Source organism: Arachis hypogaea, chromosome 5, assembly GCF_003086295.3.
Source record: "Arachis hypogaea cultivar Tifrunner chromosome 5, arahy.Tifrunner.gnm2.J5K5, whole genome shotgun sequence".
NCBI lineage: Eukaryota > Viridiplantae > Streptophyta > Magnoliopsida > Fabales > Fabaceae > Arachis > Arachis hypogaea.
In genome coordinates, this window is record NC_092040.1 from 52,654,753 (window position 1) to 52,726,841 (window position 72,089).

General features: G+C 36.9%; 1 long non-coding RNA gene and 2 other non-coding genes across 3 annotated transcripts; 2 read left to right on the forward strand and 1 right to left on the reverse strand.

Annotated features, from left to right (window-relative positions):
* The first annotated feature begins 9,961 nt into the window (after window positions 1-9,961).
* On the forward strand, window positions 9,962-10,069 carry LOC112804790 (small nucleolar RNA R71). The gene has a single exon (XR_003203407.1). It is a non-coding gene; the product is annotated as a small nucleolar RNA R71 (small nucleolar RNA).
* A 26,223-nt stretch (window positions 10,070-36,292) lies between these two features.
* On the forward strand, window positions 36,293-36,400 carry LOC112804185 (small nucleolar RNA R71). Its single transcript, XR_003202805.1, has one exon. It is a non-coding gene; the product is annotated as a small nucleolar RNA R71 (small nucleolar RNA).
* Window positions 36,401-43,582: 7,182 nt separating this feature from the next.
* Window positions 43,583-46,598, reverse strand: LOC140184583 (uncharacterized). Its single transcript, XR_011881661.1, has 3 exons — window positions 46,454-46,598; window positions 46,226-46,342; window positions 43,583-43,825 (listed from the first exon to the last, which is right to left on the reverse strand). It is a non-coding gene; the product is annotated as an uncharacterized lncRNA (long non-coding RNA).
* Window positions 46,599-72,089: the final 25,491 nt, after the last annotated feature.

Below are 72,089 nucleotides of genomic sequence, written 5' to 3' on the forward strand. Positions count from 1 at the left end.
TTTTTTCATTATGAATCACTGTCATGCCTCCTTTCTTAGGGACAACTTGGACAGGGCTCACCCAGGGGCTGTCAGAAATAGGATAAATAATCCCAGCCTCTAGTAATTTAGTGACCTCTTTCTGCACCACTTCTTTCATAGCTGGATTCAGCCGCCTTTGTGGTTGGACCACTGGCTTGGCGTCGTCCTCCAGTAAGATCTTGTGCATGCATCTGGCTGGGCTAATGCCCTTAAGATCACTGATGGACCACCCAAGAGCTGTCTTGTGTGTCCTTAGCACTTGAATTAATGCTTCCTCTTCCTGTGGCTCTAAGGTAGAGCTTATAATTACAGGAAAGGTATCACCTTCTCCCAGAAATGTATATTTTAGGGATGGTGGTAATGGTTTGAGTTCGGGTTTTGGAGGTTTCTCCTCTTCTTGAGGGATTTTCAGAGGTTCTATTATCTTCTCTGATTCCTCCAAATCAGGCTGAACATCTTTAAAGATGTCCTCTAGCTCTGATTCGAGACTCTCAGCCATATTGACCTCTCTTACCAGAGAGTCAATAATATCAACACTCATGCAGTCATTTGGGGTGTCTGGATGTTGCATGGCCTTGATAACATTCAACCTAAACTCCTCCTCATTGACTCTCAAGGTTACTTCCCCTTTTTGGACATCAATGAGGGTTCGGCCAGTTGCTAGGAAAGGTCTTCCTAGGATGAGAGTTGCACTCTTGTGCTCCTCCATTTCCAGCACCACAAAGTCAGTAGGAAAGGCGAATGGCCCAACCTTGACAATCATGTCTTCAATCACTCCTGATGGGTATTTAATGGAGCCATCAGCAAGTTGAAGACACATCCTGGTTGGTTTGATTTCTTCAGCTAAACCAAGCTTTCTGATAGTAGATGCAGGTATTAGGTTGATACTTGCCCCAAGATCACATAAAGCTTGCTTGGCACAAGTACCCTCTAATGTGCATGGTATCATAAAGCTCCCAGGATCTTTAAGCTTCTCAGGTAAGCTTTTCAGAATGACTGCACTGCATTCTTCAGTGAGGTAAACTTTTTCAGTTTCCCTCCAATCCTTCTTATGACTTAAGATTTCTTTCATGAACTTAGCATAAGAGGGTATTTGCTCAAGTGCTTCTGCAAACGGAATCTTTATTTCAAGAGTCCTGAGATAGTCTGCAAAGCGGGCAAATTGCTTATCCTGTTCCGCTTGGCGGAGTTTTTGAGGATAAGGCATTTTGGCTTTGTATTCCTCAACCTTAGTTGTTGCAGGTTTATTACCTACAGAAGTGGGTTGGGAAGCCTTTTTAGAAGGGTTGTTATCAGCACTTGTATGTGACTGATCACCCACTGGCATTTGAATGCCAGGGGTAGAAGCTGGAGTGGCGTTAGTCGCCATCTCCCCATTTGTTACTGGCGTTTGAAGGCCAGAACCATGTTCCCTTTGGGCGTTCAACGCCGGATTCATGCTTGTTTCTGGCATTGAACGCCAGAAATGAGCATGGTCTGGGCGTTCAGTGCCAGCTTTATTCCTCTCTGGGCTCTGACTGTCCTCAGAGGGATTTTGAGTAACCAATTGTTCATTTCTTGGTTTTCTGCTGCTTTGAAGTCAGGTATTTAATGTTTTCCCACTTCTTAATTGAACTGCTTGGCATTCTTCTGCTATTTGTTTTGACAGTTGCTTTTCTGTCTGCTTTAATTGCACTTCCATATTCCTGTTTGCCATTCTTGTTTCCTGTAATATTTCCTTGAATTCGGCTAGCTGCTGAGTTAGAAAGTCTAATTGCTGATTAAATTCATTAGCCTGATCCACCGGACTGAGTTCAGCAGTTACTGTTTTAGCTTCTTCTTTCATGGAAGATTCACTGCTTAGATACAGATGCTGATTTCTGGCAACTGTATCAATGAGCTCTTGAGCTTCTTCAATTGTTTTTCTCATATGTATAGATCCACCAGCTGAGTGGTCTAGAGAAATCTGAGCTTTTTCTGTAAGCCCATAGTAAAAGATGTCTAATTGCACCCATTCTGAAAACATTTCAGAGGGGCATTTTCTTAGCATCTCTCTGTATCTCTCCCAGGCATCATAAAGGGATTCATTATCTCCTTGTTTGAAGCCTTGGATGCTTAGCCTTAGCTGTGTCATCCGTTTTGGAGGGAAATAGTGATTCAGGAATTTTTCTGACAGCTGTTTCCATATTTTTATGCTGTTCTTAGGCTGGTTATTTAACCACCTCTTAGCTTGATCTTTTACAGCAAATGGAAACAGTAATAATCTGTAGACATCCTGATCTACTTCCTTATCATGTACTGTATCAGCAATTTACAGAAATTGTGCCAGAAACTCTGTAGGTTCTTCATGTGGAAGACCAGAATACTGGCAGTTTTGCTGCACCATGATAATGAGCTGAGGATTCAGTTCAAAGCTACTAACTCCAATGGAGGGTATACAGATACTACTCCCATATGAAGCAGTAGTGGGGTTAGCATATGACCCCAGAGTCCTCTTGGACTGTTCATTCCTACTTGCTTCCATGATGGATTACAAGAGATAATTTATATGTTGATTTTATTTATTTTATAAAAGTGGAATAAATAAAAATGAAATATATAAAAAGAATTTAAAAATATTTTGTTAAAATTTTTCGAAAAATTTTGAAATTGAAATCTGAAATTTATATAAAAATTTCGAAAATGTAGTTTTAAAATTAGTTGGAAAAGATATTTTTTTTTGAATTTTATGATGAAAGAGAAAAACACACAAAAGGCACAAGACTTAAAATTTTTAGATCTAATGCTCCTTATTTTCGAAAATTTTTGGAGGGAAAACACCAAGGAACACCAAACTTAAAAATTTTAAGATCAAGACACAAGAAAAACTCAAGAACACCTTGAAGATTCACAAGAACACCACGAACAAAAGGAAGAACACCAAACTTAAAATTTTTAGAAAACTTTAATACAATTTTCGAAAATTATAAAGAGATTAACGAGAAAACACCAAACTTAAAGTTTGGCACAAGATTAAATCCAAGAAAAATAATTTTTGAAAAAGGTTCCAAAGGGGATAACCAATTATCAAGAACAACTTAAAAATCAAGGAAGAACCAAGAACACTAACACGAGATTTTTAAAGAAGATATAAAATATGCAATTAACACCAAACTTAGAATAAGACACTAAACGCACGAAAAATTAACAGTTAATTAAGAAAAATAATATTTTTGAAAAGAAATTTTTGAAAAGAAACTATCCTATCAAAATTTGATGACTCTATAACAACAAAAATAAATTATTCCTAATCTAAGAAATAAAATAAGCTTTCAATTGTTCAAACTCAACAATCCCCGGCAACGGTGCCAAAAACTTGGTGCACGAATTTGTAATTCGCACAACTAACCAGCAAGTGCACTGGGTCGTCCAAGTAATACCTTACGTGAGTAAGGGTCGATCCCACGGAGATTATTGGTTTGAAGCAATCAATGTTTATTCTATTAATCTTAGTCAGGAAGCCAATAAGGTTATTTGGATTTAATTGTAAGAAGTCAAAGTATTTAAAATTGTAAGAAAAATAAGAGAGAATCAAATTGTTACTTGTTGTGCAGTAATAGGAAATATGTTGGAGTTTTGGAGATGCTTTGTCCTCTGACTTCAACTCTTCCTTGAAATCCTTCAACACACGCAAGGCTCCTTCCATGGCAAGCTCTATGTAGGGTGTCACCGTTGTTAGTGGCTACTTCCCATCCTCTCAGTGAAAACGTTCCTATGCTCTGTCACAGCATGGCTAATCATCTGTCGGTTCTCAATCAGGTTGGAGTAGAATCCATTGATTCTTTTGCGTCTGTCACTAACGCCCAGCCTTCAGGAGTTTGAAGCACGTCACAGTCATTCAATCCCAGAATCCTACTCGGAATACCACAGACAAGGTTTAGACTTTCCGGATTCTCATGAATGCCGCCATCAATCCGGCTTATACCACGAAGATTCTGATTAAGGAATCTAAGAGATACTCATTCAATCTGATGTAGAACGGAGGTGGTTGTCAGGCACACGTTCATGGATTGAGGAAGGTGATGATTGTCACGGATCATCACCTTCTCCATAATTAAGCGCGAATGAACATCTTAGATAAGAACAAGCGTGTTTGAATGGAAAACAAAGGAATTGTATTAAATCATCGAGACGCTGCAGAGCTCCTCACCCCCAACAATGGAGTTTAGAGACTCATTCCGTCAAAAAGTATGTAATTCAGATCTGAAAATGTCATGAGGTACAAGATAAGTCTCTAAAAGTTGTTTAAATAGTGAACTAGTAACCTAGGTTTACAGAAAATGAGTAAACTAAGATAATTGGTGCAGAAATCCACTTCTGGGGCCCACTTGGTGTGTGCTGGGGCTGAGACTAAAGCTATCCACGAGTTGAGGCCTTTCTTGGAGTTGAACTCCAAGTTATGACGTGTTTTGGGCGTTTAACTCCGGATCATGACGTTTTTCTGGCGTTTAACTCCAGACAGCAGCATGTACTTGGCGATCAACGCCAAGTTACGTCGTCTATCTTCGCGCAAAGTATGGACTATTATATATTGCTGGAAAGCCCTGGATGTCTACTTTCCAACGCCGTTGAGAGCGCGCCAATTGGACTCCTGTAGCTCCAAAAAATCCATTCCGAGTGCAGGGAGGTCAGGATCCAACAGCATCAGCAGTCCTTTTTCAGCCTAACTCAGATTTTTGCTCAGCTCCCTCAATTTCAGCCAGAAAATACCTGAAATCACAAAAAAACACACAAACTCATAGTAAAGTCCAGAAATATGATTTTTGCCTAAAAACTAATAATATTCTACTAAAAACCAATTAAAACATACTAAAATCTACATGAAATTACCCCCAAGAAGCGCAGAAGATCCTATGGCACTGCCATGGATCACAGTATGGAGGACATTTTGGAAGTGAGCGAATAGCCACAAGAGTCCTCCAATGTGGCTTCTACTGGCCTACTCTCTATAAAGATTCCCGAATGTTTGTACTTAATTGTGACAGTTGCCAAAGATCTGGCAATCTGCCTCACAGTTATGCCATGCCTCAACAAGGAATCTTGGAGATTGAGTTGTTTGATGTATGGGGTATTGACTTCATGGGACCTTTCCCACCATCATACTCAAACACCTATATTCTGGCGGCAGTGGATTATGTATCCAAATGGGTGGAGGCTATTGCAACACCCACTAATGACACTAAAACAGTGTTAAAATTCCTCCAGAAACACATCTTCAGCAGATTTGGTACCCCTAGAGTATTAATCATTGATGGGGGCACTCATTTCTGCAATAAACAGCTTTACTCTGCTTTGGTTCGTTATGGAGTTAGCCACAGGGTAGCTACTCCATATCACCCACAGACTAATGGGCAAGCTGAAGTCTCAAACATAGAACTCAAAAGAATCCTGGAACGAACTGTAATTAACCGTAGAAGGGATTGGGCAAGAAGCTTGGATGATGCTCTGTAGGCATACAGAACAGCATTCAAGACTCCTATAGGGACCTCTCCATACCAGCTTGTGTATGGAAAGGTATGTCACTTGCCAGTGGAGCTGGAACATAAGGCCTACTGGGCAACCAGATTCCTGAACCTTGATGCCAAGTTAGCTGGAGAAAAACGATTGCTCCAGTTAAATGAGCTAGAGGAATTTAGACTCAATGCTTTCGAAAATTCAAAAATTTACAAAGAGAAAGCAAAAAGATGGCATGATAAGAAACTGTCATCCAGAGTCTTTGAGCCGGGGCAGAAAGTTCTGCTATTCAATTCTAGGCTCAAATTATTCCCCGGGAAATTAAAGTCCCGGTGGAGAGGTCCATATGTGATTACAAGTGTATCACCATATGGATACGTAGAGCTTCAGGATAATGACTCTAACAAAAAGTTCATTATTAATGGACAGAGAATTAAACATTATCTTGAAAGTAATTTTGAGCAAGAATGCTCAAAACTGAGACTTGATTAGAGCTCAGTAATAGTCCAGCTAAAGACAATAAAGAAGTGCTTGCTGGGAGGCAACCCAGCCATTTACAAATTTTATTTACTAATTAAAATAAATTTCCTTTTCTTTACAGGTATGTGTCAAGTATCTTCAAAAGGTAAAATAGCAATTGTTTGAGTTCACAGAGTTACAGGGGAATTTGGAAGCTCACTAGCGTGGAAAAGCCAGTGAGAAACGTTTTGGGCGTTGAACGCCCAAAAGAAGCATCCACTGGGCGTTCAACGCCAGTAAAGGTAGCAATATGGGCGTTGAACGCCAGAAAGGAGCATCTTCTGGGCGTTGAACGCCAGAAAGAAGCTCCTTCTGGGCGTTTAACGCCAGAATCATAGCATCTTGGGCGTTCAGAAAAACGCCCAGTGACAAAGGACTTCCTGGCGTTCAACGCCAGAAAGAAGCAACAGCTGGGCGTTCAACGCCCAGGCGAAGCATCAATTAGGCGTTAAACGCCCAAAACATGCAGCATTTGGGCGTTTAACGCCAGGATGGTGGGTAGGAAGTAAAATTCGTTTTTCTTCAAAAATTTTCTAATTTTTATGTTTCAATTCATGATTTCTTGCATAAACATGTTTCCAAATATCATCCTTCAATTCCAAAAATTTTAATCCTAGTTTCTAAAAACACTAATTTCTAAAATCCCTTTTTCAAAAATGTCAAATGTATCTTATTTCATAAACACAAATCTTTTTCCAATCCAAATCTTTTTCAAATCTTTTTCAACTCATCATATCTTTTGGATTTCGAAATTGCCTCTCCCTCTATTCCTCTCCTTTCCTTTCTTTTGCTTGAGGACAAGCAAACCTCTAAGTTTGGTGTGAGTTGCCATGATCACTAAGCTAAAACTCATCAAGATCATGGCACCTAAGGGAACAGGAAGAGCAAGGATGTGAACTGAAGGAACTAAAGCGTCAGAAGCTATTCCTTGAAGGACCAAGCACCCCACAGACTAGAGGAACATCCACTTCCCAAAATACAGGTTGTTAAGTTCTAATTTTAAGCTTTAACTCTGTGATAGTATTTTTATAGAAATTTACCTCAGAAGTTATATAGGAGTAGTAGTAATTAGTATCTCTATTTTGATTTTATCTCCAATTAAGCTATAATTTATTTTTCTCATCATTATCAAACATGAATAAATTAGTAGATTCTTAGAATAAAGAGACAATATTTTTTCGAGTTCTTAATAAGGAAAATTCTAATTATTTATATGTGGTGGCAATACTTTTTGTCTTCTGAATGAATGCCTGAACAGTGCATATTTTTGATATTGAATTTTATGAATGTTAAAATTGTTGGCTCCTGAAAGAATGACGAACAAGAGAAATGTTATTGATGATCTGAAAAATCATGAAATTGATTCTTGAAGCAAGAAAAAGCAGTGAAAAACAAGCTTGCGAAAAAAAAGTGTGAAAAAAAATTACAAGGAATCATTGGATCAAGAAAGGGAATAAAAGCCAACAGCCCTTTAAAACCAAAAGGCAAGGGTGAAAAGGATCCAAGGCTTTGAGCATCAGTGGATAGGAGGGCCCAAGGAAATAGTTCTAGGCCTAAGCGGCTAAATCAAGCTGTCCCTAACCATGTGCTTGTGGCATGCAGGTCCAAGTGAAAAACTTGAGACTGAGTGGTTAAAGTCGTGATCCAAAGCAAAAAGAGTGTGCTTAAGAGCTCTGGACACCTCTAACTGGGGACTTTAGCAAAGCTGAGTCACAATCTGAAAAGGTTCACCCAGTCATGTGTCTGTGGCATTTATGTATCCGGTGGTAATACTAGAAAACAAAGTGCTTAGGGCCACGGCCAAGACTCATAAAGTAACTGTGTTCAAGAATCAACATACTACACTAGGAGAATCAATAATACTATCGGAATTCTGAGTTCCTATAGATGCCAATCATTCTGAATTTCAAAGGATAAAGGGAGATGCCAAAACTGTTCAGAAACAAAAAGCTACTAGCCCCGCTCATCTAAATTAGAATCTGAGCTTCACTTAAAACTCGGAGATTTTATTACTCCTTAAATTCTTTTTATCCTATTTTATTCATCTAGTTGCTTGGGGACAAGCAACAGTTTAAGTTTGGTGTTGTGACGAGCGGATATTTTATACGCTTTTTGGGGGTAATTTCATGTAGATTTTAGTATGTTTTAATTAGTTTTTAGTAGAATATTATTAGTTTTTAGGCAAAAATCATATTTCTGGACTTTACTATGAGTTTGTGTGTTTTTCTGTGATTTTAGGTAATTTCTGGCTGAAATTGAGGGAGCTGAGCAAAAATCTGAGTTAGGCTGAAAAAGGACTGCTGATGCTGTTGGATCCTGACCTCCCTGCACTCGGAATGGATTTTTTGGAGCTACAGGAGTCCAATTGACGCACTCTCAACGGCGTTGGAAATTAGACATCCAGGGCTTTCCAGCAATATGTAATAGTCCATACTTTTCGCGAAGATAGACGACGTAACTTGGCGTTGAACGCCAAGTACATGCTGCTGTCTGGAGTTAAACGCCAGAAACACGTCATGATCCGGAGTTGAATGCCCAAAACACGTTATAACTTGGAGTTCAACTCCATGAAAAGCCTCTGCTCGTGGATAGCTTTAGTCTCAGCCCCAGCACACACCAAGTGGGCCCCAGAAGTGGATTTCTGCACCAATTATCTTAGTTCACTCATATTCTGTAAACCTAGGTTACTAGTTTACTATTTAAACAACTTTTAGAGACTTATCTTGTACCTCATGACATTTTCAGATCTGAATTTTATACACTTTGACGGCATGAGTCTCTAAACTCCATTGTTGGGGGTGAGGAGCTCTGCATCGTCTCGATGAATTAATGCAATTACTTTTGTTTTCCATTCAAACATGCTTGTTCTTATCTAAGATGTTCATTCGCGCTTAATTATGGAGAAGGTGATGATCCGTGACACTCATCACCTTCCTCAATCCATGAACGTGTGCCTGACAACCACCTTCGTTCTACATCAGATTGAATGAGTATCTCTTAGATTCCTTAATCAGAATCTTCGTGGTATAAGCCGGATTGATGGCGGCATCCATGAGAATCCGGAAGGTCTAAACCTTGTTTGTGGTATTCCGAGTAGGATTCTGGGATTGAATGACTGTGACGAGCTTCAAACTCCTGAAGGCTGGGCGTTAGTGACAGACGCAAAAGAATCAATCGATTCTATTCTAACCTGATTGAGAACCGATAGATGATTAGTCGTGCTGTGACAGAGCATTTGGACCATTTTCACTGAGAGGATGGGAAGTAGCCATTGACAACGGTGACACCCTACATAGAGCTTGCCATGGAAGGAACCTTGCGTGTGGAAAAAGGATTTCAAGGAAAAGTTGAAATTCAGATGACAAAGCATCTCCAAAACTCCAACATATCTCCATTATTAAAGTAACAACTATTTATTTTATGCCCTTTTTACTTTATACGAGGCTAAAGAATCCTATTGGTATCCTAACTAAGATTAATAAAATAAACATAGCTTGCTTCAATCCAATAATCTCCGTGGGATTCAACCCTTACTCACCTAAGGTATTACTTGGACGACCCAGTGCACTTGCTGGTTAGTTGTGCGGATTGCAAAAAGTGTGATTGCAATTTCGTGCACCAAGGAGGCTTCTTTAGAACTGCCCGATGCAGCTTGCAATCCAATCGGATTCTGAGAAATCATATTGACTTGTTGAGTCAATATTTTGTTCTGAGCCAATATGGCATTCAGAGTATCAATCTCAAGAACTCCTTTCTTCTGAGTCGTCCCATTATTCACAGAATTTCTTTCAGAAGTGTACATGAACTGGTTATTTGCAACCATTTCAATGAGTTTCTGGGCTTCTGCAGGCGTTTTTAGGTGAAGAGATCCACCCGCAAAATGGTCCAATGACATCGTGGATAACTCAGACAGACCATCATAGAATATATATATGATGCTCCATTCTGGAAACATGTGAGAAGGACACCTTTTGGTTAATTACTTGTATCTTTCCTAAGCTTCATAGAGGGATTCACCTTCCTTCTGTCTGAAAGTTTGGACATCCACTCTGAGCTTACTCATCTTTTGAGGTGGAAAGAATTTGGTCAAGAAAGCATTGACCAGCTTGTCCCAAGAGTTTAGGCTTTCTCTAGGTTGTGAGTCCAACCATGTTCTAACTCTGTCTCTTACAGCAAAAGGGAAAAGCATAAGTCTGTAGACCTCGGGATCAACCCCATTGGTCTTAACAGTATCACAAATCAGCAAGAATTCAGATAAGAACTTATGAGGATCTTCTGATGGAAGTCCATGAAACTTACAATTCTGCTGCATTAGAGAAACTAATTGAGGCTTAAGCTCAAAGTTATTTACTCCAATGGCAGGAATTGAGATGCTTCTTCCATAGAAGTTGGAAGTTGGTGCAGCATAGTCACCAAGCATCTTCCTTGCATTGTTGGCATTGTTGTTATTTTCGGCTGCCATGTCTTCTTCTTTTTTGAAAATTTCTGTCAGGTCCTCTCCAGAGAGTTATGCTTTAGCTTCTCTTAGCTTCCTCTTCAAAGTCCTTTCAGGTTCAAGATCAACTTCAAAAAGAATGCCTTTATCTTTGTTTCTACTCATATGAAAGAGAAGAAAACAAAGAAAGTATGGAATCCTCTACGTCACAGTATAGAGATTTCTTGATATGTCAGAGGAAAAGAAGAATAGAAGGATGAGGTAGATAGAGGAATTCGAACTTATAGAGAGGGAGGGGGTTCGAATTATTAAAGGAGGATAAGTGTTAGTGATTAAATAGAAAGAGATGGGAGAGAGAAGAAATTCGAATATTGAATAAAAGAAAAAGGAAAAATATTTTTGTTTTTATTTTAAAAATTAGTTAGCGTTCGAAAATTAAGAAAGGAGTAAAATAAAATTAGAGTTTAAAAAAATTAGTTAATTAAAAAGATTTTTGAAAAAGTTGTTAGTGGTTTTCGAAAATTAAGAAGTGAAAAAGTAGTTAGGTGGTTGTGAAAAAGGTAAGAAATAGTAAGTTTTGAAAAGATAAGAAGTTAGAAAAAAATTTTGAAATTAAAATTTGAAAAAGATATAATTTAAAAAGATTTAATTTAAAAAGATATGATTGAAAAAGATGTGTTTGAAAAGATATGATTGAAAAAGATTTGATTTTTAAATTAAAGTTGATTACTTGACTGACAGGAAACTAAAAGATATGATTCTAGAATTTAAAGATTGAACATTTCTTAATAAGAAAGTAACAAACTTGAAATTTTTTTACTCAAATCCTTAATTGTTAGCAAGGTTTTCAAAAATATGAAATAAGAATAAGAAAAATATTTTGAAAATTAATTTTTAAAATTTTTGAAAATATTAAAAAGAAAAATGAAAAATATTTGATTTTGAAAAAGATATGATTGATAGGAGAGGATATGAAAAAGATATGATTTTGAAAAATTAGTTTTAAAACTTGAAAAATTGAAAAAGATTTGAATTGAAAATAAAATTACCTCCTTGGTGTTATCCTGGCATTAAACGCCCAGAATGGTATCCATTCTGGCGTTTAACGCCCACTTGGCTACCTCCTTAGGCGTTAAACGCCAGAAATCCTTCTTTTCTGGGTGTTTTGAACGCCCAGCTTTTTCTCTGTAATTTCTCTACTGTATATTCTGAATCTTCAATTCTCTATATTCTTGACTTGAAAAGACATAATTTTGAATAATTTTTTTTTGAATTTTTAATGATGAGAGAGAAAAATAATAGAATGAGATTAAACATGAAAAACTAAGATCAAAACAAGGAATGCATGCAAGAACACTTTGAATGTCAATATGAACATCAAGAACACTATGAAGATCGTGATGAACATCAAGAACATATTTTTGAAAATTTTTAAGAAAAGAAAGACATGCAAGACACCAAACTTAGAAATTTTCATACTAGAGACACTAACAAACTGAGAATGCACATGAGAAACAACAAAAAAATACAAAACAAGAGAATTTAAAGATCAGACAAAGAAAATCATCAAGAACAACTTGAAGATTAATGAAGAACACAATGCATGAATTTTCGAAGAATGCTAGAAAAATAAAAACATGCAATTGACACCAAACTTAAAATTTGACTCTAGACTTAAACAAGAGACACAAAAATATTTTTATTTTATGATTTTTAAAATTTTTTTGTATTTTTTTTCAAAAATTATTTTGAAAAAGAAAATAAAGAAATTCAAAATTCTTAATACAAATTCCAGGAATCATGCAATGTTAGTCTAAAGGTTCAGTTTAAAAAGATTAGACATGGCTAGCCAAGCTTCAGCAGGCTATTACATGCAACAGCCAAATTGATGGGAATCAACTAGCTCCTGTGATGATAAAAGCATCATCTAAAACTCTAGAATTTATTCTTAAAAATTCTGAAGAACAAAATAAATGAAAAGCTTGTCCAAAATTACCTAATCTGAGCAACAAGATGAACCGTCAGTTGTCCAAACTCGAACAATACCCGGCAACGGCACCAAAAGCTTGGTGCATGGAATTGTTTGCTCCTTGGAAATGGCGACAAAAACATGGTCACACTAAATCGTTATTCACAACTCCGATACAACTAACCAACAAGTGCACTGGGTCATCCAAGTAATACCTTACGTGTGTAAGGGTCGATCCCACGGAGATTGTCGGCTTGTAGCAAGCTATGATCATCATGTAAATCTCAGTCGGGCAAATTCAAATGGTTATGAAGTTTTGATAATTAAAAGTTAAATAAAACATAAAGTGAGATAGAGATACTTATGTAATTCATTGGTGGGAATTTCAGATAAGCGTATAGAGATGCTTTGTTCCTTCTGAATCTCTGCTTTCCTACTGCCTTCATCCAGTCATTCATACTCCCTTCCATGGCAAGCTGTATGTTCAGGGATCACCATTGTCAATGGCTACCATCCGTCCTCTCAGTGAAAATGGTCCTCTACAGTTTCTGTATGGCTAATCAACTGTCGAATTTCTCGTCTCGGATGAAAAATACCAGGCACAGCTACCGCATGGCTAATCATCTGTCGGTTCCCACTTGTGTTGGAATAGGATCCATAGATCCTTTTGCACACTGTCACTGTGCCCAACATTTGTGAGTTTGAAGCTCCTTCACAGTCATCCCTTCCCAGATCCTACTCGGAATACCACAGACAAGGTTTAGACTTTTTGGATCTCAGGAATGCTGTCTATTGATTCTAGCCTATACCACGAAGATTCTAATCTCAAATTCAGATGCTCTGTTGTCAGGAGAGATGATGTGAATCGTTGATGATAGATCTAAGAGATATACATTCAAGCTTGTTTTCAAGTAGAACGGAAGTGGTTGTCAGGCACGCGTTCATAAGTTGAGAATGGTGATAAGTGTCACTTGATCATCACATTCATCATGTTGAAGTGCGAATGAATATCTTGGAATAAGAATAAGCTTAAATTGAATAGAAAACAGTAGTAATTCCATTAATTCATGAGGAACAGTAGAGCTCCACACCTTAATCTATGAGGTGTAGAAACTCCACCGTTGAAAATACATAAGTGATGAAGGTCTAGGTGATGCGTGAACATCTTGTCTATCTTTTCCTAGTGAATTTGCACTTAAATTGCTGAGTTTAATTAAGAATTAATTATATTTTAGCCATTATGGATGTTACTTTGAGTCTTTTAAAATTTTTTTTATTTTAGGTAGCATTCGGCGGAATTTGATGGAGTTTCTGCAGCACAAGAATCAAAAGAGATGGCAGCGAGGAGTGACGCGTACGCGTGCCTGACGCGTACGCGTGATTTGGAGCTTTCTATGGCGACGCGTGCGCGTGACCGACGCGTACGCGTGATTTGAAGAATTGCACAGCGACGCATGTGCATGACTGACGCGTCCGCATGACTTCCGAAGAAGACCATCGACACGCACGCGTGACATGCGCCACGTGCAGAAACGCAAAAAACGCTGAGGGGTGATTTCTGGGCCCCATTTTAGCACCCAAGTTAGGCGCGGATCCAGTTAAGCCAAGTGGTCCCCACGTTACAAGATGCAGAGTAGTTAGTTAATTCTGATTTAAATTAAAATTTGATTTTAAATTAGGAAAAGATATTATCTTAATTTTTGGATATTAGATTTTAAAATTATTAGGATTAGTTATAAATAGGAATTTAGATGGCATCAGAAAAAAACTCAGTACATTCAGACACAGTACATTTTTTTACTAGAACCTTTATTTTTCTTCTCTGAACCATGAGCAACTAATCCTCCATTGTTAAGGTTAGGAGCTCTGTCTATTTGTATGGATTTATTCGTTTGATCTTTCTAATTTAATCCATGTTTAGATTTATATTTCAATAATTATTTTCGCTCTTTATTTTATGAATATGGGTGGAACGGAAGTATGACCCATGTTCTAATTGAGTTCTTGTAAAACTTAGAAAAGCTCTTTACTTGAACAACAGTTTGAAAATATTTTATACTGAATTTCTAATTGTTTGTATTTAACGGGATAGGTGACATACAATCCCCTTATTTTTGGATAATTTGGATTCTTTTGGCATATAAACTAGAAATTGATCATCACCCTCTAATTGGAATTAATTGACCAAGGAATTGGCAGTTAATGAATTTTAGAGGAGACTAGGAAGGTCTAAGGAATTAGGGTCTAGTCACATATAGTTTGCCATGAAATTAAATCTTGCATGATTAAAATCTATTAATATATAATAGGAGAGTAGTATATGGTTCAATGCTTGACAAGTGTATAGGCTAATTACTCAACAAGTGTTTTATTTGAATGGTTGACAAGTGTTTTGCTAACCATAAAATATAATAAATAACAAATATAACAAATATAAACAAAAAACAAGCAGGATAGTAACATTTTCGCACAACTCTCACCTGTAAAAGCATTCGAAGTCAATTTGTAAATCCAAATCAGTTGCATGTTGAGCGCGTTTTTTCCTTTTTAGGATTAAAATTTGAAATTGCATTGAAACCAGAGCATGATTGAACAAAATTCAAATCAGGATTTCAAAAATCAGATCTTTCCTTGATTTTCTCTCTCTCTTCTTTCTCGCGCTCTCTCTCGAATTTGTTTTCTCTATCATCTTCTTCGTCCGTATCAAGGAAGCTAGCTAGCAGTGGTAGAAAGTATTCATTAAGTGAGAGTGTTGAAACAAGCTAAGAAAATGAGAACAAGATCTGAGAGAAGAGGAGACAGATAAGGAGAATCAAGCTTCAGGAGCAGAGGCAAACAGAGCTTTCACAGTGGAGAAGAAGCTCTCATGCCAATGTCAAATATGGTTACTGCGGTATGTGTTTCTTCTACTGCTGCTCAGTCATCATTCTCTTTCACTATGTTATTCTTATTTAGGAGGCTCAACCAATTTGGATATAACTATTTAGGTTTCTTTTTTCCTGACGGTTGTCGATTTCAGATGCACTAAAACTTGGTATTTGATGATTAGATTTTTGACGGTTTAGAATTTCACAAATGAATTCTCGTTGCAAGTATAGTTTCTAAACCAATAATAATCCTTTCATACAAAAGATTGTTTGTCACAAGTAACAAACCCTAAAATTAATAACCGAAGTATTCAAACCTCGGGTCGTTCTCCCTAGGAATTACAATAAAGTGTCTTGTTATTGGTTGTGAGTTATTTTTGGGGTTTGGATAAGAAACATGGAAGTTAAATGCTAAAAAGTAAACTAATGGCTAAAAAGGTCTTGGCAAGGGTTGGTGGTCAAGGATCTCTATCCTAATTACTAACCACAATATGAGAATTGGCAAGGATTAATCTCACTAAATCATCCTCTAACTAATGGCAAAGGAAAGTTGAATGAGATATATCAATCCAAGTCCATAAGTCCTAACTCTCCACTAATTCAATTAGTGAGAACTAGAGTCAATGGCTCCCAATCATCAATCACTTGGACATTAGTAACTTAAGAGGTCCTAAGTTACCTTTCCAAGCCAAGAGTATAAAATTCTACTCTAAAATCCAACCAAACATTTCATCAAACACTTGGAAGGCATAAAAGAAAAGCATAGTAAATTGACAACAAGAATGAAATCTAACAACAATTAGTGAAAGGAATTAACAACAACAATCAAAAGAAACACATTTATTATGAATTACCTTGATTGAATTGAAAGAGAGTAGAAAAAACAAAAGTAGATCTTCAACAAAACACAAGAACAACATAAAGGAAATTACAACAAAAGAATGGAAGAAGAATGGATGTAACTACAAGGAATTGAGAAGATAGAAGTAGAAGAAGATGAATTAAAATCTAGATCTAAGAACTAAACCTAATCCTAATCCTAAGTCTAGAGAGAAGTGAGAGCTTCTCTCTCTAGAAACTACTTCTAAACTAATCCTAATGAGTGTGAATGAACTAATGTCCCTTTGCTCTTCAATCCTTGGCTTTAAATAGCATCTTTGGCGCCAAAGTTAGCTGGGATTGGGCCCCACAACCCTTGAGAATTCGTTGGTCATGTTTTCATTAAAAAATCATAAACCAGCATCGACGCGTACGCGCACAGCACGCGTACGCGTCCATGGGGTGATTCGCAAGGTGCACGCGCGTCCATGGGCGAGTTCAACTTCTTTGCCTTTTCATGATTTCTCTACTTTGCATGCTTTCCTCTTCACTCCTTTGATCCATTCCTAGCCCTTTTCAATCTGAAATCACTAACAAACACATCAAGGCATCTAGTGGAATCAAAGGTGAATCAAAATCATCAAGTTAAAGGCCTAAAAAGCATGTTTTCACATCTAAGCACAAATAAGGAGACAATCACAAAACCATGCTATTTCATTGAATAAATGTGGGTAAAAGGTGATAAAATCTCTTAAAATCAATACAAGATAAACCCTACAAATGGGGTTTATCAACCTCCCCACACTTAAACCAAGCATGTCCTCATGCTTAAGCCAAGAGAGAAACAAAGGGTATCGATATTTATTTATTGTAAATAAACTATATGCAACTATCTATATGAATGCAATTGCTTGGTCAAAATAAATCAATTCCCAAGAAGCATATATGCACAAGGGCTAAGGACTAGCAAGTCTAGTCCACAATTGAATTGAGCTATTAAATATTTTTACAAACTTGCATGAGAAGAGATGATCATAGGTGGAAACATGTAATTGAGCATCAAACCCTCACCGGATGTGTTTGCACTCTATTCGCTCAAGTGTTTAGGGTTGACTCTCTCAATTCTCCCCTAATCATGCTTTCCAAGATTTGTTCTTCTTCTAACAATAAACATATATTTCATGCATGCATACATCTATCATGAGGTCTTTTCTTTGGTTGTAATGGGGCTAGGGTCAAGGTATGATGCATATATGGTTAAGTGAGCTTGAAATTTGAATCTTTGATAAGCTTAAACTTCCCACCTAACCTATGACATCCTATACAATTTCAAAGCTAGCCTAACTACCCATTTTTCACCTTTTCACATTCTTATGCATGTTCTTTTTCATTTCACAACACTTATGCATTGATCTTGTTGAGCTTCGCTTTGGGGCATTTTGTCCCCTTTTTATTATTTTTCTTCTTTTTTCTTTCTTTTTCTATTTTTTTTCTTTTCCATATTATTTTTCTTTTCTTTTTCTCATTTTTCTTTTTTTTCTATATACAAGAACATCAATGCATAAGGTTTTACATTTGATCAATATATGAGTATGTACCCAATTCCCAATATTTCCAATAATAATACAAAACTACTCTTTTATTCACCCAATGTCCCAAGGTTCCCACACTTGAATGATACTCACACACACTAGCCTAAGCTAATCAAAGATCCAAATAAGGACTTTTATTGTTTTCTGCTTTAGGCTTGTAATGTGCTAAAATAAGAACAAGTGAGTTAAGCGTAGGCTCAAATTGGCTAACAATGGAAGATAAAAGGTAAGGCTATTTGGGTAAGTGAGCCAATGAAATGATGGCCTCAATCATATAAATGCATGAGTACACAAAATAATGGATATAAAGAATCAAACAATTCAAAGATTACAATCATAGAAAGAGAATAATGCACACAAGAAGGGAAAATAAGTGGTTATAAGATGTAACCACACCATTAGGCTCAAAACTCACTTGCTTGTGTTCTTAGCTCAAAAACATGATCCACAAGATATATAATTCAAGCAAGTTTTATGAAAAGTTTTCACTCAAATCAATTGGTGCCCTATAGATAGAAATCCTTGAAAAATTTCATTATTTTGACTAAGCTTATTTTGTATATATATGCAAAACTAAGAAAATGCAAGTAAAAATCCTAAAATCTTAGAATGAAATGCAAAAGTGTTGGAATTAGAAACTTGTCACCCAAAATCGCCGACCGGTCGGACGACCTCCCCACACTTAAAAGTTTGCACCGTCCTCGGTGCATTGAAGCATGAGCAAGGGGGTACGGCGAGTCTCCGGATTGCTGCGTGTTCATAGTCTTGCTTCCATGTTTGCTTGTGGTGCATTCATCATAAAAAAAACAAAAATATAACACCATAAGATGAGAAGATATAAAAGCAAGGAAGCATACATTGTTGGAATGAGGTAAATCACTAGAAATGAGTGAGTGAATTAGTGTGACATTAATGACAAATAAGTGTGTGAATTCTAAATTAGGCACCTTTTAGAACACACATTAGCATAAAAGCTATGTCATAAAAGAAGCATGCGCTTTACTCATTCTAGTACGCTTGAGATGCTTTAAGTGAACTTGTAAGGTAAAACAAGCATTAAAGAAGCATGGAAGCATTCAAGCTAAAACATATGGATGCATATGATCATGAAATACAATGCACTAAGGTAAATGCATAACATCATCCATCAAGAGGTTGCCTAATCAAAGAATAAGGCTCAAATCACATGGTGGCTAGCTACAGCATGCAATTCAAAAGAGTCACAAGCTCGAAGGCAATTCTCATCACTTGGTATTTTTCAAAAGGTAAGCACGAATAACTCAAACCCAAGTAGCAAAATATAACCTCAATCATAGAATCCAACAAAGATTATCTAAAAGTATTCATGCTAAAATAGCATTTAGGCAATAAGGGGCAACAATGTATAGTAAACAAAGTCAATAATCCAACATTTATGATGAAAAGAGAGAAAATAAAATGAAAACTAAACTAAAACTAACTAATCAACTAACTAACTAACTAATTAACTAACTAACTAACTAGCAACTAACTAAAATAAATGGTTATCGATGGTGTTTGGAAGTGTTGGATGAGGGGTAGGAGGAGGGGAGAAGAAAGGAGAAGGAAAGAAATAGAAAGAGGAGAAGAAAAGAAATGTGGTGAAGGAAGGAAATCCGCGTGTACGCGTGCATGGCGCGCGCGCGCGGATGGTGGTGCAATGGATGCGATGCGTACATGCACAAGGTGCGTCCGCGTCGATGGCTTATTCCGAGAGCGGCGCGTACGCGGTAGGTGTGCGTACGCGTGAATTGGTTTGTGCCTCAGGCCCAATTTCCGCACAGTGCAGGCCTAACTCTCGGGTCAAGGTATGGAAGGTGGAACTTCTCAATCCACGCGTACGCGTGCATGGCGCACGCGCGTGGATAGTCCAAAACGCTTGATGCACGTGTACGCGTGTATTGCGCGCACGCGTGGAAGGTGCTCTGTTTTCAAAAAAAAAATTCTATGTTTTTGCACCAATCCAAGCATTTTAAACCTCCAAACAGCTACCAAAACACCTTAAAACCTTATTTAACATACTAAACTATCAACTATACTCAACTAACTAAACAAAATATGAAATCAACCAAATTCTACACTATTTACAAAAGAGAAAATGAAAAGATGTTACCATGGTGGGGTGTCTCCCACCTAGCACTTTTGTTTATTGTCCTTAAGTTGGACTTATGGGGAGCTCCTCATCAAGGTGGCTTGTGCTTGTACTCATCTTGGAACTCCCACCAATGCTTGGTTCTCCATTGTGCCCCAAGATTTCTCATGGATTGAGCCAAGTGTTGATGGAGTTCTTCACAAGCTTGGGGCTCCCAATGTTGATCCTCTTTTTCTAATCCGGGATCCCACACTTTATTTTCACACCCGTCTTGAGGTTGATCATCATTATTAGTCCAACCGGGTGGTGAGTAAGGTGAATTCTCTATATAGTGGCCAACAATCCTCTTAGACCCATCTATTTGAGCACTACTCCAACTTTTATATCTCATGTTTGATGCATCAACCATAATGAGCCTTGATTTGCAACGCCAACCACGAAACATCTTTCGCTTACGCTTCATCCCACAAAGCATCCTAAGTTGATCATCCGTTTCAAGCAAGCCATACTCAAGTGGGACAATAAAGCTAATAGAAATGAATTTTACCCACTCAAGTGAAGGAGTAGATGACAACCTAGGCAAAGATGCTTTCAATGATCTTGACAAAGCGTATTCCACTCCTATCCTTCTATTTCTAAGGACTTCCACCTCTTCACAAGATTTCTCTAATTCAATCCTTTGTTCATTAATACTATCTAAGCCTTTTCCCTTAATCAAACTATAATTGGGAGGGTGAAAGAAGTTTACCTCCACAACATTTTCAAATGCACCGGGAGAGGGTTCTTCAAGTTCAAAGGATTCTCTACCACTAGGACTTGATGCTTGCTCTTCATTGCCATGGGAACTCAAATCTTGCTCTATCCCATCCAAGTCTTCATATGGAATATGCCTTGGAAGGTGTGCACTTTCCTCCCTAGCATCAATTTCAATCATCTTGGAGGGGTTTTCTTCAACTCTATTTTCCCATGGAGGCTCCATATCTCCTAAGTCTTCTACTACTTCTTCCTTGTCTTCAACAATTAAAGCTTCCTCCAATTGTTCCAATACAAAGCAACTTCCCTCTTTTCCCACCAGAGTTTCCAATCTCTCCTTCATGCTATGTTCTTCATTCAATTCTCCACATGTAGCCATGGGAGTTCCTTGAGTGTTCAAGCATTGGGAGGCTAATTGATTTGTTACCGCATCCAAGGCGGCCATGAAATTTTGCACATCCATTTTCATCTCTTCTTGCCCTTGAACAAGAATACCAAGGGTTTCATACATTAGAGATTGGGATGGGTGGAAGGGTTCATCATTTTGGAAGAAGGGTTCATGGTAGGAAGGTGGTTCTTCTTGGTAGAGTTGTAGTGGTTCAATATTCTCCACTCTTTCCACTTGTTGCACAACACACTCCATGGTTGCTTGAAATCGATCCAAATGCTTCTTTGAGATGATCCCTTGACTCTTGTTCCTCTTGGATATCATGAGTAGGACCATAGGGCTCTTGGATTGAAAGACATGAGTATTCTTCCATGGGAGGTTGTGGTGGAAAGAAGTATTCATCTTGTGGTTGGAAATTTTCATATATTGGAGGTGGTTCATCTTGGTAATAATGTGGGGGAGGTGGCTCTTGAAAATATTGATGTTGGAGTGGTGGTGGCTCTATATGTGGTTGTTGGTAGGATAGATATGGGTTAGGGTCATATGAAGGTGGTTGGTAAGAAGGGGTGATGAGCGGATATTTTGTACGCTTTTTGGGGGTAATTTCATGTAGATTTTAGTATGTTTTAGTTAGTTTTTAGTAAAATAATATTAGTTTTTAGGCAAAAATCATATTTCTGGACTTTACTATGAGTTTGTGTGTTTTTCTGTGATTTCAGGTATTTTCTGGCTAAAATTGAGGGAGCTGAGCAAAAATCTGACTTAGGCTGAAAAAGGACTGCTGATGCTGTTGGATCCTGACCTCCCTGCACTCGAAATGGATTTTCTGGAGCTATAGGAGTTCAATTGGTGCGCTCTCAACGGCGTTGGAAAGTAGACATCCAGGGCTTTCCAGCAATATATAATAGTCCATACTTTGAGCGAGGATAGATGACGTAACTTGGCGTTAAACGCCAAGTTCATGCTGCTGTCTGGAGTTAAACGCCAGAAAAACGTCATGATCCGGAGTTGAACGCCCAAAACACGTCATAACCTGAAGTTTGACGCCAAGAAAGGCCTTTGCACGTGGAAAGCTTTAGTCTCAGCCCCAGCACACACCAAGTGGGCCCCAGAAGTGGATTTCTGCACCAATTATCTTAGTGTAGTCATTTTCTGTAAACCTAGGTTACTAGCTTACTATTTAAACAACTTTTACAGACATATCTTGTAACCTCATAACATTTTCAGATCTGAATTACATACTTTGTGACGGCATGAGTCTCTAAACTCCATTGTTGGGGGTGAGGAGCTCTGCAGCGTCTCGATGATTTAATACAATTCCTTTGTTTTCCATTCAAACACGCTTGTTCTTGTCTAAGATGTTTATTCGCGCTTAACTGTGGAGAAGGTGATGATCCGTGACACTCATCACCTTCCTCAACCCATGAACGTGTGCCTGACAACCACCTCCGTTCTACATCAGATTGAATGAATATCTCTTAGATTCCCCAACAGAATCTTCGTGGTATAAGCCGGATTGATGGCGGCATTCATGAGAATCCGGAAAGTCTAAACCTTGTCTGTGGTATTCCGAGTAGGATTCCGGGATTGAATGACTGTGACGTGCTTCAAACTTTAACCTGCTGGGCGTTAGTGACAGACGCAAAAGAGTGATTCTATTCCAGTAGGAGCGGGAACCAACCGGTGATTAGCCGTACTGTGACAGAGTGCGTGCATAGTTTTCACTGCGAGGATGGGAAGTAGCCATTGACAACGGTGACACCCTACATAGAGCTTGCCATGGAAGGAACCTGCGTGTGAGAAGAGGATTTCAAGGAAGAGTTGAAATCGGAGGACAAAGCATCTCCAAAACTCCAACATATTTCTCAGTGCTGCAAATCAAAGTAACATTGTTCCCTCTTTTATCAATTTCAGTAATTTCACTTTTAATCCAATTAATCCTATTGATATCCTGACTAAGATTAATAAAATAAATATTGATTGCTTCAAACCAATAATCTCTGTGGATTCGACCCTTACTCACGTAAGGTATTACTTGGACGACCCAGTACACTTGTTGGTCAGTTGAACGGATTTGTGAGCTTCTCTAATCAGTTAGTTAAATTAGTTCTCCTTGGCACATGCCAAGGAGCCATTAATTAAAGATCACAATTTCGTCCACCAAGTTTTTGGCGCCGTTGCCGGGGATTATTGAGTTTGAACAATTGAAGGTTTATTTTAATTCTTAGATTAGGAATAATTTATTTTTATTTTTATTGTTATAGAGTCATTAAATCTTGATAGGATAGTTTCTTTTCAAAATATTATTTTTCTTAATTAAGTATTGATTTTTCGTGAGTTTAGTGTCTTATTCTAAGTTTGGTGTTGATTGCATGTTTTATATGTTCTTTGAAAATTTCGTGTTAGTGTTCTTGGTTCTTCCTTGATCTTTAAGTTGTTCTTGATAATTGGTTATACCCTTTGGAACCTTTTTCAAAAATAATTTTTCTTGGATTGAATCTTGTGCCAAACTTTAAGTTTGGTGTTTTCTTGTTAATCTTTTTTTTTATATAATTTTCGAACATTTTCTTAAAAGTTTTCTAAAAATTTTAAGTTTGGTGTTCTTTCTTTTGTTCTTGGTGTTCTTGTGAATCTTCAAGGTGTTCTTGAGTTTTTCTTATATCTTGATCTTAAAATTTTTAAGTTTGGTGTTCCTTGGTGTTTTCCCTTCAAAAAATTTTCGAAAAATAAGGAGCACTAGATCTAAAAATTTTAAATCTTGTGTCTTTTGTGTGTTTTTCTCTTTCATCAAAAAAATTTTTCAAAATTCAAAAAAATTTTGTTTTCTAACCAATTTTTTTAAAAAAAAAAAAAAACTACTTTTTCGAAATTTTTAATATAAAATCCAAATTTCAATTTCAAATTTTTTCGAAAATTTTCACAAAGTACTTTCAAAATATTTTTACAAATTCCATTTTTATTTATTCCATTATTATAACACAGATAATAGCAACATACATATCATCTCTTTTATTCCATTATGGAATTAAATGGGAGTGATCAGTCCAAGAGGACTTTGGGGTCATATGCCAACCCCACTACTGCTTCATATGGGAGTAGTATCTGTATACCCTCCATTGGAGTTAGTAGCTTTGAGCTGAATCCTCAGCTCATTATCATGGTGCAGCAAAACTGCCAGTATTCTGGTCTTCCACATGAAGAACCTACAGAGTTTCTGGCACAATTTCTGCAAATTCCTGATACAGTACATGATAAGGAAGTGGATCAGGATGTCTACAGATTACTACTGTTTCCATTTGCTGTAAAAGATCAAGCTAAGAGGTGGTTAAATAACCAGCCTAAGAACAGCATAAAAACATGGAAACAGCTGTCAGAAAAATTCCTGAATCACTATTTCCCTCCAAAAAGGATGACACAGCTAAGGCTGAGCATCCAAGGCTTCAAACAAGGAGATACTGAATCTCTTTATGATGCCTGGGAGAGATACAGAGAGTTGCTAAGAAAATGCCCCTCTGAAATGTTTTCGGAATGGGTGCAATTAGACATCTTCTATTATGGGCTTACAGAAAAAGCTCAGATTTCTCTAGACCACTCAGCTGGTGGATCTATACATATGAGAAAAACAATTGAAGAGGCTCAAGAGCTTATTGATACAGTTGCCAGAAATCAACATCTGTACTTAAGCAATGAATCTTTCAGGAAAGAAGAAGCTAAAACAGTAACTGCAGAACTCAGTCCAGTGGATCAGGCTAATGAGTTTAATCAGCAATTAGACTTTCTAACTCAGCAGCTAGCCGAATTCAAGGAAATGTTACAGGAAACAAGAATGGCTAACAGGAACATGGAAGTACAATTAAAGCAGACAGAAAAACAACTGTCAAGACAAATAACAGAAGAATGTCAAGCAGTTCAATTAAGAAGTGGGAAAACATTAAATACCTCACTTCAAAGCAGCAGGAAACCAAGAAATAAACAAGTGGATACTCAAAATCCTCCTGAAGATAGTCCGAGCCCAGAAAGGGACAAAGCTGGTGCTGAACGCCCAAACCATGCTCATTCCTGGCGTTCAACGCCAGAAACAAGCATGGATCTGGCGTTGAACGCCCAAAAGAAACATGGTTCTGGCGTTCAAACGCTAGAAACAAGCAGGGAGGTGGCGTTTAACGCCACCCCAACTTCCACCCCTGGTATTCAAACGCCAGTGGGTGATCAGTCACATACAAGTGCTGATAACAATCCTTCTAAAAAGGCTTCCCAACCCACTTCTGTAGGTAATAAACCTGCAACAACTAAAGTTGAGGAATACAAAGCCAAAATGCCTTATCCTCAAAAACTCCGCCAAGCGGAACAGGATAAACAATTTGCCCGCTTTGCAGACTATCTCAGAACTCTTGAAATAAAGATTCCGTTTGCAGAAGCACTTGAGCAAATACCTTCTTATGCTAAGTTCATGAAAGAGATATTAAGTCATAAGAAGGATTGGAGGGAAACTGAAACAGTTTACCTCACTGAAGAATGCAGTGCAGTCATTCTAAAAAGCTTACCTGAGAAGCTTAAAGATCCTGGGAGCTTTATGATACCATGCACATTAGAAGGTGTTTGTACCAAGCAAGCTTTATGCGATCTTGGGGCAAGTATCAACCTAATACCTGCATCTACTATCAGAAAGCTTGGTTTAACTGAAGAAATCAAACCAACCAGGATATGTCTTCAACTTGCTGATGGCTCCATTAAATACCCATCAGGCGTGATTGAGGACATGATAGTCAAGGTTGGGCCATTTGCCTTTCCTACTGACTTTGTGGTGCTGGAAATGGAGGAGCACAAGAGTGCAACCCTCATTCTAGGAAGACCTTTCCTAGCAACTGGCCGAACCCTCATTGATGTCCAAAAAGGGGAAGTAACCTTGAGAGTCAATGAGGAAGAGTTCAGGCTGAATGTTGTTAAAGCCATGCAACATCCAGACACCCCAAATGACTGCATGAGTGTTGATATTATTGACTCTCTGGTAAGAGAGGTCAATATGGCTGAGAGTCTCGAATCAGAGCTAGAGGAATTTAGACTCAATGCTTTCGAAAATGCAAAGATTTACAAAGAGAAAGCGAAAAGATGGCATGATAAGAAATTGTCATCCAGAGTCTTTGATCCGGGGCAGAAAGTTCTGCTATTCAATTCTAGGCTCAGATTATTCCCTGGGAAATTAAAATCCCGGTGGAGAAGTCCATATGTCATTACAAACGTATCACCATATGGATACATAGAGCTTCAAGATAATGACTCTAACAAAAAGTTCATTGTTAATGGACAAAGAGTCAAACATTATTTTGAGGGCAATTTTGAGCAAGAATGCTCAAAACTGAGACTTGATTAAAACTCAGTCCAGCTAATGACATTAAAGAAGCGCTTGCTGGGAGGCAACCCAGCCACTCACAAAATATAATTTTATTTGATCTAGTTTTACAGGTAGATGCTAGAGTATCTTCAAAAGGTGAAATAGCAATTGATTGAAGTCACAGAGTTACAAGGAAAATTGGAAGCTCACTGGCGTGAAAAAGCCAGTAAGAAACAATTTGGGCGTTGAACGCCCATGAGAAGCACCCACTGGGCGTTTAACGCCAGTAAGGGTAGCATCTGGGCGTTAAACGCCAGAAAGATGCATCAGCTGGGCGTTGAACGCCCAGAAGAAGCAGCATTTGGGCGTTAAACGCCCAAACCATGCACCATGTGGGCGTTTAACGCCAGGATGATGGGAGGAGGTACAATTCGTTTTTCTTCATAATTTTTCAAAGTTTTTAAGTTTCAATTCATGATTTCTTGCATAAACATGTTTCAAAATGTCATCCTTCAAAATCAAATTGGTTTTCTAAAGAACACTAATTTCTAAAATCCCTTTTTCAAAAATATCAAATGTATCTTAACTCATAAACATAAATCTTTTTCCAATCCAATTCTTTTTCAAATATTTTTAATTTCTTCTCATATCTTTTTCAACTCATCTTATCTTTATTTGAAAAATGCCTTTCCTTCTACTCCTCTCCTTTCCTTTCTTTTGCTTGAGGACAAGCAAACCTCTAAGTTTGGTGTGATTTGCCATGATCACTGAGCTAAAACTCATTAAGATCATGGCACCTAAGAGAACAGGGAGAGCAAGGATGTGAACTTAAGGGAGCTGAAGCGTCAGAAATTAATTCTTGAAGGCACCCCACAGACTAGAGGAACATCCACTTCCCAAAATACAGGTTGTTAAGTTCTAATTCCAGCTTTAACTCTGTGATAGTATGATTATAGGATTTTACCTTAGAAGTTATATAGTAGTAGTAGTAATTAGTATGTCTATTTTGATTTTATTTCCAATTAAGCTATAATTTATTTTTCTCATCATCATTAGGCATGAATAAAGTAGTAGATTTTTTTTTAGAATAAAGAAGTTATCTATATTTTTTGAGTTCTTAATAATAAAATTTATAATTAATTATATGTGGTGGCAATACTTTTTGTTCTCTGAATGAATGCTTGAACAGTGCATAATATGTACTTTGAATTTGATGAATATTGGCTCCTGAAAGAATGATGAACAAAGAGAAATGTTATTGATGATCTGAAAAAAATCATGAAATTGATTCTTGAAGCAAGAAAAAGCAGTGAAAAAAAAAAAGAGGCGAAAAAAAAAAGAAAAGAAAGAAAAAGAAAAAGCAAGCAGAAAAAGCCAATAGCCCTTAAAACCAAAAGGCAAGGGTAGCAAGGATCCAAGGCTTTGAGCATCAATGGATAGGAGGGCCCAAGGAAGTTAAATCCAGGCCTAAGCGGCTAAATCAAGCTGTCCCTAACCATGTGCTTGTGTCATGAAAGTCCAAGTGAAAAGCTTGAGACTGAGTGGTTAAAGTCGTGATCCAAAAGAGTGTGCTTAAGAGCTCTGGACACCACTAACTGGGGACTTTAGCAAAGCTGAGTCACAATCTGAAAAGGTTCACCCAGTTATGTGTCTGTGGCATTTGTGTATCTGGTGGTAATACTGGAAGACAAAGTGCTTAGGGCCACGGCCAAGACTCATAAGTAGCTGTGTTCAAGAATCAACATGCTTAACTAGGAGAGTCAATAACACTATCCGAAATTCTGAGTTCCTAAGGATGCCAATCATTCTGAAAATTTAAAGATACAGGGAGATGCCAAAACTGTTCAGAGACAAAAAGCTACAAGCCCCGCTCATCTAATAAGAATCTGAGCTTCATTTAAAACTCGAGAATATTATTACTTCTTTATTTCTGTTAAAACCTATTTTATTCATCTAGTTGCTTGAGGACAAGCAACAGTTTAAGTTTGGTGTTGTGATGAGCGGATATTTTGTACGCTTTTTGGGGGTAATTTCATGTAGATTTTAGTATGTTTTAGTTAGTTTTTAGTAAAATAATATTAGTTTTTAGGCAAAAATCATATTTCTGGACTTTACTATGAGTTTGTGTGTTTTTCTATGATTTCAGGTATTTTCTGGCTGAAATTGAGGGAGCTGAGCAAAAATCTGACTTAGGCTGAAAAAGGACTGCTGATGTTGTTGGATCCTGACCTCCCTGCACTCGAAATGGATTTTCTGGAGCTATAGGAGTCCAATTGGTGCGCTCTCATCGGCGTTGGAAAGTAGACATCCAGGGCTTTCCAGCAATATATAATAGTCCATACTTTGAGCGAGGATAGACGACGTAACTTGGCGTTAAACGCCAAGTTCATGCTGCTGTCTGGAGTTAAACGCCAGAAAAACGTCATGATCCGGAGTTGAACGCCCAAAACACGTCATAACCTGAAGTTTGACGCCAAGAAAGGCCTTTGCACGTGGAAAGCTTTAGTCTCAGCCCCAGCACACACCAAGTGGGCCCCAGAAGTGGATTTCTGCACCAATTATCTTAGTGTAGTCATTTTCTGTAAACCTAGGTTACTAGCTTACTATTTAAACAACTTTTACAGACATATCTTGTAACCTCATAACATTTTCAGATCTGAATTACATACTTTGTGACGGCATGAGTCTCTAAACTCCATTGTTGGGGGTGAGGAGCTCTGCAGCGTCTCGATGATTTAATACAATTCCTTTGTTTTCCATTCAAACACGCTTGTTCTTGTCTAAGATGTTTATTCGCGCTTAACTGTGGAGAAGGTGATGATCCGTGACACTCATCACCTTCCTCAACCCATGAACGTGTGCCTGACAACCACCTCCGTTCTACATCAGATTGAATGAATATCTCTTAGATTCCCCAACAGAATCTTCGTGGTATAAGCCGGATTGATGGCGGCATTCATGAGAATCCGGAAAGTCTAAACCTTGTCTGTGGTATTCCGAGTAGGATTCCGGGATTGAATGACTGTGACGTGCTTCAAACTTTAACCTGCTGGGCGTTAGTGACAGACGCAAAAGAGTGATTCTATTCCAGTAGGAGCGGGAACCAACCGGTGATTAGCCGTACTGTGACAGAGTGCGTGCATAGTTTTCACTGCGAGGATGGGAAGTAGCCATTGACAACGGTGACACCCTACATAGAGCTTGCCATGGAAGGAACCTGCGTGTGAGAAGAGGATTTCAAGGAAGAGTTGAAATCGGAGGACAAAGCATCTCCAAAACTCCAACATATTTCTCAGTGCTGCAAATCAAAGTAACATTGTTCCCTCTTTTATCAATTTCAGTAATTTCACTTTTAATCCAATTAATCCTATTGATATCCTGACTAAGATTAATAAAATAAATATTGATTGCTTCAAACCAATAATCTCTGTGGATTCGACCCTTACTCACGTAAGGTATTACTTGGACGACCCAGTACACTTGCTGGTCAGTTGAACGGATTTGTGAGCTTCTCTAATCAGTTAGTTAAATTAGTTCTCCTTGGCACATGCCAAGGAGCCATTAATTAAAGATCACAATTTCGTCCACCAAGGGGCTTGTGAGTATGGTTGAGAGTTATGTTGAGGATATGGTTCATAGGCATATGGTGGTGGTTCTTGAAGGTCACAAGGTGATTCGCCATAGCCATTGGATTGATATGCATCATAGAATGGCTCTTCTTCATAGTGCATTGGTGGGGGTTGTTGCCATGAGGATTGATCATATGCATATGGCTCCTCCCACCTTTGATTGTCCCATCCTTGATACACATTGGTGCATGAAATTGTGATCATCAATGGCGCCATCAACATGGTACGCTCAATTGCAATCTCAACTATTGATCACAACTTCGCACAACTAACAAGCAAGTGTACTGGGTCGTCCAGGTAATAAACCTTACGCGAGTAAGGGTCGATCCCACGGAGATTGTTGGTATGAAGCAAGCTATGGTCACCTTGTAAATCTTAGTCAGGCAAACTCAAGTGGTTATGGATGATGTATGAATAAAACATAAAGATAAAGATAGAGATACTTATGTAATTCATTGGTAAGAATTTCAGATAAGCGAATGGAGATGCTTTGTCCCTTCCGTCTCTCTGCTTTCCTACTGTCTTCATCCAATCCTTCTTACTCCTTTCCATGGCAAGCTGTATGTAGGGTTTCACCGTTGTCAGTGGTTACCTCCCATCCTCTCAGTGAAAATGTTCAACGCACCCTGTCACGGCACGGTTATTCAGCTGTCGGTTCTCGATCATGTCGGAATAGAATCTAGTGATTCTTTTGCGTCTGTCACTAACGCCCCACAATCGTGAGTTTGAAGCTCGTCACAGTCATTCAATCATTGAATCCTACTCAGAATACCACAGACAAGGTTTAGACCTTCCGGATTCTCTTGAATGCCGCCATCAATTCTAGCTTATACCACGAAGATTCCGATTAAGGGATCCAAGAGATAAACATTCAAGCCTTGTTTGCTTGTAGAACAGAAGTGGTTGTCAGACACTCGTTCATGAGTGAGAATGATGATGAGTGTCACATAATCATCACATTCATCATGTTCTTGGGTGAAAATGAATATCTTAGAATAAGAATAAGCTGAATTGAATAGAAGAACAATAGTAATTGCATTAATACTCGAGGTACAGAAGAGCTCCACACCTTAATCTATGGTGTGTAGAAACTCCACCGTTGAAAATACATAAGAACAAAAGTGATCATTGGCTTCGGTCCCAGAGAGGGAACCAGAAGAACCAAGATGAAAATACAATAGTAAAAGGTCCTATTTATAGAGAACTAGTAGCCTAGGGTTTACAGATATGAGTAAATGACATAAAAATCCACTTCCGGGCCCACTTGGTGTGTGCTTGGGCTGAGCATTGAAGCATTTTCGTGTAGAGACTTCTCTTGGAGTTAAACTTGGAGTTAAACGCCAGCTTTTATGCCAGTTTGGGCGTTTAACTCCCATTCTTGTGCCAGTTCCGGCGTTTAACGCCGGCATTCTTGAGCTGATTTGGAACGCCGGTTTGGGCCATCAAATCTCGGGCAAAGTATGGACTATTATACATTGATGGAAAGCCTAGGATGTCTACTTTCCAACGCCGTTGAGAGCGCGCCAATTAGGCTTCTGTAGCTCCAGAAAATCTACTTCGAGTGCAGGGAGGTCAGAATCCAACAGCATCTGCAGTCCTTTTCAGTCTCTGAACCAGATTTTTGCTCAAGTCCCTCAATTTCAGCCAGAAAATACCTGAAATTACAGAAAAACACACAAACTCATAGTAAAGTCCAGAAAAGTGAATTTTAACTAAAAACTAATAGAAATATACTAAAAACTAACTAAAACATACTAAAAACATACTAAAAACAATGCCAAAAAGCGTATAAATTATCCGCTCATCACAACACCAAACTTAAATTGTTGCTTGTCCCCAAGCAACTGAAAATCAAATAAGATAAAAAGAAGAGAATATGCAATGAACTCCAAAAACATCTATGAAGATCAGTATTAATTAGATGAGCGGGGCTTTAGCTTTTTGCCTCTGAACAGTTTTGGCATCTCACTCTATCCTTTGAAATTCAGAATGATTGGCTTCTATAGGAACTCAGAATCCAGATAGTGTTATTGATTCTCCTAGTTAAGTATGATGATTCTTGAACACAACTACTTTATGAGTCTTGGCCGTGGCCCAAAGCACTTTGTCTTCCAGTATTACCACCGGATACATACATGCCACAGACACATAACTGGGTGAACCTTTTCAGATTGTGACTCAGCTTTGCTAGAGTCCCCAATTAGAGGTGTCCAGGGTTCTTAAGCACACTCTTTTTGCTTTGGATCACAACTTTATTTTTTTCTTTTTCTCTCTCTTTTTTTTCGAATTTTTTTTTGTATTCACTGCTTTTTCTTGCTTTAAGAATCATTTTTATGATTTTTCAGATCCTCAGTAACATGTCTCCTTTTTCATCATTCTTTCAAGAGCCAACATTCATGAACAACAAATTCAAAAGATTTATGCACTGTTTAAGCATACATTCAGAAACCAAAATATTGTCACCACATCAAAATAATTAATCTGTTATAAAATTTAAAATTCATGCAATTCTTCTCTTTTTCAATTAAGAACATTTTTCATTCAAGAAAGGTGATGGATTCATAGGACATTCATAACTTTAAGGCATAGACACTAAGACACTAATGATCATAAGATACAAACATGAATAAACATAAGCATGATTTTTCGAAAAACAGAAAAATAAAGAACAAGGAGATTAAAGAACGGGTCCACCTTAGTGATGGCGGCTTGTTCTTCCTCTTGAAGATCTTATGGAGTGCTTGAGCTCCTCAATGTCTCTCCCTTGCCTTTGTTGCTCCTCTCTCATGATTCTTTGATCTTCTCTAATTTTATGGAGGAGGATGGAATGTTCTTAGTGCTCCACCCTTAGTTGTCCCATGTTGGAACTCAATTCTCCTAGGGAGGTATTGATTTGCTCCCAATAGTTTTGTGGAGGAAAGTGCATCCCTTGAGGCATCTCAGGAATTTCATGATGAGAGGGGTCTCTTGTTTGCTCCATCCTTTTCTTAGTGATGGACTTGTCCTCATTAATGAGGATGTCTCCCTCTATGTCAACTCCAACTGAATAACAGAGATGACAAATGAGATGAGGAAAGGCTAACCTTGCCAAGGTAGAGGACTTGTCCGCCACCTTATAAAGTTCTTGGGCTATAACCTCATGAACTTCTATTTCTTCTCCAATCATCATGCTATGAATCATGATGGCCCAGTCTATAGTAACTTCGGACCGGTTGCTAGTCGGAATGATTGAGCGTTGGATAAACTCCAACCATCCTCTAGCCACGGGCTTGAGGTCATGCCTTCTCGGTTGAACCGGCTTTCCTCTTGAATCTCTCTTCCATTGGGCGCCCTCTTCACAAATGACTGTGAGGACTTGGTCCAACCTTTGATCAAAGTTGACCCTTCTAGTGTATGGGTGTTCATCTCCTTGCATCATGGGCAAGTTGAATGCCACCCTTACATTTTTCGGACTAAAATCCAAGTATTTCCCCCGAACCATTGTAAGCCAATTCTTTGGGTCCGGGTTCACACTTTGATCATGGTTTTTGGTGATCCATGCATTGGCATAGAACTCTTGAACCTTTAAGATCCTGACTTGTTGAATGGGGTTGGTAAGAACTTCCCAACCTCTTCTTCGAATCTCATGTCGGATCTCCGGATATTCACTCTTTTTGAGTTTGAAAGGGACCTCGGGGATCACCTTCTTCAAGGCCACAACTTCATAGAAGTGGTCTTGATGCACCCTTGAGATGAATCTCTCTATCTCCCATGACTCGAAGGTGGAAGCTTTTGCCTTTCCTTTCCTCTTTCTAGAGGTTTCTCCGGCCTTGGATGCCATAAATGGTTATGGAAAAATAAAAAGCAATGCTTTTACCACACCAAACTTAAAAGGTTTGCTCGTCCTCGAGCAAAAGAAGAAAGAAGAGAGTAGAAGAAGAAGAAATGAAGGAGATGGATATGGCTTTGTGGTTCGGCCAAAGGGGAAGAAGTAGTGTTTAGGTTGTGTGAAAATGAAAGAGTGAAGATGGGTTTATATAGGAGTGGAGAGAGGGGTAGGGTTCGGCTTTGAGAGGGTGGGTTTGGGAGGGAAAGTGGTTTGAATTTGAATGGTGAGGTAGGTGGGGTTTTATGAAGGATGGATGTGAGTGGTGAAGAGAAAGATGGGATTTGATAGGTGAAGGGTTTTTGGGGAAGAGGTGTTGAGGTGATTGGTGAATGGGTGAAGAAGAGAGAGAGTGGTGGGTAGGTGGGGATCCTGTGGGGTCCACAGATCCTGAGGTGTCAAGGAAAAGTCATCCCTGCACCAAGTGGCGAGAAAAAATGCTCTTTATGCCAATTCTGGCGTTAAACGCCAGGCTGGTGCCCATTTCTGGCATTTAACGCCAACTTCTTGCCCTTTCCTGGCGTTTAACGCCAATCTGGTGCCCCTTTCTGGCGTTAAACACCCAGAATGGTGCCAGACTGAGCGTTAAACGCCCATTTGCTGCCCTTACTGGCGTTTAAACGCCAGCAAGGTCTTCCTCCAGGGTGTGCTATTTGTCTTTCTATTTTTCATTCTGTTTTTGCTTTTTCAATTGATTTTGTGACTTTCCATGATCATCAACCTACAGAAAACATAAAATAACAAAGGAAAAATAGATAAATATAACATTGGGTTGCCTCCCAACAAGCGCTTCTTTAATGTCAGTAGCTTGACAGTGGGCTCTCATGGAGCCTCACATATGCTCAGAGCAATGTTGGAACCTCCCAACACCAAACTTAGAGTTTGAATGTGGGGGTTCAACACCAAACTTAGAAGTTGGTTGTGGCCTCCCAACACCAAACTTAAGTTTGACTGTGGGGGCTTTGTTTGGCTCTGTTTTGAGAGAAGCTCTTCATGCTTCCTCTCCATGGTTACAGAGGGATATCCTTGATCCTTAAACACTAGGGATTCTTCATTCACTTGAATGATCAATTCTCCTCTATCAACATCAATCACAGCCTTTGCTGTGGCTAGGAAGGGTCTGCCAAGGATGATGGATTCATCCATGCACTTCCCAGTCTCTAGGACTATGAAATCAGCAGGGATGTAATGGTCTTCAATTTTTACCAGAACATCCTCTACAAGTCCATAAGCTTGTTTTCTTGAATTGTCTGCCATCTCTAGTGAGATTCTTGCAGCTTGTACCTCAAAGATCCTTAGCTTCTCCATTACAGAGAGAGGCATGAGGTTTACACTTGACCCTAGGTCACACAAGGCCTTCTTGAAGGTCATGGTGCCTATGGCACAAGGTATTGAGAACTTCCTAGGATCTTGTCTCTTTTGAGGTAATATCTGCCTAGACAAGTCATCTAGTTCTTTGGTAAGCAAAGGGGGTTCATCCTCCCAAGTCTCATTACCAAATAACTTGTCATTTAGCTTCATGATTGCTCCAAGGTATTTAGCAACTTGCTCTTCAGTGACATACTCATCCTCTTCAGAGGAAGAATACTCATCAGAGCTTATAAATGGCAGAAGTAGATTCCATTGGAATCTCTATGGTCTCATAGTGAGCCTCAGATTCCCATGGTTCTTCATTAGGGAACTCATTGGAGGCCAGTGGACGTCCATTGAGGTATTCCTCAGTGGCGTTCACTGCCTCTCCCTCCTCTCTAAATTCAGCCATGTTGATGGCCTGGCACTCTCCTTTTGGATTTTTTTCTGTATTGTTTGGAAGAGTACTAGGAGGGAGTTCAGTAATTTTCTTACTCAGCTGACCCACTTGTGCCTCCAAGTTTCTAATGGAGGACCTTGTTTCAGTCATGAAACTCTGGGTGGTTTTGATTAGATCAGAGACCATGGTTGCTAAGTCAGAGTGGCTCTGCTTAGAATTCTCTGTCTGTTGCTGAGAAGATGATGGAAAAGGCTTGCCATTGCTAAACCTGTTTCTTCCACCATTATTATTGTTGAAACCTTGTTGAGGTCTCTGTTGATCCTTCCATGAAAGATTTGGATGATTTCTCCATGAAGGATTATAGGTGTTTCCATAGGGTTCTCCCATGTAATTCACCTCTTCCATTAAAGGGTTCTCAGGATCATAAGCTTTTTCTTCAGATGAAGCATCCTTAGTACTGCCTGGTGCAGCTTGCATTACAGACAGACTTTGAGAAATCATATTGACTTGCTGAGTCAATATTTTGTTCTGAGCCAATATAGCATTCAGGGTATCAATCTCAAGAACTCCTTTCTTCTGATTCGTCCCATTGTTCACAGGATTCCTTTCAGAAGTGTACATGAATTGGTTATTTGCAACTATTTCAATAAGTTCTTGAGCTTCTATAGGCGTCTTCTTCAGATGAAGAGATCCTCCAGCAGAGCTATCCAATGACATCTTGGACAGTTCAGATAGACCATCATAGAAGATACCTATGATTCTCCATTCAGAAAGCATGTCAGAAGGACATTTTCTGATCAATTGTTTGTATCTTTCCCAAGCTTCATAGAGGGATTCACCTTCCTTCTGTCTGAAGGTTTGGACTTCCACTTTAAGCTTACTCAATTTTTGAGGTGGAAAGAACTTTGCCAAGAAGGCATTGACTAGCTTTTCCCAAGAATTCAGGCTTTTTTTAGGTTGTGAGTCCAACCATGTCCTAGCTCTGTCTCTTACAGCAAAAGGGAATAGCATAAGTCTGTAGACCTCAGGGTCAAACCTATTAGTCTTGACAGTGTCACAGATTTGCAAGAACTCAGCTAAAACCTGATGAGGATCTTCCAATGGAAGTCCATGGAACTTGCAATTCTGTTGCATTAGAGAAACCAATTGAGGCTTAAGCTCAAAGTAGTTTGCTCCAATGGCAGGGATAGAGATGCTTCTCCCATAGAAATCGGGAGTAGGTGCAGTAAAGTCACCCAGCACCTTCCTTGCATTGTTGGCATTGTTGTTTTCGGCTGCCATGGGTTCTTCTTGTTTGAAGATTTCTGTTAGGTCCTCTACAGAGAGTTGTGCCTTAGCTTCTCTTAGCTTTCGTTTCAAGGTCCTTTCAGGTTCAGGGTCAGCCTCAACAAGAATGCTTTTGTCTTTGCTCTTGCTCATATGAAAGAAAAGAGAACAAGAAAATATGAAATCCTCTATGTCACAGTATAGAGATTCCTTGAGGTGTCAGAGGAAAAGAAAAATAGAAGGAAGAGGTAGAGAATTCAAACTTATCAAGAAAGATGGAGTTCGAATTGTGCATTAAGGATGAGTGTCAGTCCATAAATAGAAGGATGTGAAAAGAGGGGAAGAAATTTTTGAAAATTAAGTAAAAGATAAAAAAAACATTTTGAAAAACACTAATTGATTTTCGAAAACCAAGGTGGAAAAGAAATCAAGTGATTTTTGAAAAAGATTTTGAAATTAGAAGGTAAAAAGATATGATTGAAAACTATTTTGAAAAAGATGTGATTAAAAAGATATGATTTAAAAGTTATGGTTTTTTTAAAAAGATGTGATTGAGAAGATATGATTTGAAAAGCAATTTAAAAAGATTTGATTTTAGAAATTAATGACTTGGCTAACAAGGAAAGATATGATTCAAACATTAAACCTTTCTCAACAGAAAAGGCAACATACTCGAGATGTTGAATCAGATCATTAATTGATAGCAAGTATTTTTGAAAATAGAAAGAAATTGATTTTGAAAACATGTGATTGAAAAGATATGATTTGAAAAAGATTTGATTTTGAAAAATTTGGAAAACTTGAAAAAAAATTTGAATTGAAAACAGAATCTTCCCTCTTGTGCCATCCTGGCGTTAAACGCCCAGAATGGTGCACATTCTGGCATTTAACGCCCAAAGCTCTACCCTTTTGGGTGTTAAATGCCCAGCCAGGCACCCTGGTTGGCGTTTAAATGCCAGTTTGCCTTCCTCACTGGGCGTTTTGAACGCCCAGCTTTTTCTGTGTAATTCATCTGGTGAATGTTCTGAATCTTCAATTCTCTGTATTATTGACTTGAAAAGACACAAATTAAAAATTTTTTGGATTTTTAATGATGAGGAAAAATCAAAATGCAACTAAAATCAAATAAACAATGCATGCGAGACACCAAACTTAGAAGTTTGTATACTACTGACACTAACAAATTGAGAATGCATATGAGAAATAGCAAAACACACGAAACAAGAGAATTTAAAGATCAGAGCAAGTAAATCATCAATAACAACTTGAAGATCACCGAAGACACATGATAAATGCAAGAAGAACAGAAATATGCAATTGACACCAAACTTAAAATGAGACTCTAGACTTAACAAGAAACATAAAATATTTTTGGTTTTTATGATTTTGTAATTTTTTTTGGTTTTTTTTCGAAAATTAAGTGGAAAAGAAAATAAAGATATCAAAATTCTTAATGAGAATTCCAGGAATCATGCAATGTTAGTCTAAAGCTTCAGTCTAAAGAAATTAGACATGGCTAGCCAAGCTTCAGCAGGACATTGCAGTCAAGAGCTAAATTGATTAGAATCAATTAGCTTTGGTGATGATAAGAACATCACCTTGAAACACTAGAATTCATTCTTAATAACTCTGAAAAATACCTAATCTAAGCAACAAGATGAACCGTCAGTTGTCCATACTCAAAACAATCCCCGGCAACGGTGCCAAAAACTTGGTGCACGAAATTGTGATCATCAATGGCGCCATCAACATGGTACACTTAATTGCAATCTCAACTATTGATCACAGCTTCGCACAACAACCAGCAAGTGTACTGGGTCGTCCAAGTAATAAACCTTACGCGAGTAAGGGTCGATCCCACGGAGATTGTTGGTATGAAGCAAGCTATGGTCACCTTGTAAATCTTAGTCAGGCAAACTCAAGTGGTTATGGATGATGTATGAATAAAACATAAAGATAAAGATAGAGATACTTATGTAATTCATTGGTAAGAATTTCAGATAAGCGAATGGAGATGCTTTGTCCCTTCCGTCTCTCTGCTTTCCTACTGTCTTCATCCAATCCTTCTTACTCCTTTCCATGGCAAGCTGTATGTAGGGTTTCACCGTTGTCAGTGGCTACCTCCCATCCTCTTAGTGAAAATGTTCAACGCACCCTGTCACGGCACGGCTATTCAGCTGTCGATTCTCGATCATGTCGGAATAGAATCCAGTGATTCTTTTGCGTCTGTCACTAACGCCCCACAATCGCGAGTTTGAAGCTCGTCACAGTCATTCAATCATTGAATCCTACTCAGAATACCACAGACAAGGTTTAGACCTTCCGGATTCTCTTGAATGCCGCCATCAATTCTAGCTTATACCACGAAGATTCCGATTAAGGGATCCAAGAGATAAACATTCAAGCCTTGTTTGCTTGTAGAACAGAAGTGGTTGTCAGGCACTCGTTCATGAGTGAGAATGATGATGAGTGTCACATAATCATTACATTCATCATGTTCTTGGGTGCAAATGAATATCTTAGAATAAGAATAAGCTGAATTGAATAGAAGAACAATAGTAATTGCATTAATACTCGAGGTACAGCAGAGCTCCACACCTTAATCTATGGTGTGTAGAAACTCCACCATTGAAAATACATAAGAACAAAAGTGATCATTGGCTTCGGTCCCAGAGAGGGAACCAGAAGAACCAAGATGAAAATACAATAGTAAGAGGTCCTATTTATAGAGAACTAGTAGCCTAGGGTTTACAGATATGAGTAAATGACATAAAAATCCACTTCCGGGCCCACTTGGTGTGTACTTGGGCTGAGCATTGAAGCATTTTCGTGTAGAGACTTCTCTTGGAGTTAAACGTCGGGCATTCTTGAGCTGATTTGGAACGCCGGTTTGGGCCATCAAATCTCGGGCAAAGTATGAACTATTAAACATTGTTGGAAAGCCCATGATGTCTACTTTCCAACGCCATTGAGAGCGCGCCAATTGGGCTTCTGTAGCTCCAGAAAATCCACTTCGAGTGCAGGGAGGTCAGAATCCAACAGCATCTGCAGTCCTTTTCAGTCTCTGAACCAGATTTTTGCTCAAGTCCCTCAATTTCAGCCAGAAAATACCTGAAATCACAGAAAAACACACAAAGTCATAGTAAAGTCCAGAAAAGTGAATTTTAACTAAAAACTAATAGAAATATACTAAAAACTAACTAAAACATACTAAAAACATACTAAAAATAATGCCAAAAAGCGTATAAATTATCCGCTCATCACACATCATCATTGAGGTTCTCATCTCCTACAACATAGTTGTAATCACACTTATAGCCAAAGTGAGAATTCATAGTAGCAAGAGCAAATAAGAAACAAAAACTAATAAGAAATAATGAAACAAAATACTAAGACTAGCAAAAACTAACAAGCAATCCAAAAATCAAGCTATTTACAATATTCACATATATACAATAACCAATAACATAACACCATTGCAATCCCCGGCAACGGTGCCATTTTTGATGATTAGATTTTTGACGGTTTAGAATTTCACAAATGAATTCTCGTTGCAAGTATAGTTTCTAAACCAACAATAATCCTTTCATACAAAAGATTGTTTGTCACAAGTAACAAACCCCTAAAATTAATAATCGAAGTATTCAAACCTCGGGTCGTTCTCCCTAGGAATTACAATAAAGTGTCTTGTTATTGGTTGTGAGTTATTTTTGGGGTTTGGATAAGAAACATGGAAGTTAAATGCTAAAAAGTAAACTAATGGCTAAAAGGGTCTTGGCAAGGGTTGGTGGTCAAGGATCTCTATCCTAATTACTAACCACAATATGAGAATTGGAAAGAATTAATCTCACTAAATCATCCTCTAACTAATGGCAAAGGAAAGTTGAATGAGATATATCAATCCAAGTCCATAAGTCATAACTCTCCACTAATTCAATTAGTGAGAACTAGAGTCAATGGCTCCCAATCATCAATCACTTGGACATTAGTAACTCAAGAGGTCCTAAGTTACCTTTCCAAGCCAAGAGTATAAAATTCTACTCTAAAATCCAACCAAGCATTTCATCAAACACTTGGAAGGCATAAAAGAAAAGCATAGTAAATTGACAACAAGAATGAAATCTAACAACAATTAGTGAAAGGAATTAACAACAACAATCAAAAGAAACACATTTATTATGAATTACCTTGATTGAATTGAAAGAGAGTAGAAGAAACAAAAGTAGATCTTCAATAAAACACAAGAACAACATAAAGGAAATTACAACAAAAGAATAGAAGAAGAATGAATGTAACTACAAGGAATTGAGAAGATAGAAGTAGAAGAAGATGAATTAAAATCTAGATCTAAGAACTAAACCTAATCCTAATCCTAATTCTAGAGAGAAGTGAGAGCTTCTCTCTCTAGAAACTACTTCTAAACTAATCCTAATGAGTGTGAATGAACTAATGTCCCTTTGCTCTTCAATCCTTGGCTTTAAATAGCATCTTTGGCGCCAAAGTTAGCTGGGATTGGGCCCCACAACCCTTGAGAATTCGTTGGTCACGTTTTCATTAAAAAATCATAAACCAGCAACGATGCGTACGCGCACAGCACGCGTACGCGTCCATGGGGTGATTCGAAAGGTGCGCGCAAGCGCCAGGTGCGCGCGCGCGTCCATGGGCGAGTTCAACTTCTTTGCCTTTTCATGATTTCTCTACTTTGCATGCTTTCCTCTTCACTCCTTTGATCCATTCCTAGCCCTTTTCAATCTGAAATTGTAAAACCCGGTTAATTAACGGCTAATTAACCCATAAATGAGAATTTATTCTGGAAAGCCTAAAATGTGATTTTCATGGCTAAATGTGATAGAGGAGATTGAGACGAGAATTTCGGTACCAATTTTATAGAATTCGGACCAAGATTGGACCGAACGGGCCAAACCGGGCCAATTGGACCCAAAGTGGGCCCTTGGCCCAACATAACTTAGCCAAAACCCTAGTTTTCAGCACTCTCTCTCCTCATTTGTTACACACACAAGCTGAAATTAGAGAGAAAGGGAGGAAGAACACTCTCTCAAGTTCTCTCCCTTGGTTGATCTTCAAACCACCATAACTTTTGATCTAGAGCTCCGATTGCCGCTCCGTTTGCGGCCACGCATTCACCGCGGAGAGCTCTACAAAACCCATACAACCAATCTTGAGGTAAGCCACGTGTTTCTGTTCGAAATCTCAGCCCTTATTTTCGAGTTTCATGGGTGAAATGTTGAGATTTTGGGTTCTTTGATGTTATAGGACCCAACTCTCTTGAAGGAGAAGGTTAGTCTTGTCTCCTTGGACCTTGGATGTGGTAAGGTTCTTAACCCTAGTGTAATTTTGTTGTTTTATGATGCTTGGGTTTTGAGATGTTGTGTATGGGTATGATGATTGTGGCTTAGGTTGTGTATGTGTGGATATTGGAGCTTGATTGGTGATTTTGAAAAGCTTGGAAAGGGTTTGGTGGTGAAAAATCTGTTCTTGGAGGTGTTGAGGCCTTAAGAGCTTGTGGATAAGTGGTTTGGAAGTGCTCCGGTGGAGCTTGGGAAAATCGGCTAAGGTATGGTTTCGGTTTCCCGTATCTAATATGTAATGTGGTAGGAAATACTTAGGCTAGAGGCCCTAAGATAGGCATTGAATGGTTGATGTTGTTGAATGATTGAGATATATGATGTGGTCACATATGTGATGATGATTAATGATGCCTTGATGGTATGATGTATGAGAAATATGCATGTTGTGATATATGCTTGATGATTGGTTATGGTTGAATTGTGGGTTGAACCATGTTGATGGTGAGTATGATATTGATTGTGTACAATGATGATTTATTGGAATTGGTGTTGTTGAGAATTGGCATGAGTAAGAGTATATGATATGTCAATATATTTGAGTTTGAGCCACTTGGGTGAAGTGGGTTAGAATGATGAGATAGTGACTTTGTATATTGTGGTAATGTGTCAATGCGTGAGTTGAGGAGGCTTGATGTTGAAATTGATATATTTTGATTGATTTCAAAGAAAAGGGATGAAAATGGCATGTTTTGATTGATTTTGAAAAGAGTTGGAAATGGCTTGTTTGCAAATGGCACTTTGTGGTTTTTATGAAAAATATGGTTTTTGGGCATAATTTGGCGGGACATAATTTGGACTACGGATCTCTGTTTTGTGCCAAATCTATTTATAAATGAAATTGGATCCGGGATGTCCATGCCGTTCGAAGAACGGGTGAAAAACGATTTAAAATGAGAAAGTTATGTCCGTTGGAAGATTAGGGTTTAAATTGGTGAATTCTGCAGCTTTTAACTTAGAAAATTTTTAGCAGAATGACCCCTTGCGCGTGGACGCACTTGGCGCGTGCACGCCGTTCTTCCGGAAAATGCCATCCACGCGTGAGCGTGATGTGCGCGGGCGCGCCGATTGTGCTGCACCCAATGCTCAGCCATTTTCCAAAGAGTTATGCCAGAATCGTGCCAGTGTTGTGCTTGGGGCACGAGGACACCCACGCGTACGCGTGGTTGACGCGTACGCGTCGATTGGCAAATGTTTAATCCACACGTTAGCGTGCATGACGCTTGCGCGTCGATGAAGTTTTTGAAGGCCATCCGCGCGTGCGCGTGGAGTGCGCGTACGCGTGGTGTAACACCCTAACTACCAAAGCTCACGTTTCCGGCTGCGCAACTCTGATAGCTCGGACATTACGACGACACTTATACTATTTAATACTAAAATATGAGCCTGTTTAAAAACTTTAAACCGCAAATACCGTTCCCAAAAATGCTTTTGTCCGATAACGTACATCCATAGAAACCATACAACTTACAAAAAACTCATAAAGAGTACATCCATATATATACATACATATATATATAAATAATATTACAGACATTAACCAATACAATCCCTATCCCTCTTATAGAATATATCAAGATAAAGGCGAGGGTACAATAATTAATAGTCCAAAGCAATACAGAACATCACAACAATAACTAAATAAATTCTTCGTAACTTCTGCGCCCATATCCTGAAAGGGGAAAAATGTAAGGGGTGAGAACATCATCCTCGAAAGGGTTCTCAGTAGAGGGTTTTTGGGAATTACTGTAATAGGATACATGAAGATAAACCGTACCAGTGATTAATAACCATCTTATGCCTCTTTTCAAAAACAACAGTTTACAATGAAAGTAAAGTCAGAAATCTTTTCTGAAAGAGGAACTGTTCAATTCTCAAAACATCAAAGCATTTCAAAAAGGTTTATCTATACTGAACCAAAATAACCTTTCATATCTTATTCCAAACCGGAACCACAAAACCGAAATCAGTCATCGGTTTATCTCATTCCAACCACGGCCCTAGGCCCAAACAATCCAACCACAACCAATCCACCACAATCCGACAGAGTTCCAGATGCAAACACAAGTAGGAAGATGCAAACACAAACAAACAGCTATTGCAAGTAGAACAATTAGCAGTTAATCACATAGGCAAACCAAGTACAATATGCATACCCAAACAATGTCACATAGATGCATATGATGCATGCCTGTCCCTAGTGGCTGATGATATCATCTGTCGGTTACCAAGCCAACCCGACGTGTCCGGTAGCTAACCCGGACACAGTCTCTCTGTTGCGCATTATTATCATTAGAGGGTATCTGCGCCCTGTCGCCATTAGAGGGTATATGCGCCCTGTCGCCATTAGAGGGTATATGCGCCCTGTCGCCATTAGAGGGTATCGGTGCCCTGTTACCCTTACAACAGAGAGAAAAACACAAGCATACTCGCTTACAACCTTCATCTCAGCCATTCGGCTTAAATCCACAAATCATTCAATTGCATACATGCATTTATATTCAATCATGGATCACCATCCATCTCAGCCATCCGGCTCACGGTTCAATTCAGAACCAACCAATTTATCAATAAATACAGTCCTTCGGCTTAAATTCATAATTCATAGCCAGCCATACGGCTTATAACTCATTCGGCAATCAGCCATAAGTCAATATCACACACAGCCATTCCGGCCCATAACAAAAACAGTACTTCCATCATTCAACATCATCAAATTCATAAAACCGGCATTTAAGCCATAACTCACTTTTCTCAAGCCATTTCACTTTGAAATCAAATTTTTAACTCTTTTCAGCCTTGGCTTTGAAGATCTCATTTCTCAAATCATCTCAGGCTCATAAGCCAAATTTTACTCAAAGTGAGTTCCCTTTTTAAAACAAAGCCACTCTCAGCATTCTCTTTCCAAAACTTCCAAAACCATGGCAAGTTAAGGATTTATTTCAAAGCATTCAAAATCACCCATCCAACAATGGGATTTTATAACAAAAGTTTCTCGGCAGAGTCCCAAGTCTTTAGGGAAGGTCAACTTATATAAATTCCTTAAAATTCATTGAAACTCTTAAAATCATAGATTTCTCGGTTCAAGTAAATAAAACTGAATTTACTATAAAACCGGCCATACAAAATCACAAGTTCCAACCCGGTCCAAAAATCAACTCATTTGAAACGAAACCGGTTCATTTGAATCAAACCACTTTCAAGTTTCTTTTTAGAACCCATTGTTCTAACTCTTCCAAAATGCCTCAAACTTGATTAATCAATCAAAAGTCTAGGTTCCTTTGAAATCACTAAAAACTCCTTTTTATATTGAAATCAATATTAAAGCATCATTCTTTCCTTCAGTGATTCAAACGGTAAAAATAGTTCAGTTTTAAATAAGCCGAACTCAACGTATAAGGTTCATCAAATAAATTAAGCTTGAAAACATAAATATCCTTTTAATAAATCAAATAATACAATTTCTCAAATCCAACCCTTTTTAAATAACCTTACAAACAAGTGTAGGATTTTATAGAAATTTCGGCAGCACCTCCCCTAAAACTTGGACTTTTGCCACCCGGTTCGGGTCCCAACTAAACCATTTCTCATTCCTTTTCAATAGCTCAAAACCAGAAATCAATTTAAAGCAAGCTAAAATCCAACAATCGCCTCAGTGGCGTATCTCAAGGATACCATTTCAAATCAACTCAATATCAATCGATATAACTCATTTCCAAAGCTTTAAAGAAACGGCTCAATAACAAATCATTTGTCCAAAACCAAATCAATTAAAATAAACCGTGTTGAATTCAAAAGTGCATTCGACTTTTCACATCATTAAAATAATTGGCTCAAATCAAATCAATCCTCAACGGATTAAACTCAGATTCAAATCTTTAAAGAATCAACTTCAAACATTACATTTCACAAGCCGCACAACAAATTCAGCCAAACCAACATCCATAATCGTTCGAGTCAATCAAATAATACATAAGGCAGATACAATCACTAAATACACAATATCTCACATCAGTATCCATATGTAATAATTCCAATACACAAAACATAGTTTTTTGGAAAGCGCCCCTACCTCAAAACGCAAAATTCCATAACCCAAACGTATCATCAAGTCCTTTCCGCCTCAACTCAAAATCAAAGGCAGCTTCAAAGCACAGCCCCACACATTTTCGCAGCAGCATAAACAACTCTAAATTACAACAAGCAACCTCAGTTACTAACGCTAGGAACATTAATACCATAAAGGCTTTAATACACGTACGGGACACTAACGTAGGGCTTTCGAAACATAATTTCTTACCGGAATAACAACACGAAGCAGCTGCGGATTCGAACCGGCCCCGGCACAGCTCCGGCGGCGGCCAGAAGCTCCGGTGGATCAACTATAAAAACCACACAGCATCAAACCTTCTCGAAATTCCAAAAGAACTGAAATCAAACTTAAAACGCTTACTGGCAAAATTTTCCGGCGACAACAGCAAGGTCTCAAGCGGCAGAAACTCTGCCTGGAGCTTCAGCGGTGATCCCGAAAGTCACAGAGTCGTCCCCGGTGATCAGAATCACAACGGTGGTTTCTGGTGGAGGTAACTCGCGATGAAATCCAAATGACACAGGCTCCAGTAACGGTTTCCCGGCGGTTGAGGCTCTCCTCCGGCGACGCCCTTCCCTCACTGCGCTCTCGGATCAAACTCCCTCTTCTGTCAACGGCGGCGGCGACGAAGGAACGCGATGGCGTGAAGAACGGCACAGGGAGGATGCAACGGGTGGCTAGGGAACGCAGCTCGTTGTGGGGTGCGGTGAGGACGATTGACGGCGCGGCGACACGACGCGGTGAGGGCAACGCGACTGCACGGCATGAAACGCGACCCTCTTCACTTCCGATTCTGATCTCCTTCTTCTTCGACGTTGGTGGCGAACGGCGAGCAGCAGGGCGGCGACGGCGAGGCCCACCGCTGCTGGCTCGCCTCTCCCTCTTCTCTTCCCCTGACGCGCGACTCTGACTCCCTCTCCATCCTCTGCTTCTAATTTCGGTTTCTTTCATGGCAATGGGAAGCCATGAGTGTTGCAAGCTGTTGGGGAAAGGGGAAAATCTGCTGCTGTTGAGTGTGTTGGTTTGAGGAAGGAGAAGTGTTGCTGCTGCTGTTAGAAGAGAGGGGCGGCAGCAGTTGGGGGAAACCGGGTCGGGTTAGGGTTTCCAAGGTTAGGGTTTCATTTTTGAAAATTAGGGTTAAGGGCATTATGGTAATTTCACATAAAATTAGGAATAATATAGTAATTGAAACTCAAATTAAATCCAACACTATTTGTACATAGAAAATACTATTTGCTCATCAATTTCACAAATTATTTTCAATAAAATGCCCAAATCTAAAAATTAGAAATGGTATACTTAATTTCTTCATTTTCCAAAATAGCAGTAATAATATTTAAAATATTACTTATTTAATCCAAATCATATAAAATCCTTATTATTTCATGACTACCAACTTTATAAATTTGAATATAGAAAATAATCCAACAATTGTGAAATTGGATAAAAATCATAACTTATCTCAAATCCAATAAATCAAAACTTGCCTTAATTATCTTTAATAAAATAATCTCTGAAATTAAGGCTATAAATAACCATAGGATTTGAGACTTGATCATAATAAGACTTTTTCAAATATTCTGGGTCTTACACGTGGGCCTGTTTCCATCCCAAAGTTGATTTTTGAGTTTTAAAAGCCAAATTTCATACTTCTAAGCCTCCGATCTCACCACTTATATCTTAAATCATTATGATATGCCTAGCTATGAGAGAAGGAGCTAGTGGATGTGGTAACTTGCGAGTGAAGCAAGGGAAAATGAATGATCAATGAGGATCATTGATGATTAAGTGAGATGTGGAGGATGGTGGTGGAAGTGCTTGTTATGCCATTGGCCGAAGGGCTGTAATTGTTTATGAATTGGCTGGTTCTGGATTGAACCGTGAGCCGGAATAGCTGTGTATGCTATGAATATTGGCTGGTTATGGATTTAACCGTGAGCCGGAATGGCTGATATGGATGTTGATCCATGGATGAGAATTCATGCATGTTTATGCTGAATTATTGATGATTGTGATTTGCACTTCCACTATCGGAGATACGAGTTTCCCTGGGTAGTAGCAGTGGCTAGCCACCACGTGCTCCAGGTTGAGACTTGATACTCTTTTGACCCTATGTCATAAGTGTAGCCGGGCACTGTGAAAGACCCGGATGAGCTCGCCCCCGTAAATATTCACCAGTGAAGGTGATGGATATAGATCATGATTATGATCAAGTTTATGATGAGTATAACTCGAGTTGGGGATGCGTGACAGAGGGACAGTCCAATGGTTAACTGCCAGGACTTGTCGGGTTGGCTCTATAACCGACAGATGATATCATCAGCCACTAGGGACAGGCATTCATTATATGCATACTATGTGAATTGTTTGAGATTGCCTATTTGACTGCATATTACTTGCTAATTGTCTAAATGCCTTACTTGTTCCTAAATGTATATTTCTTGCCTGATATAACTGTGTTTGCTACATTATACTCCTGCTGGTGGTTGGGAGGTTTGAAGGAATTGGAAAGGGAAGTATTAGTTAGACTGAAGTATCTTTAGTCAGATGCCCTTTATGGTTTAGTTTGTTTATAAGCGTTGATATTATCTGTAGGAAGTTCTAGGATTGCCTTTGGCTTTCCTCCATTATTATGTATTATATATGTGGAAGCTGTTACCATGCTGGGGACCTCTGGTTCTCACCCATGCGGATTTTGTGGTTTTCAGATGCAGGACGTGAGGTTTCTCGCTGAGGCATGCTGGAGACTTCTATAATTGCGAAGATCCTTTGTTCTCGGGGCTATGTTTTGGTTTATATGTTTTGCTTAGATACTTTTATCTCCATTAAATAATACAAACTGTGATGACTCCTCTTATGGGAGATTTTGGAGAATAGGTTTTATGTATTTGTGTCCCTTTGGGTTTCCTTTGGGGTTTTCCTTATTTTATCATATGTATATATTGTTATACTCGGACCGGTTATCTTCGCAGCCGGATCTTAAGCCTTGATATTCCTGTTTTTGACACTCCTTTGTATATATATAATCACGCGTTGGTTATCCTTGTTCGTTACGTTATCGAGCGGAGTGTTGCACTTTTGAGTTGCGGTTTTTGTTTACCCCTTTTTCTACAAAGGCTCCTAGTTATAATCAATCATTCATACTACTATACGTACTAAATTTTTATTTTAGAGGTCGTAATACCTTGCCATCTCTGAATTATGACTTAAGCATAAGACTCTGTATGGTAGGGTGTTACAGAAATCACTAACAAACACATCAAGGCATCTAGTGGAATCAAAGGTGAATCAAAATCATCAAGTTAAAGGCCTAAAAAGCATGTTTTCACATCTAAGCACAAATAAGGAGACAATCACAAAACCATGCTATTTTTATTGAATAAATGTGGGTAAAAGGTGATAAAATCTCTTAATATCAATACAAGATAAACCCTACAAATGGGGTTTATCAGTGTTGTCAACAAAGAGGCAGCAACTCAGTAGTAAGGTGGTGACGCCGGAAAGCTAACCGGTGGATATTCACCATTGGAGATGGAGGAGAAGAATGGTGGTAGATATCTTGCCATTGAATAAGTTATCGGCTGTAAGGCAAAGGTAAGCTATTTTTTTAACCTCAAAATAAAAAAGTACTGTGTTTTTTCTAATCTTCTTCTGTTTTTATTTCAAAACATTTGTTTCTGTTCTTTTAGTTTGTTTTGTGTGTGTTTTTTTGGGTTTAGGTCAGATTAAAGCAGGAGTTCTTTGCAGAGACAAGTCATTAGAAAAGTACATCTATATCTTTTTCTTATTTCTTGTGCTGATGGGATATAATGCACTGTTTTGAAATTCACCTAAAATTTTATTTGATTTGTTTAAGCTGATTTGCTTCATTTTATCTTTTCGTTTTAATTTAATTTTTGTTTTTGTTGCTGAGAACGTTGCAATGGTTATGTTGTTTGCTTGCTTTATTGGTTGGTTAAACTATAAACTGTAGATCTAGCATCATATGGTTATGTTACCTTAGCTTCCTAATAATTGTGGTTAACAGGTTATAGTTGTGTCCTACTTATTGATGGAGAGTAAGAACTTTTAAGATTTTCAATTAAAAGATAAAAGAACTTCTCAATTTATGGGAAAAATATGCTCTTTTTATTCTGTGTTCTGCATTTCTATCTGCATGGTCGTTTTTTTGCGAGGAAGAGATTCTTTTAGGATTTATGAGTGAATTTGGTACATTGATGATTTGAATAAATTGTGTACTGTAATCTTGCAATCATTGGGGTTTTGACCAATTATTTTTTTGTGTATCTCTTTCTGTAATTTCATGATCACATGATTCTATTATCGTTATTAAAATGATTCTCCTCTTCATTATGTTTAACCCACTTTTTTTTTTCAATAAACTTTGTAGATAATTTTCGTTGATAATGGGTTTCAATTCGATGTATAGGAACTTGCTTGCAAGATATATTCCTCCAGGTATTGCTCTTTACCTTTAAAATTTGAAAATAAATTCCTCCAGGTATTGCTCTTTACCTTTAATTAGTGATTCTAAGATTCTTAATGCAAAGTGATAAAAAAATGAATAAATGAAGTATTAATTAGTGTCCAAACTCCAAATTATCAAATTTATTGATATTTTTTAAATTTATTCTCTGATTAAATATTGATATTTTTTAAGTTTTTCAGAAAAGGATTAGGAGGCATATATGAAAGGGACGTGGCATTCGCTACTGCCATTGAAGATTTTGGAAGTGACCATAATGATTTTCATTTTGCTGCTTTAGGAGATAAACTTCATATTCTTTCTTTCTCAACTACCACTAAAGATCTTTCTTTCAATACTAAATTAAATTGTGAACCTTTAATATAATTAGTATTAGAGAAGTTCACTTGGAAATATGTTATTCTTTTCTATTTCTAAATGGAAATGATTGAATTATCAGCCTCAATTTTAAATCATTTCATGCTGTGGACATATGGAGTTTATATATGAATTGTGTGAGAAATGTTGCTATAGTTACATCATTTTGTTTAGGATGCCATCTAATTAATAATGTTTCCTTTTTTGGTGTTAATTATTTTTGTTTTTATTTGTTTGTTTTAAAAATACAGTTGATGCTTAAAATTATTATAATGACATAAATATGCATGTGTATAGTCAAAAATGGTATGTCTAATTTATTGCAGTTGGAAATTCAAGAATAAAACAAAGACTCGAAAAAAATTCAAGACTAAAATAGAGTATTTGCTCTTAAAGTTAGGCACTTGGCAGTTCCCAAATAAACAAGTAATTGGGCGGGATTTTGATTCAAATTCAAATTGGGAAATGGTTTTATTCCAGGACTTGCAGCTGCATTTTTATTGTTAACAAGAAGAGTTGATAAGAGAGAGCGCACTACAAGTTTTGAAAGGGGGAGTAGTTGGCACCAGCAAAGGGAAAGACTTCCCCTTTCGATGTCGCAGGGAAGAGAAGAAGAAAACAACAGTGAAGAAACAAAGAACGATGGAAGAAGGAGAAGAGGGTGGCGATGACAGGGACTGTCACAGAGAAGGATGCCAGATCGATAGAGAAAAGAAGAGAAATGAGGCGACGGCGGTGATGGATGTCACCACCGCTGTTGGATCCGTAGAACTATGTCCATTTACCTATAAACCGGCATTCTACAGAGCTATCCATTTGAGTTTAGTTGTTTAACGGTTAAATGCATATTTTAAAAATCAGATCATTACTTAATTTCTTTTATCTCTCTCTCTCTTTCCCTCTGTGATTGAGGCAGTTGTGGAGTATACATAAATCAATTTGTGGTTCAAAATACCTAGACATATCACCAGTGAAAAAGTAGGAGGAATTCACTAGTGATGGAAGTAGTAACTGATAGAGAAGATAGAGATTGTGTATTTTCGACCTATAGAAAGTCCTAGCCCTAACCTTGCACACTTTGCCCTTCTTCAGAGATGGTGTCAAGCTTTGGAGGGAATAAATTGAAAAAGCTAAATCAGCTCTGGCTAAGGATGAGGCTGAGCTTTCTAAATTGAAAAAAGAAGAAAGCACACTTAAAGATATTGTGCAACAGCGAAGCGGTATCCTTTTTCTTTCATGCTGCTCATGACTGACTCTGAACTTGAATCTAATGAAAAACGGCTGCCAGATGCACCACACAGGACACTGGCTGCCAATATTGAAGGTGGCTGAAGCATTGCATTTTTAGGTACTGCTTTTCTTTGTTATCTATTGTTCTTTCTGCTTTTAAATGATCCCACTATACATTAAGCTTCTCAATAACTAAGCAGAATATTATTTTGATAGACACCAACACAGGCACTGTCTAAGTCTCTAAGACATTAACTGTAGACGAACTGTTTTATTTAAAGGTGTAGACGAACTGCTTTATTTAAAGGAGGAGTTTACACTTTTGGAGCCAAACAAAAATGGAACCATTAGCCTAGAGAACATCAAAGCGGTTAGTTTTATTTCAAATTCTTTTTATATACTTGGTTAAGATAATTGTGTTTGCCATCTCACAAATTTGACATGGTCAGGCCTCGATGAAAAACACAAGAAATGCTATGGAGTAACACATTCTTGACTTTTTTGGATCAGTAACTTCTATGATTTAATTGTACCGATACTTCCACACATTATATAAATAGCATTTGCACCAATAGTGCTCGCTATTAAAATGGGTTACAGCTTAATGAATTGCAATATAGAAAGATGGATTTTGATGAGTTTCGTGCAGCTACACTCAGTGTTCATCAACTTGAAGCACTTGATAGTCACCCCAAATATATTGCAATGCATTAAGCTGCAATATGTTGTACCTTTAACAAGTCTTTCTTCTAATTATTGTTGAACAATGCAATTTGAAGACAATTGTAAAATCTTTTTAATTAGTAATTTAGGACACATTTTGTTTTTGTAGCTATAATAATTAGAAGAAAGACTTATAAAAATAGTTGATGGTGTGAAAGGTACAACTTATGTGATGCTTTTCACATTATGAGTTAGTCTATCACCAGTTTTTTAAATTGTGCTCCCTTTGTCATTAAGCTTCTCACAGCATCTCAATTTTGTAAGAGATACTAAAAAATATTATGTGATGTTTCTACCGTTTTATTTTAGCGTGATCAAGTATTTATTATGTTCGATTTTAGCGTGAACAATTTTTTGCTCACAAATTAAAAAACTGAAAGATAAAATAGATTTATGAAAGAATTTTTATGCACTAACCCATATAGAACATGTGCTTTCCTTTAAACAAAAATAAAAATGCCTTCTACTGAATATTTGCCACTATAATTTTTTTTGCTGTTGGGTTAGTTAGTGCAAGCTGTAGCCTTTTTTCATGGGATAAGAATTTGTATCTTTTGTTTGATACTAATTATATCTAGATGGAAGATCAATTTGTAGTTTACTACTTGAAATGGCATAAGAAACTTATAAATTGGTTGTTTGGTCACTGATTTTACGTTTCTTGAAAGATCAATTTGTAGATTACTTTACTATTTTATATTTGCATTTTGGTGTTTGATACTAACAGAGATATTTATATTACGAATTTTATTTGCAGATTCCATGATGCAAATTCTATGTCACTAGAGTTTAGTGTTCTTAAGGATCTCATTGAGATTTTAGAGAGCAAAAGTTGCCTCATTGAAGAGGCAGGGAGCTTGCAATCTCTCCAATCAAATTAGTAGGTATTGATACTGCTTGCTATATTAGCCAGTAGTATCTAAGACTTATTTTTTCATTTGAGATCTACCATCATATGGTTATGTTACCTTAGCTTCCTAATAATTGTGGTTAACGGGTTATAGTTGTGTCCTACTTATTGATGGAGGGAAAGAACTTTTAAGATTTTCAATTAAAAAATAAAAGAACTTTTAATTTTGCGTTTTCTATCTGCATGGTCGTTTTTTGTGCAAAGAAGATATTCTTTTAGGATTTATGAGTGAATTTTTCAAATGGATGATTTGAATAAATTGTGAACTGTAATCTTGCAATCGTTGGGGTTTTGATCACTTATTTTTTTGTGTATTTTGTGTATCTCTATCTGTAATTTCATTATCACATGATTCTATTATCGTTATTAAAATGATTCTCCTCTTCATTGTGTTTAACCAAATTTCTTTTCACAAACTTTGCAGATAATTTCCGTTGATAATGGGTTTCAATTCAGTGTATAGGAGCTTACAAGATATATTTCCCCAAATATTGCTATTTACCTTTAAAATTTGAAAGTTTAATTGAATTATGGTAATCTATTGTTGGATTTTAAGTATAATAATTGCTACCCTGTGATCTGATGTTATTTATACTGTATTCTGGCTACAAATTTTCAATTGTGGATTGAATTTACATTCAAATAATTAACTAATTAAAAAAAATATTAAGTGATAGAAATTCTAGCGGCATATTAAACTTACAGTAGCTGCATGTTTTTAGGTGAATGAGTAGCTTAATATGTTGAGATTTTCACCTAACAATCCTTACAAAAGACTACTAATTTCACCTGAACCATTTCTGATATTAGTTTTTTAACACTATATGATTAGTTAAAAAGTATTTTTCCTTCCAAATTTTCAGAAACCAACATTGGTAGTTTCCATTTATATGAGAACAAGCTTGAAAGAGTTCTTTTAGCCTATGATTACCAAATTTCTGAGTATTTTTGTGTGCATGCGATAACATGTAAGCATGCCTCTTTCAAGATTCCAAAATGAACACTCTGTCGCATTATTTTAAAGAATTTTTGTTCATACCAGAATACTTAAGGCTGTGGCTATTGAAAATCCAAATGATGTTAATCAAGCTGTTGAAATTGTTCTCAGTAAAATTATTCTGGCATCAAAAGTTCTCTAAAATTCACTCAATGAACTGCATAGAGACTTGATATGCATGTATAACGAAATTGGAATGGTTTCCTTTTTTATGGGATATTAGTCTTTTTTTCTATGTATGTGCTTGGTTTGCAAATTGATAGTTTAATTGTACTTTTCACAAGTCATGAAAAAGAATTATGCTTTTAATTTATTGTTGAAGTATCATTATGCTTTTAGTTTATAAAAGTATCGAAAATTATTCTAATTATATCTCTTCGTTAGTGTTTCTAAGATTCTTTATGCAAGTGATAAAAAAATTAATGAATGAATGAAGTATTAATTAGTGTCCAAACTCCAAATTATCAAATTCGTTAAATGAAAAAACTTATAATTTGGTCACCGTTCGTACCTTGCTTTTTTTTAGTTTTAAATTCAATTAATAAACAATAATTGAATAGGGTGCATGTGTACATGATATATTGGTTGATTATGTTGTAACACTATAATTCGCATTGCATTGTGTCGTCATGTATAATTTATCTTGACATGGTTGCATGTAGAACGGGTGATATCACACCTTAATTAATATGAAATTTAAGAACATTAGTATGGTGCTGAATATTTATTGATGTTTTTTAAACTTTTTCAAAAAATAATTAGGAGGCACATATGAAAGGAACGTGCCATTTGCTACTGTCTTTGAAGATTTTGGAAGTGACCATAATAATTTTTATTTTGCTGATTTTTATTTTGCTGCTTTAGGAGATAAACTTCATATTCTTTCTTTTTCAACTGCAACTAAAGATCTTTCTTTCAATATGTAATTAAATTGTGAACCTTTAATATAATAAGTACTAGAGAAGTTTACTTGGAAATATGCTATTTTTTTCATCTCTAAATGGAAATAATTGAATTATCACAGCTTCAATTTTAAAGTTGGAGTTTATATATGAATTGTGTGATAAATGGTGCTATAGTTACATCATTTTGTTTAGAATGCCATGTAATTAATATATCATCAGATGGTATACTAGCAAGTACAACTAGATTTTGTTCCTTTACTACAAAAAAGTGTTAATTAAAATATATAAAATGCATAGAATTTTCTGTAACTCCGTAGCATCAATGAAAAAATACTGAATAAAAAATTTTAACAATCCATGTCCCACTGTCAAAATACTGAATGAGCATTTTTAACAATTTATGTCTCATTTATCAATTTTAACTTTTTTTTTCTTTAAAATATATAATTATGCTAGAAGAATTGATATATGAAAAGAATAAGACTCTTCCTGATAAAGTAATTTTAGAATTAAAGTTTTAAGTTATAACAAAATTAAAAATTAAAAAAAAAAGAAATGAAAGAATTTTGTTTTACTATTTAATTGAATCTAAGAATATTTTTCTATTTAGCATCTCTATTTCATTTTTGTTGAAAGAAAAATTTATTATTCTCAAGTCACATCATTTTTTTTATCTACACTCTTCAATGAAAATGCTTTTATTAGTACTTAATTACTATTTTATAGTTTTAACATACGCTTGAAATAATGTGAATTAAAATTAACGTTAATGTTTTTATTCATTTGTTTGCTAGCTACGTTTTAATGTAATTGTTTGATAAAAAAAAAAATCTTAGATTTTGGAGGATATCCATTTTTGCTTCAAAAGAGGTTAGTGTTACATTTATTTTTTACTTTTATAGTATTAATTTAATTAACTAAATTAGTTGAAAAGGTATTTTTTTAAACTATTATTTTTCTTTCTGTTCTTCGTGATATACACCAAATATTAAAAGGCATAACATATTATATGGTGGCTTTAATTAGTAAAAGGCATAGAAAATAATAATATTTGTAGAAATCAAGATATAAAAAAGAAAGGAGGTTAATCATTACAAAAGAATTTAGAAGAGATTCAGATTTAAAAAAAAAATGGACATCAAGTATGTATGCTAGCAGGGGTGGTGGATCGATCTGTAGTGATTAGAAGATGATCTTTAAGGCTGCAAATCTGTGATTGTTTGTTTGCAGAGTCTTAAAGCGGTGCTCGAGTGGTTATCTGTTTATGGATAATTTATCTAAAATAATTGATGTAACTGTCTTTTTTTTATTGTCTTAGTTTAGGTTATTTTTTTGTATCAATTTGTCGTTGGATGTATTTTGTAGAACTGATTTTATTAACTTCCTTTTAGTTTTGGTAAATTGAACTTATAAAAAAAAGCATGGAAATAATTTAAAAACATATATTTGTGTTAAGATATATAATAAGAAACCATATTTTTAGGAGGGCATTTGTATTTGTCTCCTACTTTTAACCGTTATTCATTTGTTATTTTTTATACTTTAATTCTGATCATTTCAGTTACCGGATAGATAATAATTTGAATTATGATTATTTGGCATCTTGACTAAAGGTAAATAATCAAAATAATAAATCTACATTTAATGTTAATTGCCAGTAAAAATACATCAGTAAGCATTTTATGTAAATGACATCTATGTTAATTATATTTAATTAAAGATTTTTTTATCTTAAAAAAAATATACGTAAATTTGTAGAATTATATCATATTGTGCAAGTTATTAAAAAAATAGTCTTATCATAATGTTTTTATTTTTCAAGAAGATATTTTTTATTTCTACCTTTAAGTACAAATTGAATAAAAATTTAATTATTTAAAAATATTTTTTTCCTTTTGAGTCGGTATTTATATTTATTTAATATTTCATTCTCTAATTGCTTTACAGAGAGGTCAATGACCTTATACAATAATTCATATATAAATAATTTATATATAAAAGTAATTATGATTAAAAAAATTTATTATCATATAATTTGTGTTAATAATATTAGTTAAAATTACATTGAAGTGAAATTTATTAATAGCATATAATTTATATATTTTTTTGTATTCCCTTTTAAATTTATTTTTTACAATAAAACGATATATTTAAAAAATAGATATTATTTTTATGGTTTAAATATTAAAAAAATATAATTTATAATTACAAATTTTAAGAATATTTAGTGTTAAAATTTTGTGTGTAAGTGACAACATTGAAATCATATTTAACTTATGTACAAGAATATGTCTAAATAACAAAGATTATTCACATTGGATCTAAATTTATGATAATATAATAATATCTAATTCATCTAAAAAATAAAAAAATCCATGAAACAGATTTTAACAGATTTTTCTAAAATATTTTTTAATCTAAACAACATTTAATCAAATAATTTTTTAATATGAATATTTTATTTAAGATGGTACAAATAATAAAAGTTTGTCTGATGTAGTATAAATTGATTTTAAAAGATAGAATTTTAAGATTTTAATTTAAAAGAAATAAATAAGATATAAATACTCCTTTAAGTTGATAAAATAAATAATTAAGTATCATTTATATTACAAAATACTTAAGAAATCATTGTAACTCATGAATATGAAAAAATTTGTAACAAATTATATATATAATAAGTGAAATTTAAATGTTAATAAAAATTATTAACTATCAAATAAGCAGAGACCCAAAAGAAATGTAAAGATTGGATTCTATCAAATTTATTTGTTTTTAACTGTTTCATTGTTTTTTTATAATTAATATTTTTTATTGTTAATAATAAAAATCCTTCTTATATAATGAAAAAATGATATTTGATCTCATATCTAATTATTTTTTGTTTTTAATTTTTTTAATTTTAAAATTTGAGTATGTGATGACCATGATTTATATTACTACTATTTTTATAGGTAGTGTTTTTGTCTTTCTATCTTTAGATATTATATAAAAATTCTCTACTGAATAATTAAACAAATAAATAAAATTTACTATCTTATCTACTATCATGGCAAATAATAAATTAAATATTTTTATTTTATTCAAAATTTTGGTGGTAAAAAACATTATAATGAAAGATATGATATATTTATGAATTTATTAGTAATAGATATTTAAAAATAACATATTCAGTAATTAAGTTTTGTTATTCTTGCTATATCTGTATCTTTTATATAATAAAAACCATTTTAACATTTTTATTTTCTTAACAATTATACAAAAATTTTATTGTATTATCAATTAAAAAAAATTAAAGTTGTGATTAATTAATTATTTTTATATTTTTATAAAGGTGTCCAAAGTGTTTAGTATACAAATAATATTTTTTATGTGTTTTGTATTTTAATTAATATAATTATTTAATATTAAAATATTAACCTCTTTTATAATAGTTAATTTTACCTTTTCATAATAGTTAATTTATCTATTTTTAAAAATTTAGTTACAATGTATTTTAAAGCATTTGAAAATAATTATCAACTAAATTAAATATCAATATAACAAAAGAGATTAATAATTTAATTTTTCTGTATATACCAAGTAAATTAATTTTTTCAACAAGTATATATCAATTTTTTTATAAACAAATTGTACATAAATATAATAAAATAAATTAAATACATGATTTACCAGTAGCACAAGTTATACACTAGAGACTAATAATATAAATAAATATTATTTAGTTAGTATTTATTGTTTTGTGATTAGAATATAAACTATTTTTATTAAAGGGTTATTTTTTTTAATGGTACAACAGTAACATATTTAAATACAAACATAATAGTTTTTATCTTTAAATAAATTTTTTTAATATGTACTAAAAAAATAATAAAATTATTTTGTTCTCTAAGAATATAAAATAAAATAATTTTATACACTGTATAATAAATTTTTATATATAAAGACTTTTTAAATTAAAAATAGTAAGTATTAATATCAATAAATAGATATCAATAAATTTTATAATGAAATAGTGTTTGGCCCGGGTGTAGCCCGGGTTTTACACTAGTAGTTAGTAAGAAAAATAAATGCGGAAAAATAGATAACTCTGAAACCTTAACTACTTTCTCAAATATTTTATTCCCAACTCATTGCTGCTTGCTTTCTGAAATTCTTAAAGTATTGTTTAATGCTCTTTGAATATCTCAAAACCATTTTCTACTTGCCTAACTAATCCTATTAAACGCTATTGTTGCTTGATCCATCAATTCTCGTGGGATCGACCCTTACTCACGTAAGGTATTACTTGGTACGACCTGGTGCACTTGCCGGTTAGTTTGTGGGTTATAAAATACCGCATCAAGTTTTTGGCACCATTGCCGAGGATTGACTGTGATTAACAACTATCAGTTGTTTGATTGCTTAGATTAGGCGTTTTATTTTTTTATTTAAAAAGATCTATTTTTAAAAAAAATTCAAAAAAATATTTTAAATAACTAAATAGCACTAATATTTTTCTTAATTTCTGAAATTAAGTTTGGTGTTAACTAGTTATTTTAATTTAATTTTTTATTTTATTTAGTATTTTTTATTTCTTTACACAGGTTACCTCACTGGAAATTCTCTGCACTCTGACGTAGAGATTCCCATTCTTTCTTGTTTTCTGGTTGTTTATGCGCAGGAACAGAGACAAAGAATATCTTTTAGACCTTGATCCTAAACCTGAAAAGACTTTTAGGCGGCGTTTACAACAAGCAAGGCTTTACAAGGCTATAGAATCCACTGTGGATCCGAATAATACTGATAATGCCAATGGGGCAAACCCGAATGGGAATGAGCAACAAAGGAAAGTGCTTAGCTCTTACTCTTCTCCTACTACAGATCTCTATGGAAAAAGCATCATGGTGCCTCCTATTACTACGAACAACTTTGAGTTGAAGTCTCAACTGGTCACTCTGGTGCAACAAAACTGCCAGTATCATGGTCTTCCCCACGAAGACCCAAATCAGTTTATTTCTAGTTTTCTGTAAATTTGTGATACTGTGAAGACAAATGGAGTAAACCCAGATGTGTACAAACTCATGCTCTTCCCGTTTGTTTTGAGGGATGGAGCAAAGCTATGGCTAGATTCCCAACCCAAGGAGAGTTTGGATACTTGGAACAAGGTAGTTACTGAGTTTCTCACAAAATTTTTCCCACCAAAGAAGCTGACTAAGCTTAGGATGGAGGTTCAGACCTTCAGGCAGAAGGATGGTGAGACTCTGTATGAAGCTTGGGAGAGATACAAGCTACTGACTAGGAAATGCCTTCCGGACATGTTCTCCAAATGGACTCAACTAGACATCTTTTATGAAGGCTTGGATGAAATGTCCAAGATGTGCCTAGACAATTTTGCAGGAGGTTCATTGAACAAGAAGAAGACACTAGAGGAGACTATTAAGCTTATTGAATTGGTTGCTAGCAACCAATATTTATACTCATCTAACAAGAATCCTGTGAACTCTGAGGCTCCTCAAAAGAAGGGTGTCATGGAAGTAGAAGCTCTTAATGCTATTTTTGCTCAGAACAAGCTTATGTATCAGCAAATAAATCTACTTACTCAACACATGGGTGGCATGCAAATCTCAGCTATCAACACCCAAAATCCACCTCAAGAGATCTCCTATGACATGGGAGGAAATTTAGTGCAAAATGATAAGTATGATTATGCTCAATCCTCTTCTGAACAGGTCAATTACATAGGGAGTGGTTTTAGAAATCCCAATAATGATCCCTATTCTCAGACATACAATCAAGGATGGAGAAATCACCCAAATTTTGGGTGGAGGGACCAACCCCAGAGACCTCAGAATTTCAACAATAACTCTTAGGGCGGTTTCCAACAGAGTAGTTACAATAACCGCCAATCTCAGCCTCAGCAGGGTAACTTTAAATCCAAAGAAGATTCTAATTGGGAGAAGATGAGGAGTTTTATGCAGAAAATCAGAGCCTCCATTAGAAACATGGAAGTGCAAATGGGCCAACTGAGCAAGCAAATACCTGAGAGGTCTGCAAGTACATTTCCAAGTGATATAGTGGTGAACCCAAGAGAAGACTACAAGGTTATTCAATTGAGAAGTGGTAAAACAACTGGCTTTGAGACAAGGGCCAATGAAGACCTAGTTGAAAAGAAAGCTCCAGAGGAGAAAAAGGAAGAAGTGGAGCACGCCCCTCCAAAGCGTGCAGACAACCCATTTTCTAACTCTCTAGACACGTATCCTACATTGCCAAAGGCTCCTGAATACAAGCCAAAAATGCCATATCCTCAGAGACTTCAGAAGGCTTCAAAAGAAAAGTAGTTCTCTAAATTTTTAGATGTCTTCAAAAAGCTACAGATCAATATTCCCTTTGCAGAGTCTCTAGAGCAAATGCCTCTCTATGCTAAATTTATGAAAGAATTGTTGGTGCACGAAATTGCAATCACACTTTTGCAATTCCGCACAACTAACCAGCAAGTGCACTGGGTCGTCCAAGTAATACCTTACGTGAGTAAGGGTCGATCCCACGGAGATTGTTGGCTTGAAGCAAGCTATGGTTATCTTGTAACTCTTAGTCAGGATATCAATAATTTTCAGGTTTAATTGTGAAAAGTAAAAGAACATGAAATAAATACTTTTTTGCAGTAATGGAGAATAGGTTGAGGTTTTAGAGATGCTCTATCTTCTGAATCTCTGCTTTCCTACTGTCTTCTTCTTCATGCACGCAAGGCTCCTTCCATGGCAAGCTGTATGTAGGGTTTCACCATTGTCAATGGCTACCTCCCATCCTCTCAGTGAAAATGTTCAACGCGCTCTGTCACAGCACGGCTAATCATCTGTCGGTTCTCAATCAGGTTGGAATAGAATCCAGTGATTCTTTTGCGTTTGTCACTAATGCCCAGCCTTCAGGATTTTGAAGCTTGTCACAGTCATTCAATCCTTGAATCCTACTCAGAATACCACAGACAAGGTTTAGACCTTCCGGATTCTCTTGAATGCCGCCATCAATTCTAGCTTATACCACGAAGATTCTGATTAAGGAATCCAAGAGATATTCACTCAATCTAAAGTAGAACGAAGGTGGTTGTCAGGCACACGTTCATAGGTGAGAATGATGATGAGTGTCACGGATCATCAAATTCATCAAGTTAAGGAACAAGTGATATCTTAGAATAGAAGCAAGCGTGATTGAATGAAAAACAGTAGTAATTGCATTAATCCATCAAGACACAGCAGAGCTCCTCACCCCCAACCATGGGGTTTAGAGACTCATGTCGTAGAAGATACAATAAGAAACGTGTAATGTGTCACGAGATAAGGATACAATGTCAAAATATCCTATTTATAGTGAACTAGTAACCTAGGGTATACAGAAATGAGTAAATGACGTAAAAATCCACTTCCGGGGTCCACTTGGTGTGTGCCTGGGCTGAGCATTAAAGCTTTCATGTGTAGAGACTTTTCCTGGAGTTAAACGCCAGCTTTTGTGCTAGTTTGGGCGTTTAACTCCAATTTTTGTGCCAGTTCCGGCGTTAAACGCCGGGAATTCTAAAGCTGATTTTCAACGCCGGTTTGGGCCATCAAATCTCGGGCAAAGTATGGACTATTATACATTGCTGGAAAGCCCAAGATGTCTACTTTCCAATTGAGAGCGTGCTAATTGGGCTTCTGTAGCTCCAGAAAATCCATTTCGAGTGCAGGGAGGTCAGAATCTAACAGCATCTGCAGTCCTTTTTCAGCCTCTAAATCAGATTTTTGCTCAGGTCCCTCAATTTCAGCCAGAAATTACCTGAAATCACAGAAAAACACACAAACTCATAGTAAAGCCTAGAAAAGTGAATTTTAAATAAAAACTAATAAAAACATACTAAAAACTAACTAAAATGTACTAAAAACATACTAAAAATAGTGCCAAAAAGCGTATAAATTATCCGCTCATCAATTGTTGACCCACAAGAGGAACTGGAAGGAACAAGAAACAGTGGTGTTAACCAAGGAATGCAGTGCCATTATTAAACATAACCTTCCTGAGAAGATGCCAGACCTAGGGAGCTTTGTAATTCCTTGCACCATTGGGGATGTCACCATTCAGAGAGCTTTATGTGACCTTGGAGCCAGCATCAATCTCATGCCACTTTTAGTGATGAAAAAGCTTCAAATTGAGGAGGTAAAACCCACTCGTATCTCTCTTCAACTTGCTGATCTTTCTATTAAATTACCTGTGGGTGTTGTTGAGGATTTACTTGTTAAAGTAGGACCGTTCATCTTTCTTGTTAATTTTGTTATATTAGACATAGAAGAGGAGGTAAAGTCCTCTATTATACTTGGTAGACCCTTTTTAGCTACAGGTAGAGCTCTGATTGATGTATAAAACGGTGAATTGACCCTGAGGGTCAATGAAGAACAGGTGGTCCTTCATGTTTTTGAAGCTCTCAAGCACCCTCATGACTCTGAAGGGTGTATGAAAATAGATATTATTGAACCACTTGTTCAAGAGGTATTGAAAGCTGAGGTGCTTGATGACATTCTGGATTCTATCTCTGAGTATGAATTAGTTAAAATTGATAATTCACCATCCCAGAAGGCTATGGTTCACACGCCTAAAGCAGAGGAGGAAGCCCCTAAGCTTGAGCTCAAATCTTTACCCCCTTCTCTGAAATATGTGTTCTTGGGTGAGAATGACTCATATCCAGTGATTATAAGCTCTTCCCTGTAGCCTGAAGAGGAAGAGACGCTTATTTCAGTGCTCAAGAGTCATAAAACAGCTCTTGGGTGGACCATTAGTGACTTGAAGGGGATTAGTCCAACCAAGTGTGTGCACAAGATCCTCCTTGAAGATGATGCTAAACCAGTTGTGCAACCATAAAGGAGACTCAATCCAACCATGAAAGAGGTGGTCCAAAAAGAGGTAATGAAACTATGGGAAACAGAAATTATTTATCCTATTTCTGACAGTCCTTGGGTAAGTCCTGTGCAGGTAGTTCCCAAGAAAGGAGGGATGACAGTGATCAAGAATGAAAAGAATGATCTTATTCCCACTAGAACCGTCACGGGATGGAGAATGTGTATAGACTACAGGAAGCTCAACACTGCTACAAGGAAGGATCATTTTTTCCTGCCTTTCATTGATCAGATGCTTGAGAGGTTAGCTGGTTATGCATTTTATTATTTTCTAGATGGATATTCTGGATATACTCAAATTGCAGTGGACCCTCAAGATCAGGAGAAGACAGCATTCACATGCCCTTTTGGAGTATTTTCCTACAGAAGAATGCCTTTTGGACTTTGCAATGCTCCAGCAACTTTTCAGAGGTGTATGATTTCAATTTTTTCTTATATGGTTGAAAAGTTTATTGAGGTATTTATGGATGACTTTTCTGTTTTTGCTAATTCCTTTGAATCCTTCCTTAAGCATTTATCTCTTGTCTTGAAATGGTGTCAAGAATCAAACCTTGTTTTAAATTGGGAAAAATGCCATTTTATGGTTATAGAAGGTATTATTCTTGGACACCGGCTTTCAAGTAAGGGAATTGAGGTTGATAGAGCAAAAGTGAAGGTAATTGAAAAATTACCACCACCAACTAATGTTAAGGCAGTCAGGAGTTTCTTGGGTCATGCAGGATTTTATAGAAGATTTATAAAGGATTTTTCTAAAATTACTAAACCTCTAAGCAACCTCTTGGTTGCTGATGTTCCTTTTGTCTTTGATTCTGATTGTTTGCATGCTTCTGAAACTCTAAAAGCAAACCTTACCTCTGCTCCTATTATAGCTCCCCCTGACTGGGATCTACCATTTGAATTAATGTGTGATGCTAGTGATTTTGCTATAGGAGCTGTTTTAGGACAGAGGCATGGTAAGCTTGTACATGTCATTTACTATGCCAATCATGTGTTAAATGATACCCAAAAGAATTACACAACTACAGAAAAGGAATTATTAGCTGTTGTGTATGTTGTTGATAAGTTTAGGTCCTATTTACTTGGTTCTAAGGTTATTATTTATCCTGATCATGCTGCTTTGAAGTACCTTCTAACCAAACAGGATTCTAAACCAAGATTAATCAGATCGGTGTTGCTCCTTCAGGAGTTTGATATCGAGATAAAAGACAGGAAAGGGTCAGAGAATCAAGTAGCTGACCATCTTTCCAGAATTGAGCCTGAAAAAGGAGTACAACCACCCATAGCTGTGACCGAGACATTTTCAGATGAGCAGTTGTTCCTCATTTAGCAGGCACCATGGTTTGCAGACATTGCAAATTATAAAGCCATGAATTTTATCCCAAGGGAGTACAGTAGGCAACAAGTGAAGAAGCTATTGACTGATGCAAAGTACTACATTTGGGAAGAACCATACCTTTTTAAAAGGTGCTCAGATGGAATAATCCGGAGATGTATCCCAGATGAGGAAAAGCAGCAGATCCTTTGGCACTGTCATGGGTCTGATTATGAAGGCCACTTTGGTGGTGAATGGACAGCTACAAAAGTCCTTCAGAGTGGGTTTTACTGGCCGACTCTCTTCAGGGACTCAAGAGCATTTGAGAAGCGCTGTGGCAGATGTGAAAAAGCTGCAAATCTCCCTGCCAACCGTGAAATGCCACAGCAAGGAATTCTTGAGGTTGAGTTGTTTGATGTGTGGGGTATTGATTTCATGGGACCTTTTCCACCCTCACATTCAAACAACTATATTCTAGTGGCAGTTGACTATGTGTCCAAGTGGGTGGAAGCTATGGCTTTTCCCACCAATGATGCCAAAGTGGTAATGAGCTTTCTTCATAGATACATCTTTAGCCAGTTTGGTGTCCCAAGGACACTCATTAGTGATGGAGGAAACCATTTCTGCAACAGACAGTTGGACTCTCTTCTGCTGAGATATGGAGTCCGTCATAAAGTGGCAACCCCCTATCACCCTTAGACAAGTGGACAGGTTAAAGTTTCCAACAGGAAACTTAAGAGGATTCTAGAGAAGACCGTTAGTGTTTCCAGAAAGGACTGGTCTAGGAAGCTTGATTTATGGTAAAGTCTGTCACTTGCCAGTTAAGCTGGAGCATAAAGCTTACTGGGCAATCAGGTATCTGAATCTTGATTCGGAAGCTGCAAGAATCAAGCGAATGCTTCAGTTGAATGAGCTTGATGAATTCAGATATTCAGCCTATGAGAATCCCAAGCTCTATAAGGAGAGAACCAAGCTACTGCATGACAAAAAGATTGCCATCAGAGTCTTTGAGCCAGGACAAAGAGTGCTTTTATATAATTCAAGGCTCAAATTCTTTCCCGGGAAGCTGAAATCCCGATGGTTAGGACCGTTTGTGGTTACCAGAGCTTCACCATATGGTCATGTGGAAATATAGGAAGAGAATTTTGACAGGAAATTTACAGTGAATGGCCAGAGGTTAAAGCACTATCTTGGAGGCGAGATTGATTGCCAGAGGTCCACTCATCTGCTGAATTAGCAGAACTGACCATCAAACTAGTGACGATAAAGAAGCGCTTGTCGGGAGGCAACCCGATGATTTCGTATCCTTAGTTATTTTTCGTAGTAATAGTTTCTTACTTGTTTGATTTTTACTGAGTTCTTACTAATCTTCTGATCATGCAGCTATTTTATCACAGGAACCAAACACCTCAAGCTCTATATATACTTCAAAAAAAACGCATACGATGGGCAAGCGTCACTGACATGAACGTGTCGATCATGTGCGAGTGAAAAATAAAATTTGACAGAGAGTTGAGCAGGACCGTCGCCAGAACCAAGCCTTTAGCACAAACAACCCACACGTACGTGTATCTCATGCATGCGCGTCGTTTGCAACTATCGCCATCCACGCGTGCGCGTCACTGACGCGTACGCGTGACCTGCAAAAACGACGTAAAAGAGTGTTTGGGCAGAGAGTTGTGCTGGCTTGGGGCAAGAAGTGTGCTGAAATCACAAATTTGGCCACGCGGACGCGTGATCGACGCGACCGCATCAATTGCACATATAGCCACCCACGCAAGCGCGTGTATGACGCGCCTGCGTCGTATGAAAATTTGGTTCCCAAGCCATGCAAATAGAAAGTCATGTGGGCGCACGGCTGGTTTCGCGCGAATCGCACAATACCCAGGGCACGTGATTGCGTGCCTGACGCTAACGCGTCATTAAAAAAAATGCATGACCCACGCATACGCGTGACGTACGCGTACGTGTCACTTGCGCCGCCCAATTGTCTTTCTCTCTCTCTCTCTGAATCCTAATTTTCTGTTATTCTTTTATCCTTTTATTTTTCTCTCCTCATAATATTTGTTTCTTCTATTTTCAGTTCTTCTTTGCTTGAGGACAAGCAAACCTTTAAGTTTGGTGTTGACGCTGTGCTTATTGGTTTTTTGGCACAAAAGGGAGGAGAACCATCTTCATTGAGGAGCACAACCTGAAGAATAAAGCGACAGCTAGGATAACTAAGGTGGTTGAGTTCCTTTCATTTTTTATTCCTCCCCTCTTTTTTTATGTTATGTTCCGGCTTTCTGCTATTTTGGCTTTGTTTGCTGCATGACCATTTATTAGTAAGAATCCTAGGACTAGTTTAGTTTTCTTTTAATTGGTTTAACACTGAAAAGATGTTTCATGTACCACTCACTGAAATTGAATCTAAAAAGAAAAGAAAAAGAATCGATGTATTGCATGAGAAATTGAGTTAATTTTAAGAATAGTCTAATTTACTTAAAGGTGGTGGTATTTTCTGTGATTTTTGAATGCATGATATGAACAGTGCATATTTGAATTTGAATCAAGGGATGTTAATGTATAAGGAACATGAATTTAGAGAATTATTATGACTTCTCTGAAATTTAGAAAAATTTAATCCTAGAAGCAAAAGAAACAGCAAAAGAAAAAAAAGAGAATAATAATAATTAATAAATAAAAGCAAGGTCCAAGGCTATGAGCATCAATGACTAGGGAGGTCAGGCATGATTGAAAGCTCAAAGAGTTGTTTCCCTAGTCATATGCTTGTGGTGTGATTGTGTCAAGTAATCCTTGAGACAGAACACTTAGAGTCGAGACCAAGTGCGTTTAACAGAGTATGCCAAAGGTTTTGAGCACCACTGTCTGGGAGTAACTGAAAGAAAAATCAGAACTCAAAGAGAGTTCCCCAGTTAAGTACTTGTGGTGTTTCTGTGTCAATTAACTCTTGAGACAAAACATTTAAAGTCACGGCTAGGCTCAAGGTGCAAAGCACCAAAGAAAATAAATTAAAGTAAATTTTGCTATAGGAGCTGTTTTAGGACAGAGGCATGGTAAGCTTGTACATGTCATTAAGCCACGGCTAGGCTCAAGGTGCAAACCACCAAAGAAAAATAAATTAAAGTAAATTTTGCTGTGTTCAAGGATTAAACTGAAATATAAAAGATCAAAGAATTCATATTATTATCCGGATTCTAATTCCGAATGACATTTACATTCTTCTAATTCAAAGGAGAGTGAGATGCCAAACCTATTTAGGATTGTAGTTGTAAACTCTCATTCTCATGCAAATTCACATCATAAACTTATATTAGTTTTGGTTGCTTGAGAACAAGCAATAGTTTAAATTTGGTATTATGATGCGTGAGCATCTTGTCTATCTTTTCCTAGTGAATTTGCACTTAAATTGCTGAGTTTAATTAAGAATTAATTATATTTTAGCCACTATGATGATACTTTAAGTCTTTTGCAATTTTGTTTATTTTAGGTAGCATTCGGCGAAATTTGATGGAGTTTCTGCAGCACAAGAATCAAAAGAGATGGCAGCGAGGAGCAACGCATATGCGTGCCTGACGCATACGCGTGATTTGGAGCTTTCCATGCGACGCGTGCGCGTGACCGACGCGTACGCGTGATTTGAAGAATTGCACAGCGATGCGTGCGCGTGACTGACGCGTACGCGTGACATGCGCCACGTGCAGAAACGCAGAAAATGCTGAGGGGTGATTTTTGGGCCCCATTTTAGCACCCAGGTTAGGCACGGATCCAGTGAAGCCAAGTGGTTCCCGCGTTACAAGACGCAGAGTAGTTAGTTAATTCTGATTTAAATTCAAATTTGATTTTAAATTAGGAAAAGATATATCTTAATTTTTAGATATTAGATTTTAAAATTATTAGGATTAGTTATAAATAGGAATTTAGATGCCATCAGAAAAAAAACTCGGTACATTCAGACACAGTACATTTTTTTACCAGAACCCTTATTTTTCTTCTCTAAACCATGAGCAACTAATCCTCCATTGTTAAGGTTAGGAGCTCTGTCTATTTGTATGGATTTATTCGTTTGATTTTTCTAATTTAATCCATGTTTAGATTTATATTTCAATAATTGTTTTTACTCTTTATTTTATGAATATGGGTGGAACGGAAGTATGACCCATGTTCTAATTGAGTTCTTGTAAAACTTGGAAAAGCTCTTTACTTGAACAACAGTTTGAAAATATTTTATACTGAATTTCTAATTGTTTGTATTTAACGAGATATGTGACATATAATCCCCTTTTTTTGGATAATTAGGATTCTTTTGGCATATAAACTAGAAATTGATCATCACCCTCTAATTGGAATTAATTGACCAAGGAATTGGCAGTTAATGAATTTTAGAGGAGACTAGGAAGGTCTAAAGAATTAGGGTCTAGTCACATATAGTTTGCCATGAAATTAAATCTTGCATGATTAAAATAGTTAGTAAGAAAAATAAATCCGGAAAAATAGATAACTCTGAAACCTTAACTGCTTTCTCAAATATTTTATTCCCAACTCATTGCTGCTTGCTTTCTGAAATTCTTAAAGTACTGTTTAATGCTCTTTGAATATCTCAAAATCATTTTCTGCTTGCCTAACTAATCCTATCAAACGCTATTGTTGCTTGATCCATCAATCCTCGTGGGATCGACCCTTACTCACGTAAGGTATTACTTGGTACGACCCGGTGCACTTGCCGGTTAGTTTGTGGGTTATAAAATACCGCACCACTAGGCATGGCCGAATGGCCAGCCTCCTAAACGTACAACATATGATCAGAAGATCTGAAAATGATCCCCCCCGATATATCCTCCTCTAAATACAATAGTAAAAAGTTCTATTTATAATGAATTAGTAACCTAGGGTTTACAGAAATAAGTAAATGATGCAGAAATCCACTTTCGAGGCCCACTTGGTGTGTGCTTGGGCTGAGCATTGAAGCTTTCATGTGCATAGGCTTTTCTTGGAGTTAAACGCCAGCTCTGGTGCTAGTTTGGGTGTTTAACTCTAGCTTTTATGCCAGTTCTGGCGTTTAACGCCAGAAAAGGGTAAAAAGTTGGCGTTTAAACGCTAGTTTGCGTTATCAAAACTCGGGTAAAGTATGGACTATTATATATTGCTGGAAAGCCCAAGGTGTCTACTTTCCAACGCACTTGAAAGTGCACCAATTAAGCTTCTGTAGCTCTAGAAAATCCATTTCGAGTGCAGGGAGGTCAGAATCCAACAGCATCTGCAGTCCTTTTTCAGCCTCTGAATCAGACTTTTGCTCAGGTCCCTCAATTTCAGCCAGAAAATACCTAAAATCATAGAAAAACACACAAACTCATAGTAAAGTCCAGAATTGTGAATTTTTAATAAAAACTAATAAAAATATAATAAAAAGTAATTAAAACATACTAAAAACTACCTAAAAACAATGCTAAAAAGCGTATAAATTATCCGCTCGTCACTCATTTGACTAAAAAAGTATTCATAAGCATAGAAAAAGAGACGTTCCCCCTGAGTCAAGGAAGGAAAACTAACCTTCTCCTCAGGGTCAGGCGACACCAATTCGTACTTCTTCTCTTCATTCCTATCACTACAAATTCTATGGAATCTCCTAAGCCTTACACAGTACTTGGGGTCAGCCTCTGTAACACAAATTAGGACTATAGAGTCCAACCAATCAGACATGCCATCAGGGATCTTGGTAGATATCTCAACAATATTTTTTCGGGAAGACATACGTCAAACTATACCTACAGCAAAGGAAGATAACATGGGTCACTACTAAGCAACTCGGACAAAATCAAAAAGAGAAGGAACAACCAATAAACACAGAGGCGGGACAACAAAAAGGGCACCCCAGGATCTACGAAAGCAAAAAGAATACTTAGTAAAAACCAGGGCACCCTTTGGAGGCAGCAATAAGGCAAGAACTCAAAAAAGGAATTTGACGCAACAATCCGTGCCCTAAACCAGCCCTAACTCTTTCAAACAAAAAATACAAGGAGTTTAAT